Below are 72,089 nucleotides of genomic sequence, written 5' to 3' on the forward strand. Positions count from 1 at the left end.
TTTCTGCATATTGGGGACATATCTGGTAACGATTTGTGCATATTGGGGGTCATATCTGCATATTGGGGTCATATCTGCTAACGATTTGTGCATATTGGGGACATATCTGCTAATGATTTGTGCTTATTGGGGTTATATCTGTATATTGGGGACATATCTGCTAACGATTTGTGCATATTGGGGTCATATCTGCATATTGGGGACATATCTGCTAACGATTTGTGCATATTGGGGTCATATCTGCATATTGGGGACATATCTGCTAACGATTTGTGCATATTGGGGACATATCTGCTAACGATTTGTGCATATTGGGGACATATCTGCTAACGATTTGTGCTTATTGGGGTTATATCTGCATATTGGGGACATATCTGCTAACGATTTGTGCATATTGGGGTCATATCTGCTAACGATTTGTGCATTTTGGGGACATATCTGCTAACGATTTGTGCATATTGGGGACATATCTGCTAACGATTTGTGCATATTGGGGACATATCTGTTTTATAATGGTTTTGCGGCTCCCAGTTTTTTTTCTCTTTTCGGAAACGGGTCCAAGTGGCTCTTTCATTCTTAAAGGTTGCAGACCCCTGCCCTAGGCAGTACTCACATGGCAATTTTTTTCTGCCTAATTCGAGAAAAATGTGTATTACAAGAAGCAGATTAGTGTGGCACTCCCCTTATATCAGTCAATGATGCTGTGGGTGGGTGGATACAATGAGGGAACAAACACTCACTTCCTCCGCTGTACTCCGACCAGATTACTCAGGATGCGTGCTCCGTTTGTAGATTAATGAAGAAAGGACTGCGCAAGAATGTTGTTCAGAAAAAAAGTAACGTGCACCATTCGTCCATATTCATCGTGATTTATTGAACACCGGTAAAAACAATCATCAATGCAGGAGTATTGTCAACAGCAGAGTACCTCAATACATGCTGTGCTGCGATGGTACACTTCCTTGTTAGTGGTACCATCACAGCACAGCATGTATTGAGGTACTCTACTGTTGACAATAATCCTGCATTGATGATTGTTTTCACCAGTGTTCAATAAATCACAATGATTACGGACAGATGGTGCACATTACTTCTTTGAACGACATTCTTGCGCAATCCTTTCTTCATTAATCTACAAACGGAGCACACGTCCTGAGCAATCTGGTCGGAATACAGCGGAGGCGGTGAGTGTTTGTTCCCTCATTGTATCCACCCACCCACAGCATCATTGACTGATATAAGGGGAGTGCCACACTAATCTGCTTCTTGCGATACTAGTTTCTGGCTATTCTTTCTTCTATTTACATATGTGTTGAGCACCCCAGAATGAGATCGAATGAAATTCAAGACACATATGAATAAAATCTTGGAGAAGATGTTGAGTTGATGTTTAGACATTGACTCATTGTCTTATGTGGGTGAGAAGATGGCGATAGGAAGAGAGGATTTAACTAATTTCTTCTCAAACCTATCCATATCTACAGAAGCTAACAAGGAAGTGTACCATCGCAGCACGGCATGTATTGAGGTACTCTACTGTTGACAATACTCCTGCATTGATGATTGTTTTCACCGGTGTTCAATAAACCACGATCTTTGAACGTAATTCGAGGAAAATCTCATTAAGTGAGATAGCCTCGATTCGCTGCAAGATCAAACTCATAGTCCTATCTCACTCTATTCCCCATGCATGATATCTGTTTTGATCGTATTTGCACACCCAAAATCACAGAAGAAATATATATATATATATATATATATATATATATATATATATATATATATATATATATATATATATATAATATATATATATATATATATATATATATATATATATATATATATATATATATATATATATATATATATATATATATATATACGATCATATTTTCAATGTGTTCTCTCAGAAGTTTTCCTACAACTACCAGGGGCTATGTTACTCAGCTCTGTTGGAGTCATAACTTTTCTTCTGGAGATAAATGGCCTGATCCAATTCTCTTTTTCTCCTAAGTTTTCTCTCAGGAGATAATTTGTCATCTTCTGTTTAAAATAACTTTTCAGCCCTCCATGAATGAAAATGTAGGTGAAAATGTACTGTCAAAATTATTTTGAGTGTTTTCTTGCTTACTGGTGGCTTAAAAGGTATTTTATTCATTAGATGTGAAAATATCACCTAGGAGAAAACTTAGGAGAAAAAGTTAATTGGATTTGGGCCCAAAGTGAGATAAGTTACATTTCATATATTTGTGGGCTGAGAGTGCTGGGTTCTCAGGTCTGTTTGTTCTTGTTCAGTGAAGGATTCAGAGAGAATATAATTTACTAAACAGTTATTTTGTTCCATCAGTTCATATCGTAATGAGACATGAAATGTACTCTAAACCAAATACAAGAGTCCGGAAGTCAGATGCAGCTTTAGCTAAGCCATGCTGCCATGTTCTTCTTATAGAGAAAGGCTTTATCCTGGCAACCCTTCCAAATGAGCTATACTTGTTTGGTCTTTTCAAATTGGGCTCTCGTTAACTTTAATGTGTAACATGCTCTCTAAGGTTTGTAGAGCCTGAAATGTAGATTTTTGTGTTTATTTTGTAATTTGTCAGCTTCCAAGCATATTTCACAGCTTTAGGAGTTAGGAAAGATGGAGAGGGGGAATCAATAACCTCTGAGACAATTTTCCATCAGGAATATGTATACAACTTTTCCTATACTATAGTGTAAGAGATGGGGGACTGCTGCAGCTACATTTTATGATTTTTGGATCCACAGAAAGGTTACTGCGGTGAATGAACTGCGGTGAAGGAATGGTTACTGCGGTGAAGGAACTGCGGTGAATCCAGAATTGTATATGCTGAACTTGTGAACTGTTGTGAAGTTTAGATATTCAAGTGTGACATTAATATGTATATACCCTATTAGAAAGGGAGTGCAATTTATTCTTGTACACATAAAGTATAAGGTTTACTTTTTAAAAACAAAATATGTGGAGAGATGGGTGCATTTCATATGTGGTGGATAATTGCTGCATTTCATATGTGAGGGATGATTGGTGCATTTTATATGTAGCGGTGATAGCTGCATTTCATACTTGCGGATAATTGCTGCATTTCATATGTGGGAGGTAATTGGTGCCTTTCATGTGTGGGGGTCTTTGCTGCTTTTCATATGTGGGGTGATGGCTGCATTTGGGAGGGGGTGATTGGGGAATTTCATATGTAGGGTGTCAATTGTGCATTTCTTATGTGAGGGTCAATGCTGCATTTCTAATGTCTAGAACGATATTGATAATCTTTATTATTACTTATGCATCTAAATTTAACACTCAATTTATCACAATTCAGCTAGGGCCCCCTTTTTTAATGTGAGCACCCCCTCCCCCACTTAAGGATCCTCTGCATGGCTCCAGCTGAGAGGTTTGTGAATTAGTGGTTGTTTGGGAGCAATTGCATGCAGCATCCACAGCAAGATTTATTTGTGGCTGCTAATAAATGGCAGTAGCTGAACTTACAGTTTAGAATGTATTCTTTGAATATTACCCACTCATTCCCAGATGATTCACATTTGGCATCATGTCACTCTACTTTCTATACAGCAACCACCTGATCAGCAATTAATACTCAGAATGAATGGGTAAAAAAGGACCATATTGGAGAGGTGCATATCACTGGCTTAGCTTTTCTGAAACCTTCTGCACTGTCTTGAGTCCAGCTGGGTGTTGATTGCTGCCTTGATTTATGGCTTCTTTGTCTTATATGCCTAGAGGCTTTTCTTTCCGGTGGCCTAGTCTGCTCCTGTCCTTCTGCCGTGATAGCTGTCATTCATTATCTGTAAAACATTATGACCCGGTAATGGCAGCCCAGACCTTTCTCTGAGTCATCAGCAGCAGCACTTGCTGCACTGCTTTGAGGAAACATTTGTTGGTGTGTAATATGGATTGTGTACTTCATCCCCTTCAACTGCTAGTCTGCTACCAGTGGTGCTTGTTTTGCCTCTGCCTTTCATTATTTTGGCTACACATTTTATAAGTTTGTACATAAGCTACAAAGGATAATAATGGTAGCAGAATTCACCTATCATTACAATTACAAACATTGAAGTATAGGAGAAATAAAACAAACAGTACATATACAGTAAACAGATCACAAGTATATTAGGGGTGGATGATGGTGATTACTGTAAAACAAAGTAAAAATCCAATAGCTGTCAATTATTCAGGATAAATTTCATCATCACACTGAAAACAATTGTGTGCCTGTCTACTCTTTATAATGTGATATGGATCACAGCAAGTAATTAGGATGGCAATGGTAGTGGTCACTGAAAAAGAAACCTCCAACAGTAGATGAACATTCAGGATAAATTTCAGTGTCAAGGTGTAAAAAAAAGTGTGTATTTCTGTAATAAAAGTCATAAAATATTACCACTCCATTTCAATTTTCAGCAAGTCACACATTTCCAAAATCCAACTACACTTATCTTCTATCCTGGTATCTGTACTTTTTCAGTGCAGACAGACTAGGTATTTCCTTTCTGCACAAAGCAGAAGATTGTGTCAGAATTCTAGTAGTTTTATTTATGCAGGAAAAGCTGTCATATGAGTATGTATATATACATATTAATAATCAATACCGTCCTTCCAAAGAAATAATTATTGTTAAAATATATAATATAATTTAATACTTTGAAATATATTTCAAAGCCAGTGATGATTTGAGACAGTAAAACATTCTTGTAGGATTGTTTTGGTTCTGGAAGAATTGTTGACGTGTTCTGGGTACAAGGCTGTCTCAGTTAGCTGAACACTGAAAGCTGATAACACATGATGTTTTGAGAACAAATTTTATAAATATTAAACAAAGAAGGTGTTTAGTTAAAGATGATTCAATGATGCCACCTGGCGGTTTCATAGTCTTATATAATTAATACTGTTTGTTATTTGTTATGAAAGGCTGACCTCTGCCGGTTGAAGTTATTATATTTATATAGAAAATGAGTTTATATTATTAAGATTTAATATGCAATTATTTCTTATATGATTAATTGTTTTAAGAAGAATTATATAATAAGCTTTATATTTAAATAAGTATATTAGAAGCCCTGTATGTTTTAATAAGCCTTAAATTGCTGAAGACTCTCACAGGTCGGGTTACAGTGTCAACCTGACCAATCTCATGTCTGGGGAAGTACTAAGACATTCCAACCTAATTAGCAGTGAACACTTTATCAGAAATGCATCATGAATGACATTGTTTAGTCTCAATGTCTGGGGCAGCCAGCAGACAAGATGGCGGGTGACGTCCATTTTTAATTAACTGCGTCAAATATGACCTTTTTATCAAATGTCAAAATGTCAGATGACGTTAATTCCCACAAGATAAGGTAATTAAGGAATTTACAAACAATAATATTATGATTTAGGTATTCAAAACAAAAAAGTGTTATGGGTATTTTAAATGTCAAAGATAGCAAATTGACACACAAAGCTTTAGCCAATCAGAACCTGGGATTCAGGGAAATTCCAGATTAGGCAGCCATATTGCCTCCAACCCCTATAAAAGTAGGAGCTGGAAGCTCATAGTTTGCAGAAGCCCAACGATCTCCTGAGAAGACACATGAGGCAGAAGCTACCTTCACACAAGTGGTTCTAGATGCTGAAGAGATGGCAGAGAAGGGGTAATATGCTTAATATTCTGGTGATTTACTTTATTAATTTTTCAGCATTAAGTTTTGTTAAGATGTTAGCAAGAAGTTTTTTAGAAGCTATTTTTTATGCTATTTCTTTGAGAAGATTACTACAAGTTTTACACAGCTACTAGATACTCAGCTATTGATACAGATGAGACTATTTTTGAACTGATTCTACATAACACAACCGTTATATTACTTTTTGAATGTACTTAGAAGATTGATGATCGCTTGGCTATAAAGCCTTGATGAGATGGAATACTGTTAGAAGGATTCACTACTTGGAACTGTTCATATTTTGTATATATACTGTATGATAAGAAAATACAATTTTTTATATAAAATCATATACTGAGTGCTCTGGTTCATTTCAAGGTATACCGTCAATCTATAATTACTGTTATAGAGGGTTCAGAACCCGCTATGCCTGATTAATATGATAGCAACGCTTTAAAGGCTGGTCCTTTACTGAGTTAGCAATCATGAAAAAGGCAAGAACCGCTCAGGTTTTTGACAATTGTGTCTGTTATTTTATTATTATTTTTTACACCTGCACTAACTGAGTGACAGTTAGCGCAGTTAGTAAGATTACCACTGAGAGGCAGTGCATGGCAAATTTGGCGTTACTCATTACCACTAAGAAGCACATGTTGGGCAATTAGAACAACCAGCGTTACATGGCTAAAGCTCAAGTTTTTCGAGCTATGCACGTAACATAATGTGCATTACTGTAGTGACATGAGCGTTACCTAGGTAATGTAGGTTGTGCTTATTGTGCAACATGTGATACATAGTGAGCGTAAGTAATGGTGAAATTGTAGTGTGCTGTCCATACACGGCAATCTATCTAATGCTAAGTTAATTTGGTCCTCTGTTATCACCATGGTGAGTAGGTTAGGCGATTGTGTGTTAAGAATCAAGGTACACAGTTTGAAGTAATATTGCCATTAATCTAGCAATGTGTAGCACTGAACTGAAGTAGTTGCTTTAAGAACCAAACAAAAATATGTTTTTTAAAATGTAAAAGAAAGGAAAAACACAATTGAGAGCACCAATAGTGTATTATTGATGATAAAGGAATGCCAAGGTAGCAGCAGCAATAAGAAATATACTCACAAGTAGGGGTTGCCGGATTCAGGCAACCACTTAAAGCACTTATGGGGATATTAGGCCTGTCCCCACTCAGGCTAAAAAGTCGCTCTCTGTAGAAGGAAAGAAGGGTGTTCACCCATCCACCAGGTGGATAACAATAATTGCAATGGGAACAGAGGCGCCAGCAGAGTAAAAATTGATCACAGGTAAAAACAGATAAATGAAATCTTGTTTAAACCATACATAGTGGTTGTGTTTGGTTTTGGGGAGGTAGGTCCACCTTTGCCCCCTAACTTTTATCTGTTTTTACCTATGATCAATTTTTACTCTGCTGGCGCCTCTGTTTCCATTGCAATGTTTTTTAAAATGTTTCATATTTTCCTAATTAAAATGTAAAACAATTGTACAAATTCATAATGCGTTCCTTTTTATTTATTTTAAATTATTAATTATATAATTTCATTTCATTATATAATACTGACAACTAAGATCATCATTGAAAACTGTAAAACAGAGAAACCGAGAGCCCGGTATGGTGTAGTACGTATTGGAACCAGAAGAATAATAGACCAGTAAGTATTATACTCACAAACATGGGTTACCGCATAGGCAACCACTGTATAGGCAGGTGGGGAGATTAAACCCGTCCCCACTCAGGATTAAGATGTCGCTCTCTGTAGAAGGAAAAAAGGATGTATCACCCTTCCACCAGGGTGGAATTTTTGATCATAAGCTGTGCAGAGGCGCCAAAAGGATAAAAGTACGCTAAAAAGTTTAAAATATTCGGGTGGCGGTGGTGGACCGGTCACTCCAAAAAGGACACGAAATTGTCACTTGAGGAAAAGACAATTTAATTAAATACTCCACGAACAATTCGCAACGCGTTTCACGGGCACAATCCCGCTTCATCAGGCAATAAACATACGGAGTATCACGGCTAGACGTCCAATACACGCTTGGCACCTCTGTGACATACGGAGTATCACGGCTAGACGTCCAATACACGCTTGGCACCTCTGTGACCCCAGAGGTGCCAAGCGTGTATTGGACGTCTAGCCGTGATACTCCGTAGGTTTATTGCCTGATGAAGCGGGACTGTGCCAGTGAAACACGTTGCGAACTGTTCGTGGAGTATTCAATTAAATTGTCTTTTCCTCAAGTGACAATTTCGTGTCCTTTTTGGAGTGACCGGTCCACCACCGCCAACCGAATATTTTAAACTTTTTAGCATACTTTTAACCTTTTGGCGCCTCTGCACAGCTTATAAATGAAAACTGTGCTGACTAAACAATACAAAAAGTGAAATAAAAAATAAAAATGTGGCGCATACCACCAGAGGTAAAATTAGTCAGCATAGTTCCATTTTATGTAATATATCTTAACATAAACTATGTAAAGGAAGTATCGCCTAAATGCATAGAGGTGAACCTGGGTGGAATCTCCCATTGTAGTGCAGAAGGTGATTTTTGGTAACTTACAGCATTTTAGTTACTTGAACTGTAACCACTGATATTCTAGCACACTTCACACCTTTTGGAGCGCAGATTGTTACATCACTAAATGTATATCTTTGTCCAAATACAAACCATGGCCTAACAATGCAGAGAACTCTTCATGTACCTCAATTAAAGGGAAACTGTTTTTGGTTTAAAAAAGAAAGAATATTGCATTCCATTGAGCTCAAATCTATATACAGGATCTTCTCAAAAAATTAGCATATTGTGATAAAGTTCATTATTTTCTGTAATGTACTGATAAACATTAGACTTTCATATATTTTAGATTCAAATACACACAACTGAAGTAGTTCAAGCCTTTTATTGTTTTAATATTGATGATTTTGGCATACAGCTCATGAAAACCCAAATTTCCTATCTCAAAAAATTAGCATATTTCATCCGACCAATCAAAGAAAAGTGTTTTTAAAACAAAAAAAGTAAACCTTCAAATAATTATGTTCAGTTATGCACTCAATACTTGGTCGGGTATCCTTTTGCAGAAATGACTGTTTCAATGTGGCGTGGCATGGAGGCAATCAGCCTGTGGCACTGCTCAGGTGTTATGGAGGCCCAGGATGCTTCGATAGCGGCCTTAAGCTCATCCAGAGTGTTGGGTCTTGCGTCTCTCAACTCTTCACAATATCCCACAGATTCTCTATGGGGTTCAGGTCAGGAGAGTTGGCAGGCCAATTGAGCACAGCAATACCATGGTCAGTAAACCATTTACCAGTGGTTTTGGCACTGTGAGCAGGTGCCAGGTCGTGCTGAAAAATGAAATCTTCATCTCCATAAAGCTTTTCAGCAGATGGAAGCATGAACCCACTTTTGAACCAGAAACAGAGGCAGAAGCGCCTCACCTGGGTTACAGAGAAGCAGCACTGGACTGTTGCTCAGTGGTCCAAAGTACTTTTTTCGGATGAAAGCAACTTTTACATGTCATTCGGAAATCAAGGTGCCAGAGTCTGGAGGAAGACTGGGGAGAGGGAAATGCCAAAATGCCTGAAGTCCAGTGTCAAGTACCCACAGTCAGTGATGGTCTGGGGTGCCATGTCAGCTGCTGGTGTTGGTCCACTGTGTTTTATCAAGGGCAGGGTCAATGCAGCTAGCTATCAGGAGATTTTGGAGCACTTCATGCTTTTATCTGCTGAAAAGCTTTATGGAGATGAAGATTTCATTTTTCAGCACGACCTGGCACCTGTTCACAGTGCCAAAACCACTGGTAAATGGTTTACTTACCATGGTATTACTGTGCTCAATTGGCCTGCCAACTCTCCTGACCTGAACCCCATAGAGAATCTGTGGGATATTGTGAAGAGAAAGTTGAGAGACGCACGACCCAACACTCTGGAGGAGCTTAAGGCTGCTATCGAAGCATCCTGGGCCTCCATAACACCTGAGCAGTGTCACAGGCTGATTGCCTCCATGCCACGCCGCATTGAAGCAGTCATTTCTGCAAAAGGATTTCCGACCAAGTATTGAGTGCATAACTGAACATAATTATTTGAAGGTTGACTTTTTTTGTTTTAAAAACACTTTTCTTTTATTGGTCGGATGAAATATGCTAATTTTTTGAGATAGGAAATTTGGGTTTTCATGAGCTGTATGCCAAAATCATCAATATTAAAACAATAAAATGCTTGAACTACTTCAGTTGTGTGTATTTGAATCTAAAATATATGAAAGTCTAATGTTTATCAGTACATTACAGAAAATAATGAACTTTATCACAATATGCTAATTTTTTGAGAAGATCCTGTATTTAAAGCAGAGGTGCCCACACTTTTGGGCACCTATAGGGCACCCATGATGTAAAGGATTAAGAGAGAGCATTATTTCAGACTACTTACTTTTTTTCTTGAGCATATAAAATGCAGACATTTCCGACTGTTTATAATGTGAACTGGCAGAAAGCAGTGTCAGAATTTCTGCCAGTCAGTGGAAGTTAATACTGTTGTTGACAATGAGTTGAATGCCACCAGCCCGGTGCAGCTAATTACCTCGACCACAAGGTAGCAGTTTCTGGACAGTTTTTACTCCACACAGGATCTAATTTTTAAGAATTTGCAGTCTTCACATTACTTCCATTTTCAAAAACATTCAAGATACACAGACATTGCTTTGTATTGCCTTATAAAGCACATAAATTAATACATTTGAATAATTTGTGCATACGTTAACTATTTGATATTATGGAGTGATTCATAAAAGCTTTTTAGCAGCCTCTCATGCATGGCGTTCATTGGCAATGCATATAAAATGCACATAAGATAAAACTTCCTGTAGCGAAGTTCTGTCTGTTTTTTTTAGCTTGTTAATTAAACAGACTGTTCAAAATATAAGCATGACACCCCCTTCCCATTTACTAATCCTGGTCCCCAGCTATGTCTGGGTCTGGTAGCAAACAGAGGGAAACCTTGCAAATGTGGTTGTTTATGGTTATCAGTGTGAACAGGTGCCCACTGAGACCCCTTACACATCTGTCCAAAGTGTGTACAAGCAGATCAAAAAAATCAAAATTGCCAATGACCTAGTTTTTGAAATGAGACGTGAGAGGAATAAGGCCCCCCAATAATGGGGGTGCTGGTATTGCTTTCTATGAGGGATGTTGATCAGGTAATAATAGTGCAGGAGTAACTATTTTTCTTGTGAAGGGACAACACCTTGGAAGTAAAAAAAAATGCTGAATAAAGTGTGTGCAAGAATTTGTCTTGCTCATGTTTCACTTTACCTTTACTCTTCAAAGGCAGTAAAAATGTTCCTGTTCAGGTATTACAGCGAGGGACTGACACTTTCTCCTAACAATCAAAATTCTTCAAATAAAGTAAGTGGAAGCTGTGCTAGCAAATGAAAGCTATAAGCTACCAAATAATTGGCTAGCAGTTGCATTCATTGTATGTATATACCAGGCATGGGCAAACTTGGCCCTCCATCTGTTAAGGAACTACAAGTCCCTTTTAAGATAGATAGGAGGGGCACTATATGGACATAGTACATCCTTATTACCCCTAAGATTACACGGAGGCCCTGTTCACAGTGGTCAGTTGCATTGCACAATATTTCTGCACGTTAACTCACTGCCCATACAATTCTTTGGGCCTGTTCACAGTAATGGATCGCGTTATTCTAACTTTGCATTCAAGTCTATGGCAGTCCACAGTCATTATAACACGAGTTATGCAACTGATCACTGTGAATCTAGCCGAAAACTTTCTTTCATAATTGTTTTTTGATACATGTCAGCAGTTTTAATTAACCAAGTCAGCAATTTAAAAGTAATGTACAATATAGCAGAATAGAAAGGTAAACAGTATAGCACATCAGGCTAAAAGAAGGGACAACTGAGGAAAAAAAGCTGTGGGTGGGGGATGGTTGAATTATGGCTATTTCTCCAAAATGGAATTATTTTAAAGTATGTACGGTAGATGTTCTGCTATCACACAGACCCAGTGGCGTATAGTTTGTAGCTATGCCACTCACAGACCAAATTATGTAAATAAGTCAATATGAATTAGCAGTAGTCAAGGTGTGGTGCAAATAGCAAGAGGAGTCACTTGAGTTCACAAGACAACTAGATCACCTTCAGGCACTGATGGTTGCATTGCACACATGCCTTTGGTAAATTTGAACCTTCTGTAAGGTTTTTCTTAAAGGAATTTGACAAGATAGTCTGGTGTATATAAATCCAAATTATAGTTTAAAATTATATGAAATGTGGGTCTCCTATAAGTTTTGTTACACATCTACTGCTCCACAATGCCTCTGGGGTCCCTCACAGTCCCCCATTGTAGCATCCTTTCTCTTCACTGCATCTTGGAGGCTCACCAGGACTTGGAAAGTCAATGTATACTTATATTAACTTTTGTGGTCTCTTTGCCAGGCAGGAATCTGTCTGGATTGCCAGTGTCTAATCCTCAGTGGCTTACCACTCCACCAGATACTTGTTCAGTCAGAAATAAATATGATGAGGTGTATAAACTTGCATTTATCTTATCATGTGGCAATACACAACATGTTTTGGGGTCCCTCCTTCGCTGGGTGAACACCACATGATAGGATAACCACAAGTTTAAATGCCAGTGGAGTACCTCCATGCAGGGGTGCTCATCACGAGATCGTGATCACGAGTAACTTGTGATCACAACCTTTTTTTTGTAATCACGAATTCGTGATCGGCACTAGTGATCGGTTCTCGATCACGAATGCCGATTACGAATGCATTACCCGACTCGTGATCAGGAATTACTCTGGATCACAAGTCAAGATTCGTGATTAAAAATCCGCCGACTTTAACGGTTAATAGCAAAGCCCTCTTACATGATAGAAACACCAAATTTGCAGGTTATGTTAAGAAGACCAGTGGGAACAAAAACAAAAAGACCTGATTTTTAAAGTTTCAAAGGAAAAAAATATACATTTAAATGCAGTAAATGACAGTTATTGTAGCAAACCTAACGGTAGTGTAAATTTACAGCAATTCATTTCCTGACGGGGTTTCCAGGGGTACAGACCCCCTGGAAACACCTCTGGAGCTGCAAAGCTTTGGCCAGGGATTGCTATACAGCTTCAATCCCTGGCAATCCCTGGTAAGATCCCTGGCATCTTTTCCTATTTTTTTAAAACTTTTTTTTATGTTCAGAGTGTGGGAAATAAAAAAAAATGACGTGGGGTCCCCCCTACCCAGCATATTTAACCCCTTGTCCCCATGCAGGCTGGGATAGCCAGAATGCAGAGCCCCGGCCGACTAGTGCTTCGCACCCTGAGCTATACCAGCCTGCATGGTCCATGGTATGGGGGAGCTCCGGGCAAGAGGGGTGATGACTCCTTAGGGGGGATTCATGGTGGCATCTGGAAGACTCCTTTAAGAAGGGGACCCCAGATGTCCGCCTCCTCCCAGGAGTAATGAGTATAGGGGTACAAAGTATCCCTTACCCATTTCCATAAAGGGTTACATGAAATACGCAAAAAAAGTATTTTATTGTGCTAAATTAACATAAATACTTACCTGTACCTTTAAGAAAATGTTCCCATGCGACTATCCTCGGAAAAGGTCCAACGCCAATATCGTCTATCTTGCAATCTTCTATTACATCTTGATTTAAGATCTCCGCCAGCCGCCTCCACACACCAAACAACACCTCTAACAGCCATGCTATAAGTATAGCAGAGCTGCGTCGCTCTCTGCCCTCCGTGGCTCCCGGCTCCACTCTCCTCCCTGCTCCCGCACTGATAGCACTCACCTATGCTGTCACCCTGAGCACCCATAGCACATCAGGACAGCATATAGGGCACAGAGCGACGCAGCTCTGCTATACTTAGTATAGCAGAGCTAAAGCAACTTTGAATTTGGCTCCAAGGCTCCCCATTGGTCTGTTAATCAACCAATGGGGATCAGAAGGATCTTCAGTCAAGTTGTTACAGAAGATGGCAAGATAGAGGATATTGGTGTGGAACCTTTTCCGAGGATATTGGCGTGGGTACATTTGTTTTACAGGTACAGGTACATATTTCTGGTTAATTTAGATTAATAAAGGACTCCCTGGCCAAATCGTTGCGGCTCTGTCAGGAAATAATTGCTCTTTCTTTTGATATATGTAAATTTACACTACCGTGAGGTTTGCTACATTAACGGTCATTTACCCCATTTAAATGTATACTTTTTTCCTTTGAATCTTTAAAATCAATTTTCTCAAAAAAATGTCCTCTTGTTCCCACTGGTCTTCTTAACATAACCTGCAAATTTGGTGTTTCTATCAGGTAAGGGGGCTTTGCTATTAACCGTTAAAGTCGGTGGCTTTTTAATCACGAATCACAACTCGTGATTTGTGATAACATGCAGTTATTCGACTCAAAACTGCACTCGAGTCGGATATCTGTTTCTATTCGTGATCGTGATCACGAGTCAATTTGTAAGTGGGCGGAGTCAAATTCGTGATCACTGTAATACATGGGGGTATCCGAGCAACTCTGCCTCCACGTATTTAAAGGTGCCCATACATCATTTTTTTTAAAATTAAATAATTTAGTTTGATTGTTCCGAATATAAAGATTTCCAACATGTCCGATCGGATTTTTATTGAAATAACTGGATAATCATTCATTTTTCTTGTTTTAAAAAAGGTTATTTTTGACTATGATTCGATTCAATTGTCGAATAAACAGGAAAATCTAACGTTTTTATTGTACCATGTATGGGCACCATTATTTTGACTTAACATGGTATTATTCACTCATAAACCCTTTCTCATTTAGATATTTATATGATCCCTTAATGCTGTTACAATGGGGCTGATTCCCAATTAACTCTCAATTTATTTCTCCTTAAGTTACTTAACTCATGATTTATCTATCCTTATCTAACTTAACTCATGATTTATCTCTCCTTAACTTTTTATGTCTTTATCTCTTCTTATTTGTTTATCATATGTATTAGATCTCCTTACAGTTAAGGTGAAAAATATAGTAAGTAAGCTTTGTGAATCAACCCAAATTGGGCCCAATCTAATTTAATTTATCTCCCAAGTTTTCTCCTAGGAGATAATTTTTCCCTTGTTCTCATTTTTCCCAGTAACATACAAAATAGTAACTTTGGTGATTTTAGCATCTCTGGAAGGGGGTGGGGCTACGGGCCGGAGATTGTAACGTACAGGGCTCCAGAGGGGAAGTGGAACAGAAAAGACCCGGCAGGTAATTATAACTTTTTGTGCTGACGGAATATGTGCAATGTGTGTTTTAGACTTTATAGTCACTTTTTTTTCCTTGGAGATCATCTTCTGTTTAAAACAACTTTTGCACTTTGCAATTGAAGAAGTTCCAAAAAAAGTAGATGAAAAAGCAGTCAAAATTATTCTGAGTATCTTCTTGCGGGTGGCTTAAAAGGCATTTTATTTATAATGTGAAAATATCATCTTGGAGAAGTCTTGGAGAAAAAGTGAATTGGATCTGGCCCATTTATCTCTAATGCTTGGTACACACCATGCAATTTCCTGTCAGATCAACGGGTCAAAACAATTATTTCTTACCAGTCCGATCATTTCCCAATTGATAATGCGATCGATTTTCTGATCACTATTACACAAAATCGATTGCGCTATTCATCAAGAGCTGATCGAACTAGTCGGAAATTACCAATTCAACCGGCCATCAAGGTGGCTGGAAGTTGCATGGTGTGAATAAGTCATACGACTCATGTCTGGGACTTCCAAAAGCAAAGACTCTGCACTAATAAAGTACTGTACGTATGCTGGACTATATGACAACATTTTCTAAGTACCTTTATTTGTATACAACATTTCAACACTTCAAAAAGATACTTAAAAAATATTTGGTAAATTAAAAAGAAAAAAATCTTGTAGTATGAGCCTGAGCTGCTTTCCCTTAGGCAGACAGTATTAGCATTGAGTCACTAAACCTTTTAAAATTGCATGCATTACTATTTTAACACACGTTATGCTAATATCGTGCAGAACACAAGTTGCATAGTTACATAACTAAAAATATTTCAAACTGTGCCAATATTAACAAGCATACAGTTCACCTGTAGAATATACAGGTTAAAGGTTGCTGCAGCAGAAAGTTCCCAGGTGGACACAATGTCAGTTTTATCAGTTTCCAGCTGCGCTCACCATCAGAATAAAAAGTTACTAAAACAGAACAAACACACTTTCCATAGCGTGACTCAGTATCAACAGATAGTCCAACATGCACGGAGAGAACTGCAGTGTAGGATGTTTCAAATTCCCATAGAAAAACACCACACGTGTATACTGAGACAAGGGTTCCCCCCACCAACAGTGATGGGGCTCACCGGATCATCGCCACCTCACAAACCAGGTAGATCTAGAGTGTGTGTAAATATATCACAGCGAACTTCCAGCAATATACGAGTCAACGCCTCTTTATCTCAAGCGTACGTGATTGGCTGCATGTTAGCTGGGTCCCAAAGCGGAAGTATATCACTGCTCTTCACGCTGGAACGCATATTGGTTCCTGCTATTTTTAATCTATGGTGGCCGCCGGTGTCCAAGAGACTTACCAAAGCGTTTGATAATAAATGCATGTAAGCATGATTTAACATAACATAAAACAGGGAACAAAAATACAACATCTATGAGAAAGAATGCACATAGGAGACCTGTCATAAAGTTGTGAGGGAGGGGGGCACATTTCAGTGTCCTTCATATGAGCAACTGGCACAAACAAGAAATGTCCATAATATTGCGTAAGTAATGAGAACCCTCCAGTATTAAGTCCCAAAAAGGAAGACAAGCTTCTAAAAGCGTACATTCGTTTTAAGGTAGAGATTGATAATGATCTTTCCCATATTTAAAGCAACAGATGTTGCACAATATCCATTCCATAAACGACCAGTAGGGGATCCAGCATACAGATTAGATGGTTTCTCTCATATCCGCAAGTGCCTGTGAGCAGGTTACATAGATTGGTGAGTATCTGTTTAACATTCTTTGGATATCCTGGAATGTTTAAGAAGTTAATTAAGAAGATAGCCTTCTTTCTTTCTTTCCTATCACACCCCAAAATAGGGGATTGTAACTGAAATGCTCTGCTCAGTGTGCGTAAGACTTTAAGCATGTTATTCTGTTTAATGCAGTTTAGTGCATACACCCCAATATCTGGCCTATTTGAAATAACTAAATCAAGTAGAGCATCTCCCCTAATTGTCCACGTCACAACCCCCTTGTTCACGGTGCTTTGTTGTGTCCATTGCATCAGACATGTCATAGATAGCATTCTATCTATGACATTTCCAACTTCCGTCAAGATGTGTTTGTCAAGACTTTGCATTCCATATCTGCCATGGGCACAATGGACACTGAACAGAAAGGACATGATGGCAAATATCTAAATGGATCCTATGTTTAACCTGGTCTGTCTCTGCACCTGTTGGTTCATTCTGGGTCCGTTCTGTGGAACAGACCATTTTGAGTCACAGTGTGAACCTAGTCTTAAAGAGGCACTATGGTAAATTTGATAGCAGTAAAAATGTATCATCTCGGTGGGCAATATCTGGTGAATATCTCTTCATACTGTAATAGACAATTGCTGGGGATATTTATTTCCATCATGTGACTCAGTGGGTCCAAACAGTTACCCATTTTGGCCTCCCCCGTTTGCAAAAACGGGGTGGATTTCAGCTGCCTAGAATCCCCCCTCAGACCAGGGCCGGTATCTGGGGACAGGCACAAGTTGAGACACCAGAATATCTGCAGGTTCCTGCAGCTCACAGCACTGCCCCCTTTCTTTCCCTGCTACAGTTGACTTTGTGTTTAGCAGCAGCGTGTGCACAGAGCATGGAGCAGCAGTGTGTGTACAGAGCATGGAGCACCAGTGTGTGTACAGAGCATGGAGCAGCAGCGTGTGTACAGAGCATGGAGCAGCAGCGTGTGTACAGTGCATGGAGCAGCAGCGTGTGTACAGAGCATGGAGCAGCAGCATGTGTACAGAGCATGGAGCAGCTCTGGTGAACTGAACAGAGTCAGGTATGAGCACAGTACTGTGCCCTGAGGTGTGAATGCTTCACTTTTCCCTTCATTACCAATGCCAGCTGTCCTCATTATTATCTATATCCAAACTGCTCCTGATTGATCCCGTTGTCGGTCGTTCGGATGGGAAATTGCATTATGTGTACTGATGTCCTACCATACTATTATACTGTATTGTGCGTGACTGAGGGAGACCTTTCAGGAATCCTCCTCATGTAAATCCTGGGTTTGCCCCTGACCCCCCCCCCCCCCCCCCAAGAAAAAATGTGTTACAAAATGCAAGATTATATTGATAGATATTGAAAATGAGTAATTGATTTCCTCTATCATACAATGTGAAGTGGAAAGTAAAAAAGCACTAGTTTTTAAATTTTGTCACTTTTGCCACATCTTCCTGTCACTGAACTGCTAACCATGTGTTGGTTTGGATCAGCTAAAATCATTTTACTGGCAGTGCAGACAAACCGCCCTAGGTGATTACGTGGCTGGAAACTCCTAGGTGCTAAAGTGATTACACTAATTTGTTCCTTAATCGTTCCTTGTTGTTCCTATTCATATGATCATCTCAGAACTTAGTAGCCCCCTACTCTGAACACCCACGTCCCCCTCCAGTCTTATTATAATCATCTAATATTGTCTCTAACCTATGCATAGTTTCATCTTGATAAGTCCATTGTGACAAGAACTGTTACTATAGTTACACACTTTATTTATCAGGTACAACTAGTACATAAAAATATTTTTTTTTTCATATAAACCTGGAAAAGAGATTCTGGACTTTGCTTGCAGAAGTAAAGTAAAATAATCCAATAAAGATTAAATAGACGCAAGCAAATATGAATATTCTGCCATTAAAATAAAAATGTCATATATTCTATGATCCACCCAGGCAGAATGGGACCCAACTGCATAGTGATTTTCCCCAAAGTTTCCAAAAATATAAAACACATTTTACCAGTACCAAACTGGTAAAGGGGTATAAATGGTATGCTCATGGCTCAATGGGACATTAAGGGATACTCCTGCAGCCGTTGGGAGTGGGGGCCAGAATTCCTTCCAAAAATCACAAACTCTGCATCTCCGATGAGGGACATTCCAATTACCCAGTGAGTTATAGCACTTACTGTATAATACAATCATTTTTTATGAAAAAACAGCAATACCATTATATTATGCAGATAGTATTTATTTATTTTATTCAATGTATTTATTTATTTACTCTTTGCCATCCCCACATATTAAAAGCTTTCATGTTGCATTTTGCCCACCTGAACGAGATCTACCTTTATTTTGTGTTATATACATATTATGCCAAATATCACTTATGTACGTGTTTTATATATTATATTTTGTATGTTTGTAACAAGTTCAAAGTTTATTGCTGGGAATGATAGGGTGGTGGAATCGACAAGAGTGTCTGGAAAGGAATCTGATTTACTTAGGTTTCTGGCACAGGATGTCAATGAATATGGTAGAGCAGGGGGGGTCTGCACTTATCTGATATTATGTATACTCTTTCAACATATTTGAAGACTTCAGGAAGAAAGTGAATATATTCAGTAGAATCTACGGGTCTGGTGCACAACAATAGTTTTAGTCAGGCTATAATAAGAAGAATTAGTCAGGCTATAATAATCAGTATATAAATTACCACCGGGTTGCTACCCCAACTTATTGAAACCTGCCTTCAGGCTTGATATTACTATGTCAAGAGTTTTTGGCTACATGCAGACAAGTGGTTTACGGCACAGCACCTCATGTTATGTGCTGTGGCTGGTTGAGCCTTCCTGTTCAGCTACTGCAGTGCAGTACATTCAATGGTGCTGAATGTCAGGAACTGGCCCGCGGCACGCCTGCGTATACGGTTCCCGACTGCGGGTTTGACCTGATCAAGCGGGGAACAGCCTTATTTAAGCTAAAAACAAGGCTGGGACCCCTCAAATACTTCCCACTGCCACCACTAGCCGTTGCTAGACACGTTCACTCAGCTGTCGAGTGCTCAACACGCACTCCGCGTTTTCGTATTTGGGTCAGCTTTGCGCTTAGGCTGAATACGAGAACGCCACGCACACACACCCAGTTGCAATCTTACACTGTAATGAGCAAAACCACTAACAGTCGTTCCGAACGATACTGTAAGACTTCCCACTCGGCTGTCGAGCGCAGAAGTGCCTCATACACACAATGCAATTACTATCTCATACGGTAGTGTTGCTCAAGCGTACAATTAGGCATGAAACTTATACACGGTTACACTTCAGTCTCTTCTAGGCTATGAGTGTTAGTTTAGCACAGCAGAAGTCAAGCTTATTAAATAACGATTTAATATTCCATAAAAAAACGTGGAACAATGCAGAACTTAATATATATGTTACGGCCAGAACCCGAAGTTTGGCCACTTCTAGTTCTGGCCGGCCACTTCGGGTTCTGGCCGGCCAATTTGCAAAGTGGCCGCTGCGCTGCGGCCAATGTTAGAAATGGATTGTTTACTCTGATATTAATGTATCTTCTGGCCGCAGCGCAGCGGCCAAACGTAGAACCACTTAGTTAATTTGTTGCAATTAAGCCGGCGGCAATGTAACCATTCAAGCCGCCGGCTTTTTATCTGCCTCTCTCTCTCTCCTCTTATGGCCAGCCGGCGGGGGACACGCGAGTCCCCCAGAGTCGTTCGTCGCAGCAGGGGCAGCAGAGCGGGGAGGCTGCAGACATTGCTTCTGCTAGCACCCGCTCTGCAAGAACGGCAGGCTTCCCTGCCGCGACGAATGACTCCGGGGGGACACTCGTGTCCCCGCCGGCTGCCCATAGGAGAGCGAGAGAGGCGGGGGGGGGGGAGAGAAGGAGAGAGAGGCAGATAAAAAGCCGGCGGCTTGAATGGTTACATTGCCGCCGGCTTAATTGCAACAAATTAATACGTTTGGCCGCTGCGCTGCGGCCAGAAGATACATTAATATCAGAGTAAACAATCCATTTCTAACATTGGCCGCAGTGCAGCGGCCACTTCGCAAATTGGCCGGCCAGAACCCGAAGTGGCCGGCCAGAACTAGAAGTGGCCAAACTTCGGGTTCTGGCCGTAACATATACAAAAGATTACAAAAAAAAAAAGTAAAAATGTTACAAGATAAAAGTACAAAAATACAAGTTACAAAAATACACACACGGATATTTGCGTAAAAATAAACGGGGGAAAAAAGAACGTTACCAGCTTAGGTTAGAACGTTGTTTGACGGGAGGACGCCGTTTCGACCAGGAGTCGCGATCATCTCTAGCTAAAGCGCTACCTCCAAGAGAAGATTCTTACTAGGTATCTGCCTCTGCTTTTTATACTCTGAGCTACGCCTGGAGGCTGCAACTTCCTTGAGGAGGGGAGGAACTAGGTTTTAATTAAATCTCAGACATATTCCATTTCCAGGTAAAAGTCTATACATCAAAGATTGTGAAGTGAGGCTTTCAACTCCAGGTGAAACTTGATTAAGGCTTTTTCCTGTCTCCGTTTTTAAAGTCTGCAGAGATTCCAACCCCCTTCCAATAGATGTAATTTACAGGCTATCGTTTGCACCTCCACTAATAATTTAATTTCCAGTAGCCTGTCATGTACATTTCCAACATTCCTGTGTTAGTCTCCAGACTCTGGTCCTCTTGCTTTGTGTATTGAGACAATGGGCTGTCTCCTGGGTTCAAAAAGCCAGGCCTATAATCCCATTAGCACTCTCAGAGGAACTGCATACAGAAACTCAAAGCACCTCATATGGTCAAGACAATCACCCATTTCCTTGCCCCAAGCAACTCAAGGTAACAGCTCCCTTCTGGCAGACCTACACAGAACACAGGCAGAAAAATGAAAGAATATGTTCCTTTATTCCTAACATCATCAGCACCCCAATATATCACCACACTGAATATGTTCATTTCCATAAAAAGCAAGCAAAAAACAGTGTGCCACCTCCCCCTGAAATAATTTCACACCTTCCCACCTGTAAAGAGAAGCGGCTTCAAAAGGGATATGTGACATAATAACACCATCTTCATTTCAAAGGATTCATCCCCACAGCAGAGGGGTCTGGATCAGACACAGAGAGGTAATATGCCCATCCTCTCCATTTCAATAGCTTTGTCACCCCCACCACTGGTAGGCATGGGGGCCCATCAGGCAAATACCCTTGCTTGTTGGGGTGCCCGATAATAGAAACAGGGGTTTATGGTGCTATCCAATCACTTTGATTAATAAGATGAGCATCCCTGCTCTGACCAATATGTATAGTGGGTCTTGAGATCACATACATTTTGTTACAGAGTGTAAAAGTCAATAAAAACACTCAGACATTGTAATATTTTATTCTGAAGTCTTTGGGGCTGTTTTCTGGCACCTTTGGTCAACATCAGACAGACAGACAGACTGCAGTATGGAGTTTGTCTTGTTTATAGATGGCTTCTCCCTGAATTGCAGCATGGTGGCATAGTGGTTAGAGCTCTCGCCTTGCAGCACTGGGTCCTCGGTTCCCCCGGAATCCCAGCCAGGTCAACATCTGCAAGGAGTTAGTATGTTCTCCCCGTGTCTGTGTGGGTTTCCTCTGGGCACTCCGGTTTCCTCCCACATCCCAAAAACATACAGATAAATTAATTGGCTTCCCCCTAAATTGGCCCTAGACTATAATACATACACTATACAATATATACATAGACATAAGACTATGGTAGGGATTAGATTGTGAGCCCCTCTGAGGGACAGTTAAATGACAAGACAATATTTACTCTGTATAGCGCTGCATAAGATGTCGGCGCTATATAAATACGAAATAATAATAATTGCCTGCAGTCTTTTACCTTGCTTGCAGAATCTCTGAAGAAAATCCGTCCTCTTTGAGCTTTCCTATTTAGCTAACAAGCTCCCATTAATTCATATAGAAGGCCAAAAGAAAGGCAGTGCTCATCTGATCACTCCAAAATTAGGGCCATTGGATTGCACCACAAACTCTTGTTCCTATGATTATAGGGCATGGGGATTTGGTTTAATGGATCACTTGGCTGGATAGGGTAATGGTTAAGGGCTCTTCCGCTAACACAGGAGGGTTGGAATCTTTGTTTTCCCTTTTCAGTAAGCCAGCACCTATTCAGTGTGGAGATTCAAGATTCAAGCACTTTATTGTCATTGTGGAACACAACAAAATTACTTTTCATCACAGCCCCATGGTGCATAGAGGGAACATAGTAATAGTAACAAAGGTAGAAATAGAGAATTATACAAGCATTTCAAATATTTAAACAATTTGTACACAGTGTTTGGCAAGACTCCCTAACACTGCTACTGCCTACTGAGCTCTGCCGCTTTGAGTCTGCCAGGAGAAAAGCGCAGTATAAATGTTCTGTGTCTTGACTTGAAATGTAGTATGGTGGGTGTTACTAATTATTCTTCTGTTTCGCAGCCACAGCCCCTGTGTTGTGGGGATAAAGCTCTGAAGCCGGGACTTCCGGTTCCGGCGCCCGGATGGTGACAGGCTGAAAGAGGAGCTCCGCATACCGATCCCCCTCCGCTAGGCTGAACGGCAGAAAAAAGCACCCCCTGCACAGCCACGACATAGAGGGAGGACACCGGAGCGCTCAGGCACGGAATCCGCCGCTTATGGATCGCTACTTGCTGCGATCCGTCCCACGCAAAGGAAAGGCCGACACGGAGCACACCAAGATGGCCGCCGCTGCCTCCCCACAGCACATGGAGCAGTCTCAGCCCCTACAAGGAGAGGACATTTCTCAGCGGGCGGCAGACTGGGGGTCGGAAGATGAACTCTCCACACAGCAGTCAGGTGAGGGGGATAAACTGGCCATAGACTATAAACTTTTGGCAACGGAGGTGGCCAGACAGTTAGCCCCAGAGCTGCAGGCCACGCTGCAGGCTACTCTAGATAAGTCCATCCAGGCCATTAATAGTAATCTCCAAGCACATGCCCAGAGGCTGACGCATGCTGAATTTAGGATTCAATCTTTAGAAGATGAAGCAGCTAAAGGAAGCACAGATCATAAGAAATTGCTTGAGGAGAACAAAGCTATTAAAGACAAGTTACAGGACCTGGAAAACAGGTCACGGAGAAATAATATCAGAGTGGTGGGGGTCCCGGAAAATATAGCAGCTCCTGCTCTCCGAGAGTTGTGCATGACAACAATCCCCAAAATGCTGGGGTTCAAAAGGCCCATGAAAGTAGAACGAGCCCATAGGGTCGGGCCGCCCCGCTCTGACCAGGATACAAAGCCCCCCAGACTGGTACTCGCTCGCTATCTAGACTTTGCTGAAAAAGCAGACCTGTTAAGAGCCTACAGGGACCTGGGACACCCGCTGGACTATCAAGGCCGAAAAGTATTCTTGTTTAATGATTACTCTGTGGAGGTGTCCAAAAAACGTCAGCTATTCAAGTCTGCATGTGAAATGTGTATAGGCATGAAGTGGAAATTCGCATTGCAATACCCAGCAACGATGAGGATCACAGACGACAAAGACAAGGATCATATATTTACATCTGCTACTGAGGCTTTATCCTTTTTACGCTCAGTGTCTGAAAATGCCACAAATGATTGACTCTCTGTACATCAACCTTCAAGCTTGAGGGTTTGTCAGCAGGGGGTGCTGTTGTATAGCTAGAGAAAGGTTTGAGCCAAAATGACATAGCATGTGTTATTTTCTATTAATGATCACATTCTGGTATACTTTGGTACTAAAGTTTGAGTTAATGCTCTAGAAAAATATCATAAAAGAAGCCTGAGAGTAGTGAGAGGGGGACCGGTTTTGGAGATGGAGGAAGGTCATCCGGGAAAAAAGTGAAGTCACATTATGTGGGGTTATATGTGTTGGATAATAATTTTTGTTTGGTTTTCAGGTTGGGGAATCTACAAGGGGGGGAAAGGGAAGGGATGGGTCCTGGTTAAGCCACTCCAGATCAGACGGGTTAAATTGTCAGTGGACGCTTGGTGGTCACTAGATCTAACATTTTCGTGGAAATGGCATTACGAATAACAACATGGAATGTTAAGGGACTTCGGTCCCCGGGTAAGCGATCAATTATCTTAAGACATCTAAAGAAGGTAAAGACCGATATTGCATTACTACAGGAATGCCATCTAACAAGAGACCAATTTAATTATATGCGTAAATCTTGGGTGGGACAAGTATATGGTTCGCCAGCTCAGGGGAAAAAGGCGGGGGTACTTATATTAATACATAAACAAGTACAGGGTCAGGTAATCGAGGAACAATGCGACAAAGAAGGGAGGTGGGTAAGGATTAAGCTTCGTTTAGCGGGTGAGGAGGTGTCGATCATGAATGTATACGGGCCTAACGCTGAGGATAAGTCCTTTTTTGCAGATCTTTTGACCAATACCCTTTCCGCCGACACGGGCAAATTTATTCAAGGGGGAGACTTTAATGCTATGGCAAACTTGGGGGAAGATAGATCCAAAAGAAGAGCAGCCAGCTCTCAAACTGCAGCTAAATCTGTCCTATTCCAGGATTATATCCAAACGGCAAGTCTATGTGACGGCTGGAGGTCATTACACCCAGATGGTGAGGAGTTTACTTTTTATTCACCCCCTCATGACATATGGTCAAGGCTAGATTACTTTTTATTATCCCAAAGGGCCATGTCCCAGGTTCTAACCATTGATATCTTAGACTTAGTAATCTCCGATCATGCTCCAGTACAAATGACCTTCTCCACTACGGTACCTAAGGGGACGGACATACTGTGGCGGTTCCCATCCTACTTGTATGAGGATGAGGGATTTGCACACCTGCTCCAGCAATGGTGGTGGGAGTACAAGGAAGATAATCGGGCACATATAAAAGACATCTTTTTATTTTGGGAGGCAGCTAAACCCACTTTAAGGGGGAGAATTATAAGTTATGTAGCAGCCAAGCGTAAAGCAACACATAACCAGTACATGAAATCAATAGAATCGCTACGGGCGGCCCATAAGAATTTCCTTGATAACCCCTCACCTGAGGCAAGAATAGAATGGCAAAAAGTTAAAAGAGACACGGAAATAAATTTAAAGACACGGGATATGTACCTAAAATCCTATAAAGATCTATACTTCTACAAATTCGGTAATAAAATAGGCACATTACTTTCTCGCATGTCAAAACCCCCTTTTAACACCACAGTAATCACTTCTCTCCAATCACCTCTAGGTCAGGTAGAACACAACCCTAAAAACATCAACACCATATTCCAAGAGTTCTATAAAAAATTATATGCTGATACTATCACTACTGGGACTAGAGACACAGTGCAGAGTTGGCTGGACAGAGTGTCTCTTCCTTCTCTTTCAGAGGAAGATCTATTGGAACTAAACTCCCCTATAATCGAAAATGAAGTCCAGAACACGATCAGGAATCTTGCTAATGGTAAGGCGCCGGGCCCAGACGGATTATCTTCGGAATTTTTCAAACTAATACGTCAGGACCTGGTGCCATATCTGACGACTCTTTTTAACACAATTCTGAGGGAGGGTAGGTACCCCACATCGGCAAACATGGCTTATATCAAATTACTTCCCAAAGCTGGCAAGGATCCCCTACTACCAGGATCATATCGGCCGATATCTCTAATTAACCAAGATATAAAAATACTATCAAAAATAATGGCGGATCGTTTGGCTAATCTTCTTCCCAAGCTTGTCAGCCCACACCAAGTGGGATTTGTCAGAAACAGATCAGCAGTAGCCAATGTTAGGAAACTACTCCTGGTCCAGGATTATGCTAAAGCCTATCCCGAAACATGCAAAAATTATGCCATTTTAATGATTGATGCGGAAAAGGCCTTCGATAATGTATCCTGGGAGTGGCTTGAGGGCGTGCTGGATAAAATGAAAATCACTGGCTCGTTACGAAATTTAATAAAAGCTATGCATATAAATCCCAGTGCCCGTATTTACACCCCAGGTTTTTTGTCTGACCCTTTTACGCTTGAGAAGGGCACGAGACAGGGGTGCCCCTTGTCACCTCTGCTCTTTAATCTAGCCTTGGAGCCTATGACCCGATTTCTTGAGGCGAATATTGCGGGAATCACTATCGGGGGACATAAAGTGTCGCAAGCCATGTTTGCCGATGATATTCTGTTATTCCTACAGGATCCGATGATACAACTAGAACAGGTACTGGGGAAAATTGAGGAAATAGGTAAATTAAGTGGCTTCAAAGTTAATGTATCCAAATGCGAACTAATGTACTTATCCAAATTAGCCCCGAAAATAAATATGACACACCTCCCAGTTAAGATCTGCTCGCAGGTAACTTATTTAGGAATCAAATTCCCTAGAGACCCATCTCTTATGTACTCAAAAAATTATTACCCCCTGATACTGGATATTAAGCGCCAACTAGCTAATTGGGAAAACCTGCCCATTAATCTGATGGGACGGGCTTCATTAATCAAATCGGTGTCTTTTGGCAGATTACTCTACCCTCTACAGACAATACCATTGCTGATGAGGCATTCAGATGTCAAAGATTTATATAGTGCATTCATACGCTTTCTGTGGAAAAAGGGGAAGGCAAGAATAGCTCTCTCCAAGCTACAGCTCCCTAAAATTTGGGGAGGCCTAGCTATACCCGATATACGAAGATATAATATAGCTTGCCTAACCCGCCATGTAAGGGATTGGATTAATAACTCGAGTATTTATTCAAATTATGATCTAGAGTCCGCATACGCCGAACCATGGTCCCTCTCTGGTTTGCTACACACATCATATAAGCATTTACCACCAAAATTTAGAAGTAGCAAAATTTTGAATGATACTATAGTGACTTGGAGAGAGCTGTGCAAAACATTTAACATGCCTTACCTGGTTTCTAAATATATGCCCCTACGCGGCTTGCCGGAGTTTCCGGCGAGCCTTGCCCATGGAGGTTTCTATGAATGGCAGGACAAAGGAATTCACCGGTTGGGGCAATTACTAGATTTGAATGCAGGCAAATTACTATCCTTTATGGGTATCAGGTCAAATTACGACATTCCGCGCCATCATTTCCTATACTATGGCCAATTGAGATCATTTCTAGAAAGCAAGGGGAACCAATTTAAAAAAATAACCACATTGAATAAACTGGATGAATTCCTAGCCCCGCATATTCCTAAAATATCACTGTCTATGATTCAGACGGACCTCCAGCAGTTAACGGTTGCCAAAAAAGCAGCAAATAATCTCGCCGGCTGGTCTAAACATATATCAAGCAATGACCTTCCACAAAAAATCCTTGAGGGATATGGGGTAATCCATAAACTGATAGTGGGGGAAAACTAGCGAGAGTCCCATTTAAAATTTATTCATAAGGCAAAGTATGCCTTCAATATTAAATATAAGAATCCACCAGCGTACTACACACCTAAATGCCCTAAGTGTAACCAAGCGGACGCAGATTTATATCATTGTGTGTGGAGTTGTCCAATTGTGGTAGATTTTTGGAAAAAAATAATGCAATATACCAAACAAATGTGTAAAATCCAACTGGAACTGAGCCCTCTGCTAATGCTGTTCAACTTTGAAGAATCACATACAGAGTCAGGAGACAATCCACAAGCTAATACTAAAGGCTTGAGTAAACTAGCTCATCTGATCCTAATCACAGCCAGAAAGGTGATTTTCAATAAATGGATCTATGCAAGTCCTCCCACAATTTGGGATGTTAAAGAGGAACTCATGCACCTCCATCAGCTGGATAAAATGGACACACTAAACCACAAAGACAAGAAAACAAAGACATTCTTTAAAAAGTGGAAACTCTTTATTGAAAGGATTTACACACAACAGGAAATAAAAGACTTGATGGAACACTTCAAGTACACAAAATGGTATCTGACGGAACATTTGCTGGGCGCGCTCGGAAAATTAGACATTTCTTAGGGTCTCTTAGAAGTATATGATCTGGAGTGACAGGGAAGGGCGGAGGGAGGGGGGAGGGAGAAATGGGGGGGAGGGGGGAGGGGAGAAAGGACGATCCAGTTAAACATTCTCTTAAGACATTATAGGGGGAGTTTCTTATTGGACTCTTTATGCTTAAATAATTTGGTTTGTAAAGTTACTTCCTGTGTGTTAAATCTGTTAAGCTAAATACCTCATGGAGGAAATGAAACTTTGCTAATGTAACTTGTGAAAAGTCAAATAAAATGTTGTTTCAAAAAAAAAAAAAGCTCTGAAGCCAAGGGGGAGACTGTTGTCGTTCCATATTAGTGGCACACATTCTCGGCATGTGGGCACAAACAACACTCTTTAAAGGGGAGGGCCATGATGCTGCTTTTTATTTGATTCTTTAGGTCCAGGCCAAGGAGAGGTTTTTTTACATACCTCCACCGATCTGCTTTGGGTTCTGAACTCCTGCCGTGCATAAGCCGGCCATGCGAAAGAGGGAGAAAGCTGTTATGAATCACTTATTAAGTTTGTATTGAGCTAATTTGGCCACAGTCTTCACATATGCTTACATTTATGTGCATAATTAGACATTCGTTAACACAACATTTTCTGTGTTCCTTTTTATTAGTGGTTGATGAAAAGGAAGCCAGAAAAATCCTGAAATATTAGCTTAATTACTTTAGGCCATATATTATTTTTAGATCCATGACATTGCTATTTTATTTTATTATTTCAACTTTTACTTCACAGCTTTTCCCTTTCTTGCCACAGGCTAATTTGCATGACCACAAAATATAACCTCTCCATAACCTTTAAAGTGAAACTTCAGAAATTGTAAAAACTTTTTTTAGTTTAGAGCCGAGACTCCTCTGAGGATAATATTGCTTTCTGTGCCCCTTAGGGCCTGTTTCCACTACATGCGGATTCTGGATTCAGAAATACTGACTCCAATGAATGCCTATGGGCCTGTTTCCACTAAACGCTATTTTTCTGATACAGATTTCCCATAGGCATTCATTGACGTCAGTTTTCTGCATCCAAAATCCTTGTGTAGTGGAAATAGGGCCTTAGGCCCTTTCACACGAGCAGTTGATAGGCAGTGAAAAGCCTGTCGAACTCTCACAACTGCTTGCTGCTGCCTGGTAACTGCTCACTGCTGCCTGGCAACTGCTTGCTGAGCACACAGTTCAACTGCCTGTGTGAAATGGCCCTAATAAGGATATTTGTTCTTCTAATTAATATATTAGCTGTGGGTAATAACACTGAGAAGTTGAAGCACCTCTTCTTCCCTTCAGTGATGTGGCATACATCATGCCTCAGTGAGTGATCAAAGTAACAAGCTAACAAAGGCTAGGTTCACAGTGAGAGCCACGTTGCGTTCCCTGTGACAGCGGGACTGAAACTCAATGGAATGGGAATGCGGAGCTGCACGTTTTCCATGCACTGAGTCACATACAGTGAATGAAAAGAATGCTTCACTGTACTGATAACGTGGCCACTGAATGCAGTGCGTTGGGATACCACAATGCATTAGACCACACTGCAATGCCACATTCTACATTACAATGTGGCTGTTACAACATTCTTAACCTAGCCTAAAGATAAGGGCTGTTTATTTTCCCAGTCGCATGCAAATCCCAAAATGCAAGACATCAGCAGAATAATAAGACCAATGAAAATCACAGAAACCCTTTTATAGTAGTACAATGCGATTGCAGTGCGTCCTGCTTGCTGCATTTTTTTTTACATTTTCCTCTTGTGTTCGCAGTAACCAGTGAAAATTACACTGAAATCACATCAAAATCGCTTTGTAAAATCACAACAAAATTACATTAAAATCGCAATTGCATTTTGTGATTTGTAGTGGAAAACACCCTTTTCCATCGACTACATTTCCAAGCCCATTTTCGGATCACCGGGATTAACCAATCACAAGGGCACCACAACATCATGGTAATTATTGTACCTTTTTTTCACAGGCATGCTTAGATTTTTTAAGGATCGCAAAAGCGCCGCATGCTGCATTTTCTGTGTGACTGGCCCATATAGGTTTATCAATAGCTGCCACAAATCGCTGGAAAAATGTCCTTGTATTAAATGTTGAAGATTTGCCATCAGCAACGCACCTCGTCTGTGATACTAATTGCGATTTTCAGTGGAAAAGGGCCCTTAGGGTTGGCTTGCTGTGACAAATGTATCCCTGTGGTCACTGAAATGCTTGTGATTGCATTTTGCAATCCGAGTGTGAACCAGGCCTTAGGCAGGTCAAACAGCGTAGCTGTTATTTCTATTCAAAAATGATGAAAGCCCTGGTAAAGTCCCCAACTTGAACACTCCCAGCAACGGGAGCTTGATGGAGGAGGTGCGTGGCCTGGAACAGTGTATGGGTAGTGGCCCGAGGCCCAGCTCATTGGAATATGAATTGTAAACTGCTGCAGAAAATGAGTCACAGTCGTGCATAAACTAATTTCGCAAAAAAATGTTTGCTTTTGGCAATTTAAAAAAAAAATGAATACCCATTTACAGGTTTATAATACAGTGTAAACATAGAGAACATCAATATAGAAAAAAAATTCACAAGACTTCTAAGAATGTCCAGATAACGTGCACTTAAAATCAGATATTAAGCTTATGACCTAGTGAAAAAGACATAAGAATAAGATCTAAATGGGAAAACAAGAACAGCTGCAAATTACCACTGTTGTGATTGCAGCGATTTTCTGCATCACATCAGCTGGTTCAGCTCTTGCAGAGAAACCACACTCTCATTGGTTTCTGTATTACGAGACAACCTAACTTCATAGAATGTCACCTCTCAGTTCTAGGAGAATATACTGTAGCTATTTAAAGAGCTTCCCTTTTTCAGGCACGAAATATTAGTAAGTGTACCGATAGATGTATAAAAATGTTATTTCTGCTTGGGAATCTCTTTTTTGTCCCTAACTTCATGTAACTAGTTACCGGACTGTACAGATAATACAAAGAATCTACCTTATTTTCAAGAATATTTTCCCAGAAGTTAATATTGTATGCTCATCATTGCACTTGCTAGTACCACGTCTTTACTATGAAAATATTAAGGAAAAGCATACAAAATGCATGCATCATTCTACACATTTCTCTCTAAATCGCTGTGCATTTGTCATGCATTTGCGGTTCAAAGCAAAGACTATACCAGCCATATGCACTGTAAGTGTGCAGCATATTAGCAAAATAAAAATGCACTGATGTTAATGAGGTGAATGGGTTCAGAGCAACATGCAGTTGCAGACCCAGAAATAACTGACTGAGGAAAACGGGCATGATTCCACAGGGTGGGAACAAGCCCATAGAAGTGTATGGAGCCATACATGTAAAAAAAGCACTTGGAAATTTGTACGCACAAAATTTAGTGTTGTGCTGTGGATGTAGTAGAATATTGGTAATGCTACTGATACTCTACTATCATCTATCGTAACCTAACTCTCACATCCCCTATGTACCTCTAACAATAGCCTTCCCTTTCAATGTCTAACATGAACCCTCGGCCCCTCCCCACTTGAAAAAACTAGTTGGATCCTCCGCTAAAACCCGCTAAGAATAATCTAGTGGTTTTTGGACTAGGAGTCAAGGGTATAGCAATAGCCATAGCAGCCATAGCATGGGGCCCTGGAGCATAGGGGGCCCAGGTGGTACTTAATGTATTCACCATTAACTTTCTTGTCTTTCTCCACCCTCTGGCTTTGTCTCAGTGTCCATGAACTATGTGCAGTGTGGACTGCATGAGAATGTAAATTGCCCAATTAACTCATATCCATAGGGTAGGGGCAGGTGGCATTGCTTAACCACCCTGGCGTTCTATTAAATGCGCCAGGGTGGCTGCTGCGCTGTATTTTTTGAATTTTTTAAAAAAAATGCCCCCTCCCTGCGGTGTCCCTCCCACCCATCCGATCGCCACTGGCACGTATGCCCATAAGGAAATCCCGTTCTGAACGGGATTTCCTTTAGGGCTTACCCCGTCGCCATGGCGACATACGGAATCGACATCATCGACATTGTGACGTCACAGGGAGTCCCGATCCACCCCTCAGCGCTGCCTGGCACTGATTGGCCAGGCTGCACAGGGGTCTCGGTGGGGGGGAGCCTGTAATGCGATGGGTAGCGGCGCATTGGCGGCGAGCGGCAGCGATCATCACCAACACGCAGCTAGCAAAGTGCTAGATGCGTGTTTTAAATAAAATTAAGAAAACCAGCCCAGCAGGGCCTGAGCGGTGCCTTCCGGTGGTTATGGACGAGCTCAGCTCGTCCATACAGCCAAGGAGGTTAACAGTGCCTACATCGGAGGGCCCCATGAACATTTTGCTATGGGGCCCAATGATCTCTAGCTATGCCACTGCTAGGAGTTGCAGGTAATACAATTAAGGTGCTACTCAGCTACCATGTTACTAGTTCTAATACTTAAAGTTAACCTATTGTGTATTAATGTACCTCAGAAATCACAGTAGGTACAAAAGAACCAGCTAATGGCATGTTCACACTGAACCTGTTGCGTTGAGCTTACTGAAAAGTAGGATTTCAAAGGTGATGAAAAATCGCATCACACATTGCTGGTGCGATGAGCTGCTGGTAATGCACAGCATGCTGTGTGTTATTTCAATAGAAATTGTTGCAACGCACCACAAATGCATTCATGCGCAATCTGATTATATTGTCCTTTTTGCCCTTTTGCCCTTTTTACACATAATGGACTTGATTGACTAAGCGGTGCTAACCTACTCAGCACGTCTAAAGTCTTTAGGCGTGCTAACCAGGGTGCTAAGAAGGTTAGCATCGATTTTCTCAATCAGATCACGCGCTAAGTACCTATGTCCCATAGGCTTTAGTGGGAACTTCGCGCGGAGCGCCCTGCGCTCTGTGCAGTGCGCGCACAAAACTTTGCGCGCCGTACTTTGCGCACAATCACTACTTCTCACATTGCAACTGAGTTTAGACGTGCTAAGGGCCAGTGCTAAAGTTAGCACCGTTTTGTAAATCGAGCCCAATGTGTTTTAATGCGTTGCCACGCGTTACGTTTTAATGTGTTTTTTTCCTCCTTAGCAGTACATTGTGAAAAAGATTCAGTTTTTCAGTGTATAGTGTGAAAGAGGCCAAAGGGAAACATGGACACCAGACTGCGTATCAGTTGTCCTTTCAGTTACAACTGAGAGCAACTGATATAGTGTAAAGGACCTAAGGGTCCTTTTACACTTAATCAGTTGCTATCAGTTATAACTGAAAGGAAACTGATTCTTAAAGTAATGCCCATGTTTTCCTGTGGGCTGTGGCTCAGTTCCCACTATACGTATAAATGTTTTAATAGAAAGCTTTTTCACAATGCACTGCTATGGAGAAACAAAAATGCATACCAACGCATACCAGCACATTACGTGTAAAAGAATCCTTAGAGGTCATTTCAGTTATAACTATGAGCAACTGATTAATGTGGACCCAAATTAAAAATACAAGATTTCAGAAATAAAATCTATTTTCTAAATTATAATAATAAATAGCAGCCTTTTTTCAGCTGCATGATGACAAATATAAAATATTTTACATTTAGTGGAGGAAGCCCTCCCTTCCTTTCAAATTGCCGTGATTTTTCCGGCAAACTGGTGGAGTAGCAGGTGTCTGGCAAAGGAGGAATTGCTAATGGCTGCCACCAGTATAACCCTAGCTATGAAAAGAGAAGGGTGAAAAGAATACACTGAAATGATCATAGGTTTGAAGGAGTGTTTATTTATCTTTGTATGTGTCAGAGTGGTGCAACTAAATATTTGTAATTAAAAAAATGTTTGGTTTGGGTCCGCTTTAAGTAACCAGTTGCTCTCAGTTACTGAAATGACAACTGATTTTTAAAGTAATGCCCTTGTTTTCATATGGCTTAGTTCTCATTATACGTGTTTTAACTGAAAGCTTTTTCAAAATGCACTGCGATGGAGAAAAAAAAAATGCAACGCATACCAGCACATTAAAGCGGATCCGAGAAGAAAAACGAACTATAACAAGTAACTTGTCTTCTATATATATTATCTAAAGTTTTGATAGTTTACACAGCATAAATAGCCGCAAACAGCTTCAACATTTTATGATTATTTATTCCTGTGATACAATGAGGGCAGCACGTATGTTCTGTTTGTCATTGTCACAGGCTGAGGGCTGGAGATGCTATCAGCTTGCCTGTGTGTAAATTCAGTCCCCTTTCCTCCTCCCTCCTCCCCTCTGCCTCTGAAATCTCTGGCTAGTAACCTCCTCCTCCTCCGCCTGCCCAGACTGAGCTCCCATAAGCCCTTGCTACAGTGCCAATGCACTGTGAAAAGCTGTGGGCGTGGCTTGTTTAGTTTATAGGGAATTAGAGTATTAAAACGAAACAAAAAAAGTATTTGACTTGAGGAATGCCCTATAAACTATATGAAAGGAACACAATTATGCAATGAGTAAAAGTTTATCTCGGATCCACTTTAAGTGTAAAAGTCTAAGGCCTCTTTTACACTATACACTGAAAAACTGATGCGTTTTAACTATCCATAGCAGTGCATTGTGAAAAAGCTTTCAGCTTTCATGCTGCTGCCTGCCCACAGTAGTACTAAGGTATGACATAGCTGGGTAGGCAAAGGCATAATTTCATGGTGCACAGTAATTTCCCCGCCCCTGTACGTAACTTTTATTATCTGCTTTCATTTAAAGGCTAATATCTGGTCAGTAAGGTGTGAAAAGGCATAATTATGGTGGTGTCTGCACTCTTACACTACGAAGTACAAACAGTAAAAACAAATATGGCAGATTTATACAGATTAGATTTTGTTTTAGGAAAAATTGGTAGAAAGGATGGTTATACTACACAGAATTCAGAATTAGGACTCCTGAACTTATTGTTACGCCTGACAAAGCTTCCATTTAGAAACTCCAAAATATACTGCAAACTTCATAAAGGGACATGTTGCTTTTATTTCTAGGGCATGGAAGATCATCTGCCTGGTGGCGTGTACCATGTATTTTTCTGGGTTCTGCATGCACAAGATAGATAGAATAGATGATTCTGTTCTCACATAGTAGTACTGCAGTCAGTGACAATTGTTTAACTAAGTAACCATGGATATTGCAACTATAGGGCTATGGCCAACTAGAATGCTTTTAGCCTCGTTTCGGAATTGCCGGTGATTCCAAAATGCTACCTTCCAAACTACTACACTAATGAATGATAATAGCCAAATAGCCAATGCAGTTTGTTGGATTTGCAATTGCCCTCCATGCAGCATTTCCAGAACGATTTAATAGGGGAAAGCAGGGCCCGAAATCACTTTCCTCTAAATGCTCCAGAAATCACTCCACTTTTAAAGGCCCACTTTTTAAGTCGGCTGAGGCTGCCAGGTGGGTAAACTTGGCTGAGTGATGGCTGATTCCTTTGTGCATGCAGCTCCTCTGCCCACCAGGTGATGTCAGGCACGCTACGCTCCGTCAGCCCTCCGGCTCCCACGTAGCAACAAGACGCGTCGCCAGCTATACAGCTGAATTGGCATCTGTACAGTTCTTTCCCAGTGATGTTGCCCAAGGGGATCGGGTCCTGATCCCCGACGGGCAACATCACACAGGTGTGTACGCAGTGTGTACGCACCTTTAGTTGCAAACTCGCTCTCAGCATTTTGAGAGTGATTTGCAGATGCAAGTGGAATTTACATACAGGAATTTCTCTGGCAACTTGTGGGCAACTGTGATTCAGAAGTATAAAATCTCAACACAACTGTAGTGTAAAAATTAGAGGTAGCAATTACCTTGATGGTAGGAGGAACTAGGGCAGCTAGGGTAGGTGAAACAAATACCTTACCCATGTAGTCTGGCATTAAGCTGACCTAACATGGTTAAAGCATTAACCCACCTTGTGAGTTGGAGAGGAAACAAGGGCCAGCTCAGTGGGCCCACACTCCAGTAAATTTCAGTCCATCAAACGAAGTTGCGATCACAATCCTGCCCTCCCAACAGGAGCCTAGGATTTCCCTAAAAAAAAGCAGGAAATAGTGCAATACTGCCTTTTAAAAACACCACGTGCTTCACTCCAACAGTTTGTGCAAGTAGAAGCCTTCACCCAGGACCATAGGAAAGTAAGGGGGATCTTTATGCCCCCTATGTGAGTCTCACTCACCAGATTGTTTCTTGAGTGTTATGCATACAAGCCCTCCTTCCTGGGCAACAACAGCAGCCGTAACCACCTTCAAACACAAAGCGGAACTCGCATAGTGTAAAAAAACTTTAAGATTTATTGCTAAAATCCTTAAAAGATCTGCGTACCAGATTGATGATCATACAAGCGTTTTCTATGTGTGCCAGCACCGCCGCGGTCGGATCTCCGCTGCACGCCACAGTCCCCGCTCTGATCAATTCCCCCTTCCGTCCTGCGTGACTCCTAGCTCCGCCCTACGCGTTTCATCATTCGACTCATCAGGTGCCCCTGATGAGTCGAATGACGAAACGCGTAGGGCGGAGCTAGGAGTCACGCAGGACGGAAGGGGGAATTGATCAGAGCGGGGACTGTGGCGTGCAGCGGAGATCCGACCGCGGCGGTGCTGGCACACATAGAAAACGCTTGTATGATCATCAATCTGGTACGCAGATCTTTTAAGGATTTTAGCAATAAATCTTAAAGTTTTTTTACACTATGCGAGTTCCGCTTTGTGTTTGAAGGTGGTTACGGCTGCTGTTGTTGCCCAGGAAGGAGGGCTTGTATGCATAACACTCAAGAAACAATCTGGTGAGTGAGACTCACATAGGGGGCATAAAGATCCCCCTTACTTTCCTATGGTCCTGGGTGAAGGCTTCTACTTGCACAAACTGTTGGAGTGAAGCATGTGGTGTTTTTAAAAGGCAGTATTGCACTATTTCCTGCTTTTTTTTAGGGAAATCCTAGGCTCCTGTTGGGAGGGCAGGATTGTGATCGCAACTTCGTTTGATGGACTGAAATTTACTGGAGAGTGTGTGTACTCTGTTGAAGTCTGCGGATCCTCAATACAAAATTGGTGACACTGGTGCTAATTCTTATATTGTTTATATTGCTGTGGAGCGCTGTCCTTTTCTCCTCTGCTGGGAGTGACTCAGTGGGCCCACAACTATGAAATGCCATGCAAAATTCTCAATGGCAGTTCACTTAAATTTTACATATATGCTTATTATTCATAGAGGTGATCAGTGAGAGGATGATAATTCTGGCTGGTACAGAAATATTCAGGGCTCAGCCACACTATAAGCGTTTTTTTGTGATTGATTAACACGTTCTGAGCGCTTTTTAAAAATTGCTCCCATTCACTTTTATTAAAATTTGCTGAAAAAATCGTGTAAAAGTCGCAGCGATTGCAAGCGTGGAAAATCTCGCCGATTTTCACAGTGATTTTAATGAAAGTAAATGGGAGCGATTTTTAAAAAGCTAATCAATCTCAAGCACTCAGTAAAGCACTTATAGTGTGGCTGAGCCTACAAATTATAAGCAGCTTGGAATTATGCCAATCAAAGGCATGACTTGATGTTTCTAATTTGCCCAATTCTAAAGCTACATACATATTGTATGGCATTTGCATGCAAGTTGGAATTATTAATATCTTATTGGCCTTCGCAAATGATCATTTTGCCTGTATTTTTTGTGATAATTATTGCACGTGTCACTGAAAACTGCACAAAAGTCAGGTTTCTCTCTCTCTCTCTAAAAAAAAAGGAGGGGGGGTTTCTTCCTTCCTTGGTTGAAGCACTCACTGTTTTGTGTCTCCCACTGGCAGTACACTTCTGCTTCTCTGTGATCTTAATTTATCTTCAGTGGAGTTTTGAATACAACTCCACCGAGTTTCATTTCTCCCTCGAGTTTCCAGCCTCACATTCTCCAGGACAATTACATTTAAAGGGACACTTAAGTCAGGAATAAAAAAAATCAGTTTTACTTGCCTGGTTCTTCTACCAGCCCCCTGCAGCTGTCCTGCGCCCTCGCAGTCACTCACGCAGCCTCCGGTCCCCTGCTGCCAGCTAGTTTTGTTTTCACTGACAGGCCCAGACTGGGAGTCAGAGGGCTTTCTGCGCCTGCGCAGGCCTGGCCACGCATATCCTTCTTCATGTTCCCATCCTCCATAACGTCCTGTTCAAGAGCAGGACACTATTGCGGATGGGATGCAAAGAAAAATACGCATGGCCAGGCCTGTTGGTCCTGTCAGCGAAAATGAAACTAGCTGGCGGTGGGGGACCGGAGACTCCGTGAGTGACTGCGAGGGCACGGGATGGCTGGAGGGGGCTGGTAGAAGCCCCAGGAAAGTAAAACAGATTTTTTAGTCCTGGCTTAGTGTCCCTTTAAAAGGGACTCCGAGCAGTGCAGAAACTATGGAAAGATGCATACCATTTTAAAGCTCTCTTTCTCCTCTTTCCAATGATCTATAAACCGCCACCCTACGCCTTTTAGTTTTCGCTATTTCCGCGATTGAAATTGCTGCGGCCGCGATTTCAATCGCGAAAATAGAGAAAACTAAAAGGCGTAGGGCGACGATTTAGGTGTCGCCAGAAAGAGGAGAAAGAGAGCTTTAAAATGATATCCATCTTTCCATAGTTACATTGTAATACACAGGGCGACTTTTTCCTAAAGTCAGCAGCTTCATTCTGCTGAATGGAGCTGCTGACACTGGGGAAAGTGTCGTCCTGTGTAATACAAGTAACTATGGAAAGATGGATATAATTTTAAAGCTCTCTTTCTCCTCTTTCTGGCGACACCTAAATCGTCGCCCTACGCCTTTTAGTTTTCTCTATTTTCCGCGGCTGCGGCAATTTCAATCGCGAAAATGCGAAAACTAAAAGGCGTAGGGCAGCGGTTTATAGATCATTGGAAAGAGGAGAAAGAGAGCTTTAAAATGATATGCAACTTTCCATAGTTTCTGCACTGCTCGGAGTCCCTTTAAGAGAACCAAATTTAAAACAAATTCAGACACTTATTTTCACTGTTTATGGTAAATTAAAGGTTGAATTACAGTTCAGTACATGAAGGAGTCAAGCAACTTCTGGTCTGGTTGAACATTCAGCTGTTGTGAGAAAGGCTTTGTTTCAGATTGTAGCAGATCAAATGGCAAATGGCTAGATAGCACCCACAAGTATCTAAACAGATCACATTAAATTTATATTAAAAAATGGCCAAATTTAGCACCCGGGGTAGTCTCCCTATGGCTGTATTCACATTGTGCATGTTACGTAATGTGCATATTATAAAGTGTGTCGTATGTATTGCAGTGCACCGTGTGCACCTTAAAATGCATGCATTATTCCAAAGCCTGGCTAGCATCCATGTAATTTTCACATATTAGCCCATGTTATCCAGAAATACACTGCATGCAGCAAGTTGCAATGCAAGGATGTGAACATGCCCATACAATTGTATGGGCAGTGAGTTCATAATTAGCCAATGTAATACACACCCTTAATAGAACCTAGACAGCAATTAACCACCTGAGCGGTCTGGACGAGCTCAGCTCGTCCAACACCACCGGAGGCTGCCGCTCAGGCCCTGCTGGGCCGATTTTAATGAAATAAAAAGCAGCACACGCAGCCGGCACTTTGCCAGCCGCGTGTGCTACCTGATCGCCGCCGCAGCGCGGCGATCCGCCGCGTGCAGCGGCGAAAGAGGGTCCCCCCAGCCGCCCGAGCCCAGTGTAGCCGGGACAAACAGTTCCGGCCAGCGCTAAGGGCTGGATCGGAGGCGGCTGACGTCAGGACGTCGGCCGACGTCCATGACGTCACTCCGCTCGTCGCCATGGCGACGAGGTAAGCGAAACACGGAAGGCCGCTCATTGCGGCCTTCCGTGTTACTTCTGGCCACCGGAGGCGATCAGAAGAACGCATCCGGAGCGCCATCTAGTGGGCTTTCATGCAGCCAACTTTCAGTTGGCTGCATGGAATAGTTTTTTTTTTATTTAAAAAAAACCCTCCCGCAGCCGCCCTGGCGATCTTATCAGAACGCCAGGGTGGTTAAAATCTGACAGAGGTTCTATTCCTTGCCCACTCTGTGCAAAACAAAAGTAATTGTTTAGGCTGCATTTCTGCTTTATTTATTTCTAGGCTTTATGCAAAGTTGCTGAAACAAAACCACCATTTTTGTGCATTTTTATATTAGAAAAGGCAGCTCCCATCTCTTGTGAAGGAACCTTGCATGCATTGCACCTGGGATAGTACCATCTGAACATCCCCTATCCCTTCCCTGAACGGTAAAACATGCACCACCATGGTCATCATTGAAGTCAATGGCCCACTCGGTAATCAGAAATATTTTGTACACATTCACAATACCATTGCGGGCTCTTCAATACAAAAAATTGTGAACAAACATGGAAAACTGTGTACAGAAAAACTTGATCGCAAGCATGAATTTTATTCAATTGGTTCTGTATGTATTTAGGGCTGTGTCATGCTCTATATCAACGAGCATAAGGTACAAATGTATAACTGACATAGATCCGTGCGCAAATGAAGCTAATATTTATTATATTCATGGTTGCAGAAGACCAGAAACCCTGAGATCGCAAGGAAAATGCTAGAACAAGTGTGTTCTCTGCCTAAATCTGGGCCAAGTTGGAAGGACCATGTATGGTTACTTGTTAGACAAGTGTGTATTACAATTGGTGTATTACAATTTCAAATAGCTGAATTTAGTTTATGGGCTATAAGTTTCTCTGAGATACTGAACATTTTTTAATGCAGTTATTAGTTATGCAGTTTTTGCTATCCAACAGTCCAAAATAAAAGGAACAAGAGGTATATGGGACTAAATGCATAACAATAATAACAATGTAATGTTATAGTGCTAACATTTTCTGCAAAATTTTGCAGAGTAAGAATGGAATTTGCCACAGCATGAAGTCAGCTGTCCAACTGGGATGACGGTTTTAGCAGTGACAGTGTTTGCAAACCTGCGTTCCTCTCCTTACTCGCTGGACCACAAATGCCTGTTTCCAGCTAACATCAGAGATCATGCTGGGCATTATGGAATCGAAGTTTGCCACTGGTGAATCTGTAGCACGGTGAAATCCATCCCTATTGCACAGTCCATAGTCATATGACTAGCTGCCCATCAGAGGAGCTACCAATCAAATATCTACTAGACCTTAGCGCTGCAAGGAGCTGGTGCTGGCAATTTAGTCACCATGCTTGCTATCCATCAAAAACAAATCAAAATTGATTTAAATAGACAAAGCTATAGCAAACCTGAAATATAATAATGCAATAAAACAAAAAGGAGGAGCACTCCAGGTGCGTTAACCTTTATTATAAAAAGAGCCACATATAATTTGCACTTACCTCGGGGTCGGACAAAATAAAGTCTAGTCTATGCAAAATGGCACTTGCAGAACTATTAAGCGCAACGAGGTGACATAAGATCTGCTGTATTCCGTTGGCAGCGGCAACTTATTAGGATGCACATTAATATAACGATCAACTTGCTTACATGTATAAAACCATAATACACACATAAAAACCTTAAAAAGTTCTCAAAAAGGTATAAAACATATAAAAACCAATACAAGGACAGTTAAAATTAGTGATTAAAGAGTTTAAAACTATTATAAGGACAGTTAAAATAAATGTCAAAAGTTAAAGGATTTGACAGCTCCCACCTAACATCGTCAGAGGGAATTGCTTGAAATATGGTTAAACACACTGTCTTGCGCTATATGGCTGTAGGGACTGTTTTTACTGGGAAAAGCGCTTGGTGCAACCAATGGAAGGTAGTTTGGCGGTTGGCTCCTCTCTGTGGTGAAATGTATATAAACAAGGGTCTATATGCGGCTACCGGGCTGCGTGATCATAACTCCCCTATTATTTCTACATTGAACCAACCAGTGTATATGGGAGGGCGAGGGTGGGGGGTTTGGGTGCTACAGTTGTTGCCGCAATTATGCAACCTTATTGTCACATAAAAAAGCCGGAGAGTGTGACTTTGTGCAATGCCAACTCCGCATGAGGTGCCCGAGTAAACCTCAAACCTATAGCACATGCTCGGCAAGTATTATAAACTGATGGGGAGGTCCCCCACGATCTAGTGGCTGCAGAGGGCTATAATAATAGAGGCAATGTGGTTTATTGCTAGTCTCGCGCACCAAGCATGTATGCATACACTGCTGGCAAATAAATGCCTATACTGAATTGGGTGAGTGGGGTCTTGCGTACATGGTTGAATACCAGTAAAGTGCTGAAAGTGCTGACCCTTCACCATGCGACTATATGGACGCATAAGCTGGAGCTGAACTGTCTCATGGTATGACAGGTACACTGTGCAAAATTGTATAATTTAGGTGAAAATACTTAACTGACAGTAAAGGGCGGCAACTACAACGATAAATGCAAGAGAAAAAAAAAGGAGAGTTTTGTTTGGGAAAGAGGAGAGAGGGGAATTAGGGGAAAAGCAAGGGGTGGGGGAGGAGGGGAATAAAACAAGTAACTGAAATATAATAATACATATGCAAATTTTTTTTATATAAAATATACCTCTGTTATAAACGTATGGTTTTCACAATTTCATGATTCTTTTCTAATTAAGGAATTTCCATTAGATAATTCTGTAGTATGGCTTTCTAAGGATTTCTGCATTTCCCAAAGCCCTTTACACCTAAGGAGGACCTGCCTCATAGAGGAAACTTAAAGTTGAAAGCAGAAAATCCCACAAACCAAATCTGCTAATAGAGAAACAAAAGTATCACACCGCCTATCTAACACCTTTTTTTTCTTTTCTAAGCCTGTGAAACATGACTAATATGTGACGTGTTACAAAAAGTTTTGTGGGGTATAAATACCTGCTGTATTCTATATGAAAGACAATGACTTTGTGACAAGCTTGGTTCAGTGACCTGAACCAGATAAAAGGACACTAACTTCAGACCAGCTGTTAACACAGAACTTCCTGATACATGATGTGCTACTTTAAGATGCTCCTCTTCCACTTTGCATTATTTTGTTATCTTGGACAAGTCATCAGCTACAGCATAGACATCCAAAAAGCCAGGAATGAAATTTCCAAAGTGAAAGACTACTTGGTATGTTTGTTTAATACTGTACACCTGATAATTGTATGCATATTAACTGTGGGCAGCCAGTCATTTATATCTTTGTTTGACTTTTGATTAGTGTAGGGCTAGCATAAGAGAGGTTTTGCATCATAACAGCTGACAATGAAGCATCAGTTTTTCTGCATGTTAGATAAGCGTTCTCCATATCATGTGAGCATGCTAGCAGATCAGTGCTTCCCTCGGGGTACTTTCACACTAACACTTTGCGTTGTTACACACACCATTTTGCTCACTATAATGTGGTGTGATTCCAAATCTATGAACAGCTTGCCTTTCATCAGTTGGGATGCAATGCAACAGACTCCATTGTCAAATTGCAGAACATAAAGTGCATTGCTAGAATTGCACAGGTTGATGTGCAAAATGTTAGTCAGTGAAAGTGCACATTGGTTAGTTGCTTCTTTGCTTGCGTTACATTGTATGCTACTGCAAATGTTATTTTTGGTTGCATTATATGTACATGACAATGCAACGCAATGCAACACCCCAGTGAGGAACTAGCCTAAAGGCCTGCAGTAATTCCACTGTACAAACATGTTGTACGGTTACCTTCCGATCATTGTTCTCTGCTCCATGGAGAGGGGCGGGTGATAAGTAAAATGGAGCTGCCCGTGACAGTGTATATAAATAGCTATTGACCACGAATTAACAGCAAATGTTCAGGAATGCCTGAATAGGCATCCAAAAGGTGAGTGACCTAAGATGCAAGTGTGACAAGCCTTGCAACACTGGAAGCAACTAGAGACAGCGCAATGTAGCCAACTAGAAACGGTGTTTGAAAATTAACAGGAGTTCATCATGATGTAAAATACCTTTGGATCCCAGTTCGAGGGCAATGGCATCATTCTCAGAAAACCCAAAAAACGTCCGATTCATTTTAGTGGCGTTTGTAAACAGACCTGGTACTAGAAAATGTCATCTTCTGGTGACAAGTTCCCTTTAAAGTGATGGCCACAAATCTAGTCTCACTCTTGACATTGTTAAGAAAATAAGGCTTTACATTCCCATTTGATACATAACATTGAGTATTTTTATCTAGTTATTGAGGAAACACAATATAAAAATATTAGCAAATTAGAGATCATTTGAATAATTGTAAAGGGAACTTGGGGTAACACAATAGCTAGGTGCAGATTACGTCGCTACAGCCAAAGGTCATTATTTACATATACACATATCCACATCCTAGAAACATACATGTGGATGATTGTGAGCTGTTATAGCTACATAAATGCATAATGATAATAAAGGTTTAGTATTGTTGTTATATTAATGGTTGCATTTGCACAACCAGGAACAGTGCTGATTTTAGTATTGGACTATCCATTGTACAATATGCTGGATTTTACTATTGGATTAAAGTGTCACATATGTGTTCTTAGAAAAGTGCTCAGTGGGCTTATGACTATGTTAGGTGTGATTGCATCTTTTGTTGTAAACGCACGGCAGATATAATTTTTTTTTTTTCATTTGGTAAATTATCCCTTGTGTTTAGCATCAGATTTCCTTTACCTATTTGTCTTTTCAGAAATCGGTTAGGAGCTCTGACAAACATTTAAGATTATTTAATATTCTACATTTAGTTATATTTATTAATGTGTTTGGATTGTGTTTATGTAGTCAGTCTCAGCAGAGATGAATATGATGGTTTCAGTTGTATGCATTGTGTATGTGGTCAAACATTTACAAAGCTACCAGTTGCTGCAAGAGGAAGTAACACTACAGCAGCTAGAATAGAGAATTCATAATCGGAAACATACACTTCAATAAGACCACTTGTAGCTCTTTTTTCTTGTTACAACTTACTGCAAGTGAACTGAAAAACTCCCAAGCCAACTGGTGGAAAGTTAAAGATCTATGTGAGATGTACTGGTATATGTGTTTGTCACAATGTACACTGAGGTGGGTATGCTGGCAAAATTTCATATGTGTTTTACATTCACATTCAGAGAACAAGTACTAAAAAGTTATTTTAAAAAGAAACAAGAAGAAAAATAATCTCCAAGGAGAAAACTCAGGAGAAAAAGTGAATTGAATTAGGCCCCCAGTGTCTCAACTCAACTAAACTCAAATAGTTTGAAAAAATCATATAGAAATCTCTGCGCAAAGAATGCTATACAGGCTGTGTGGTCTAACACCTCCACCGTGGCTGAAAGAAACAAAATGTCAAACATTTCACAAATAGGAGCCATGATAACTCTTAAATGATGATTGAAAATAGAACCGAGTATGGAAAATAAGAGGAGAGCTGCAACTTCCACCACTTAAAAAAAGTTTTACAAACATCCTTTATAATGAAAAAAAATTAATAGTAACATGAAATTAAGTGTTTTTTTATTTTTTCAAAGGATCATCAAACTTGTTTTGAGTATTTTCTTGAATGATGGGAGATTTAAAGCTATTTTATTGGTATGGGTTGAAATGATCACCTCAGAGAAAACTTATATGGACCAAAGAGTTAAATAGTAAAAAGGCGTGTATTTAGTTTAGACATATGCAGCTAGTTTACACTGAACAAACTACTATTGAAAATGTTAAATCAGTTGCATACAGGAATCTATGAAGAAATATTATTTCATTTATTATGCATAAGTAAAGGCTGCAGAAACTTACTGGCCTGAAACTATTATTAAACCTCTGTATAGTTGTGAAAGAAGAGTTGTAATGATTAACCATGCTGATCGACCAGCATAACCAACCATCCAATGAATGAATTCATACATTAGCTGTTTCTTCTTTTTAATAAATGTCCTCTTTCTGTTGACAGAATGATAAAGACAAAAGCGAGACTGATGATACAGATGGAATGTTTGAAAAGGTACTGGTCGATTTCAAGGAGGTAAGTTTAAAAAAAATGCAAAAATTTGCTAACTGGTAATTTTTTATGGTGCTCACTAACCACAGAGAGCAACAGGACATATAAATTCAGTCTGACCACCCGAAGCACATTAATTCTACTGCCTATGTTGCCTACAGGAAGTCTCATCTGAGCATAGAAGCAACTTCTAAAGAGGATGCAAGGGAAGGTTGTGTACAGATACCAGTGGCACTGGGTTACCGTGTGGAAACAATATCAAACCAATCAATGTTGATTAAGATAATACTTTTAATGACTAACTAATGATGCAGAACTGGACGGTATGGTTCTGATCCAGTTCTGTAGCATGCCACAAGAAGAAACTTATATTTTTGAAAACTTGCAATAGCCTATGTACAGTTAGTCATTAAAAGTATTATGCCTGAAGAAGAAACTTAACGTTTCAAAAGCTTACAGTAACCTATGTACAGTTAGTAATTAAAAGTATTATGCCTGAAGAAGAAACTTAACGTTTCAAAAGCTTACAGTAACCTATGTACAGTTAGTAAAAAGTATTATGCCTGAAGAAGAAACTTAACGTTTCAAAAGCTTACAGTAACCTATGTACAGTTAGTAATTAAAAGTATTATGCCTGAAGAAGAAACTTAACGTTTCAAAAGCGTACAGTAACCTATGTACAGTTAGTCATTAAAAATATTATCTGAATCGAAATTGGTTGATTTGATGTCGGCATATCTGGTCCATGATCAACACTGGACCATACCTCATCATATGTTTATACTTGTTGCTCATGGTTATGCTGTTTATTTTCTAGAAAACATTTTTCTAAAAGAAATAGTCTTAGTCTTAGACAAATGAATTTGTAGTTGATATATACATTTTGGTGATTGTGGTATACTTACTGGTCAGGATGGAGGCTATGTGGCCAGCACTGTCACATTGCAGCTCTAGACTTGTGTTTGCATGGGTTTCCTGCTTGACCTTTTGTTTCCTCCCACAATCTAAAAACACACTTGCTGGTTAATCCACTTCCCCAAAATGTGTCCCCAGAATGTTGTAGGAATAAGTACCCCAATTGGATAGTTGGCAAGTAATGTGTAATTAACCTTGTGAGGCACTGAAAAAAATGGCAGCGCTATAATTATCATAATTTTTTTAAATTATTATTAATTTATATAACAAGTAAGAAACAAACATGGGTACATTTCACAGGAATTTCTACATAATATAGACTGTAGACAAAACAATGATTAATGCAGTGTGCCTAACAAAACACACAGCAGTTGCATGAAACAGAAGGTATAGAACCCTGTCCTTGGGAGCTTACAAGCTAAAAGCATAGGGTGGAAATGAGATGTAAGTTAGCTGTATATCTGAACGTAATGAGTTGCTGAGTCAGATTCTGTAAGAAGCAGAGGCTGAAGTGAATGATCTTGTTTAGATCATGGGCTTGTCTGAGAAAGGGAAGTTTCAGGGAATTCTAGAGCATAGGCGAAGCTCCTAAAAAGTCTTGTATATGCACATGAGTGTGTGATTCTAGTAGAGGACAGAAGAAGGTTCTACTGTATGTAGAGCAGAGGTTGCTACATTACGTGTAAAAATAATAATGTATTAATCTCATGAGTATGCAGATCTTCTACCATGTTCAGTACTATGCTTACAATGTAAATATGATCATGCTGCAACATTTACTTAAAATATTGTACCTACTGAGAGATCATTTTTACCTTACAGGAACCAGAAAAGAAATTTTTGCTAAGTCAGGTTGTTCCTCTGTACATGAAGATGCTTGATTCTATTAACGACTCAGTTGTAAAAGACAGCATTACTGACCTGTCACAGATGCTAGTTTCCAACGAAGATCTTCTAAATAAAAGTGATGAGAAGCTCAAAGCACTGTATGACTTGAAGAAACTCAAGGTATATTAATTTAAAGTTGCTGAGTACAATTCTAATGAATTCTGCCCAAATTTAAAACTAAGCTTATGTGCTAAGCAGTGGATGCATTAAATCAGGTATTGCAAATGAAATACTGTTATAATGATCAGAGTCAGAATAAAGAGAAATGGGCCCTTACACAAGCTAGTTGTGGTGGCTACTCCTGTTTCACACATGGGGCTCGATTCACAAAGTGGTGTTAACCCAGTTAGAGACTTTAGGCGTGATAACTATTGCCCTACGCTGGTGAAAAGCCAGTTTAGGTGTGATAAGTTTAGGCGTGATAAGTTTAGGCATGCTAAGTTTAGATAAGTTTAGATCGCACGCAAAGTCCCGCACGCAAAGCAGCACCATTAAACTCTATGCGAAGTGCACCAGACTTTGCTAGCGCAAAACTTTTGATCAGCTGTGCACTGCGGTGCTAACCCAGTTGGTGCTTAAACTTATCATGCCTAAACTTATCACACCTAAAATTATCACACCTAAACTTATCATGCCTAAACTGAGTTTAGGCATGATAAAGGGCTTTTCGCCAGCGTGTTAGCACCGCTTTGTGAATCAGGCCAAGAGGGGCCATATACAACTACATTTTTCACCTGATTTTTCTCCTAGGTGATATTTTTACAACTTGTAAATAAAATTAATTTGATGCCACCCCAAGCAAAAAAAAATACTCAGAATAATTTTGACAGTACATTTTTCATCTACTTTTTGCTGCAAAATTATTTTAACTATTTAAAGTACGCCCCACGCAAATGGGCGTGGTCGTGGCAGCAGCTCCGGGACTGCCTACAGGCAATTGGTGTCAAGTTCTGGGGCTAGGATTTGCAGGAGATCGCGCGCTCATCTCCTGCTTGAGGGGCGGAGCTCCGCCCCGACTTCAGTTTCCGAGCGGCGATTGCCATTCGGGAGACTGTTAGACAGCGAAACCGCCGTCTTTACACATTGTACAGCACTGCGATCAGCAGCAGCGCTGTACTGGGGACAGCCTTGTGACACGGCTGTCCCCTCTGTAACTGCGAGAGTGATCTGCTGTCATAGGCTGAAGCCTATGACAGCCGATCACACTGATTGGCTGGCGGGGGGAGGGAGGGAGATTTATAAATATTTAAAAAAGCAGCAAATTTTTATTAAAAAACAAACAAATAAACAATGATCAACAAATAAACAAATGTCTGGGTGGCGATCAGACCCCACCAACAGAGAGCTCTGTTGGTGGGGAGAAAAGGGGGGGGGGGAATCACTTGTGTGCTGAGTTGTACGGGCCTGCAGCTATGCCTTAAAGCTGCAGTGGCGCATTTAGTTAAAATTGTTCTGGTCTTTAGGGGGGTTTTCCACTGCAGTCCTCAAGTGGTAAAATAGAAGATTAAAAATGATCTCCTAGGAGAAATCGCAGGAGAAAAATTATGGGCCATGGGCCCTAATTCATATACCTTTTTCTCCTGTTTTATTTCTAGGAGATAATTTTTCATCTTCTCTTTAAAATAACTTTTCAGCACTTTGCAATTGAAAATGTACCAAAAACTTGTTGAAAAAGTACTGCCAAAATTATTTTTTAGTATATTTTCATTTTCTGGTGGTTTAAAGGGGATTTTATACCTAAGAAAATATTCAGGAGAAAAAGTTATTTGCATATGGGCCCTGAGCCCATATGCAATTAATTTTATCTTCTAAGTTTTCTCCTAGGAGATCATTTTTCATCTTCTCTTTTAAAAACAACGTTTCAGCACTCTGCAGTTGAAAAAGTATTAAAACGTAGATGACAAAGAACTGTCAAAATTATTCTATTTTCTTGCTTGCTGGTGTTTTAAAAGGAAATTTATTGATGACAAGGGCCCATATGCAATTCACTTTTTCTCCTGAGTTTTCTCCTAGGTGGTATTTTTAAACTTGTCAATAAAATGGCTTTTAAGCCAATAGGAAGAAAGAAAATACTCAAAATAATTTATCATTTACTTTTTGGTACTTTTTTCCATTGCAAAGTGCTAAAAAGTTAATTTAAATTGAAGATTAAAAATGATCTCCTAGGAGAAAACTCAGGAGTAAAAGTTAATTGCATATGGGCTTAGAGGTGTGAAAATATAGTTAGGAGAAAACTCAGGAGAAAAGGTTAATTGCATATGGGCCCTGGACTTTTTGATAAGGCAAGGTCAAAACATGGGCACAAAAGGAGATCCAGTCCCATAGGCAAATGCAGTGGGGGATTACAGCTGCCCAGTATCCCCCTCAGGCCAGGGCCGTTGCAGTGTCAGGGGACAGACACAAGTTGAGACACCAGAATATTTGCAGGCATCCTGCAGCTCACAGCACTGCTCCCTTTCTTTCCCTGCTACAGTTGACTTTTTATGGATCAGCAGTGTATGTATAGAGCATAGAACAGCAGCGTATGTACAACGCATAGAGCAGCTCTGGGGAACTTAACAGAGTCAGGTATGAGCACAGCCCTGGGCCATGCTGTGAGAATGATTCACTTTCCCTTTCATTACCAATGTCGGCTGTTATCATTATCTGTATCCAAACTACTCCTGATCGATTCTGTTGTCGGTTGGACGGGAAATTGCATTATGTGTACCCAGCATGATGTCCTACCATATTATTATACTGTGTTGTGCGTGGCTGAGGGAGACCTTTCAGGAATGTCCCCCTTGAAAATCCTGGGTTTGCCCCTGAGTCCCCTCAACACTGACCAGGCCCTCGGCACATGCCTATATCGCCTTATGGATGATCAAACTCTGACCCTGATTTATTATTACATAAAAAAATTAACCACATCTGCAAAGTGACCCTTTACTAGATCACATTAAACTCAACAGGCACAGTACTCTCTGCTGTCAATAATTGTACTCAAATCCCATTTGGTCCCCAAGCTTGCATGAAAATCAGATTGCAGACCTGATTGCTGGTCCATCCCCCACACGTTGTGACTTGAGCCTGGGCTCTGAACTGATGTGGAGGATGGTCAGTTACATAGATCGAGGGCAGACAAGAATGTGGCATGCCTTCTGTTCCATGAAGTCCAGTGTAATTTTCAATCTTTACTGGAGCTTAGAGGGACCGTGTTAGTAAGAGCAGGAAGCACTGCTTAGGTAGTAATGCTGCTGAGATGATCTAATACCATACCAAGTGGTGTTATAGGCTGTAGAAAGCGATGTAGGCAGACAGCACCTGTACATTACATATGTCATTACCTCTGAATGTGGATGGTCAGTTAAAGTGGATCCGAGATAAACTTTTACTCATTGCATAATTATGCCCCTTACATATAGTTGATAGGGCATTCCTCAAGCCAAATACTTTTTTTTTTTAATACCCTAATTCCTTATAAGTTAAACAAGCCTCGCCCACAGCTCCTCCAAGGATGAGGAGGCTTTTCCCAAAGAAGGAGGAGGAGGCGTTACCAGCCAGAGATTTCAGAGGCAAGGGGCAGAGAGGGGAGGAGAGAGGAGTGGAGTTTTCACAGGCTGAGGGGTGGAGATGCAGAGCAGCTTGCCTGTGTACTAATGACAATCAGAATATGTCTGCTCTCATTGTATCACAAGAAGAAATAATCATATACTGTTGAAGCTGTTTGCAGCTAGATTTACTGTGTAAATTATCTAAACTTTAGATAAGATATATAGACATGTTACTTAAATGAATATTAGGGATGATCAATGAGATGCAAATATTTCCAAAGTGTATGCAAATGTATGTTAATTTTATGCAAATATATGCAGCTTGAAAATGGACCAATCAAGTCCTACCTAAGTTTAAATTTAAATGATTGGTCCAATTTCAAGCTGTATTTATTTGCATAAAAAATTGATTATCCCTTATAAAGGTTAATCCAGATTTTCCCGTGCAAGACTGAAAATGTACATTCAGCATGATCATTCTAAGAGACAATGTAAAAAAAAAAGGTGAAATATATGCTTATATAACTTACCAAACTGTTTTCTATATTACTAGATGACAGATGTTAAAGTTCAACGATCAGCCATCAAGCATCTATTACGAATCCTCCATATATTTTCATCCCTTGAGAAGAAACCAAATCATGTAAAGTGCAAAAGAGAAAAAGTCAGAAGAAGAAGAGGTTGTTAGACATAATGGATGTATTACTAATACTAATGTAAAAAATGCTAGCTAATATTATTTATATTATTTATCATGTTTTACTATAATCTATTTATACAAACAACACATTAATTTATATTTAAATTATTTGCTGCTAAAAACTAAATAAATATTTACAGTGTTTACAAAGTACTATGCCTTGTACCTAGTATTTCCTCTCATGCATTAGAGCCAATAGAATGAAAGCCTTGTTTTACTTCAAGAAGAACTTTACCGAAAGATGGTAGTAGGGGTGAAAAATCAATCAATCACAAGATAGATAGATAAATAAATAATTGATATCCACATTGAGCCTGCAGGTCATCATCTTTACTGCTGACAGAAACGACTGTCATTATCTATAAACACACCCACTAACAATGTGTCAGGCTAAAAGGTTGTTTTACACTGGTTGTGCACAGAGGGAGATACTGCTTGCTTGGCAGTTGGAACTAGTTATTATTCACCATAATGCAACACAGTTCACAGACAGGAAACTGTCAGAGCCATGGCACTTACATCACACTGTGGCCCTGATGATCTATTTGAGAAAAGGTAAACATTTTGCATGGTAAAAGGGGTATCAACTACTGACTAAGATGAATTTCATTCCTGGGTTAAAGTTCCTCTTTAGGGCCATTAAATGCCTCAAACCAGCTTTGTTGTAGTACAGCTAAGCTATGTTGCATGATAACAATGTATGTCATTTAGTGCTCAGCTATCACTGCACTGGCATGTTATTATTAATATTATTATTATTAATCGGGAAAAACTTCCTTTTGGTACAAAGGGCAAAAGAGACAATCCTTCACAGGGCAATCCACTTTACCCCCAAAACACTCAGTAGTCTAGTAAGGATTACATTTATATCACAATACCACAACATTTGAAAAAGAGTTCAAATCTTCATTTGCACAAAATACAAAAATGCTCCTTCTAAAAAGGGATTAGAGCAATCCAACTGGTCAATTTTTATGAAAATCACAGATGTAGTCTAAGCACATCAGCAATCACATTATCACGAGGCCAATGCAGTTATATATTCTGGCTTAGTAAGAAAAATACTTTTCCAGGCAACAACACTAGTTTGTTTTGGGCATATGCCCTTCATCATGCCTTAGTATTAAAAAGATTTTTTATTTCTCTTTAGACCAAAAAATAACATCCAAAAATTATGTAATCTGGTACGATTTCACTGGCACAATGGGGATCAATGATGCATCTAGCAAAGATAGTATGTTCAAATGGTAATAAGGGGTCACATTATCTCCTTTACCACACAGATTAACAAAGACCAGACATCTCCACCAACCCTAAAACCAAAACCTTTTCCTTAACCACTTGCCGACCACCCACAGTCGATGGGCGGTGGCAAAGTGGACGCCGAAAGGACCGCAATACGCTCATGGGCGTTGCGTCCTTTCGGCATGCCGGGGGGGGGCGATCGCGTCACTGGTGACGCGCGCTTCCCCCGGCAACTGGCTCCGCCCACCCGCGACGACAACCCGCCGGACGTTCGGAAGCGCCGGCGGGTTGTTAACCCCACGATCGCCGCTACGAAGTGTATAATACACTTTGTAATGTATACAAAGTGTATTATACAGGCTGCCTCCTGCCCTGGTGGTCCCAGTGTCCAAGGGACCACCAGGGCAGGCTGCAGCCATCCTAGTTTGCACCAAACACACTGATCCTGCCCCCCCCTTCCCTCTGATCGCCCACATCACCCCTCAGACCCCCCCTGCCCACCCCCCCAGACCACTGTTTGCACCCAATCACTCCCCTAATCACCCATCAATCACTCCCTGTCACTATCTGTCAACGCTATTTTTTTATTAGGTCCCTAACTGCACCCTGGGGGCTCCTGATCACCCCCCACCCCTCAGATTCTCCCCAGACCCCCCCCCCCCAGACCCACCCGTGTACTGTATGCATCTATCCCCCTGTAATAACCCACTGATACCTGTCAATCACCTGTCAATCACCTGTCAATCACCCATCAATCACCCCCTTTCACTGCCACCCATCAATCAGCCACTAACCTGCCCCTTGCGGGCAATCTGATCACCCACCCACACCATCAGATCGCCCGCAAACCTGCCGTCAGATCACCTCCCAAGTGCATTGTTTACATCTGTTCTCTCCTCTAAACACCCACTAGTTACCCATCAATCACCCATCAATCACCCCCTATCACCACCTGTCACTGTTACCCATCAGATTAGACTCTAATCTGCACCTTGCGGGCACCCAATCAACCGCCCACATGCTCAGATTGCCCTCAGACCCCCCCTTATCAATTCGCCAGTGCATTATTTACATCTGTTCTTCCCTGTAATAACCCACTGATCACCTGTCAATCACCTGACAATCACCCATCAATCACCCCCTGTCACCCCCTGTCTCTGTAACCCCTCAATCAGCCCCTAAACTGCCCCTTGTGGGCAATCTGAACACCCACCCACATCATCAGATCGCCCGCAAACCCGCCGTCAGATCACCTCCCAAGTGCATTGTTTACATCTGTGCTCTCCTCTAAACACCCACTAATTACCCATCAATCACCCCTGTCACCACCTGTCACTGCTACCCATCAGATCAGACCCCTATCTGACCCTAGGGCACCCAATCACCCGCCCACACCTTCAGAACGCCCTCAGACCCCAGCCCTGATAACCTTGCCAGTGCATTGCTTGCAACTATTCCCCCCTCTAATCACACCTTGAGACACCCATCAATCACCTCCTGTCACCACCTGTCACCCCCTAGCACACCTACTCATCAGATCAGGCCCTAATTTGCCCCGTGTGGGCTTATGATTACTCGGCCAAACCCTCAGATCCCCCTCAGAACCCTTCCGATCACCTCCCCAGTGCATTGATTGCATCTATTTTCCCCTCTAATCACCCCCTGAGACACCCATCAATCACCTCCTGTCACCCCCCTAGCACTCCTATCCATCAGATCAGGCCCAATACAACCTGTCATCTAAGAGGCCACCCTGCTTATGACCGGTTCCACAAAATTTGCCCCCTCATAGACTACCTGTCATCAAAATTTGCAGATTCTTATACCCCTGAACAGTCATTTTGAGGCATTTGGTTTCCAGGCTACTCCTCATGGTTTTGGGCCCCTAAAATGCCAGGGCAGTATAGGAACCCCACAAGTGACCCAATTTTAGAAAAAAAAAAAGGCACCCCAAGGTATTCCGTTAGGTGTATGACGAGTTCATAGAAGATTTTATTTTTTGTCAAAAGTTAGCGGAAATTGATTTTTATTGTCCACTAACTTGTGACAAAAAAGAAAATCTTCTATGAACTCACCATACACCTAACAGAATACCTTGGGGTGTCTTCTTTCTAACATGGGGTCACTTGTGGGGTTCATATACTGCCCTGGCATTTTAGGGGCCCTAAACCGTGAGTAGTGTAGAAACCAAATGCCTCAAAATGACCCGTGAATAGGACATTGGGCCCCTTAGCGCACCTAGGCTACAAAAAAGTGTCACACATGTCATATCGCCGTACTCAGGAGAAGTAGTATAATGTGTTTTGGGGTGTATTTTTACACATACCCATGCTGGGTGGGAGAAATATCTCTGTAAATGACAATTTTTTGGTTTGTTTACACACAATTGTCCATTTACAGAGATATTTCTCCCACCTAGCATGGGTATGTGTAAAAATACACCACAAAACACATTATACTACTTCTCCTGAGTACAATGATACCACATGTGTGACACTTTTTTGCAGTCTAGGTGCGCTAAGGGGCCCAACGTCCTATTCACAGGTCATTTTGAGGCATTTGCTTTCCAGACTACTCCTGACGTTTAGGGCCCCTAAAATGCCAAGGCAGTGTAGGAACCCCACAAGTGACCCCATTTTAGAAAGAAGACACCCCAAGGTATTCCGTTAGTAGTATGGTGAGTTCATAGAAGTTTTTATTTTTTTGTCACAAGTTAGTGGAAAATGACACTTTGTGAAAAAAAAAATCAATTTCCGCTAACTTGTGACAAAAAATAAAATCTTCTATAAACTCACCATACTACTAATGGAATACCTTGGGATGTCTTCTTTCTAAAATGGGGTCACTTGTGGGGTTCCTATACTGCCCTGGCATTTTAGGGGCCCTAAACCGTGAGGAGTAGTCTAGAAACCAAATGCCTCAAAATGACCTGTGAAATCCTAAAAGTACTCATAGGATGTTGGGCCCCTTAGCGCAGTTAGGGTGCAAAAAAGTGCCACACATGTGGTATCACCATACTCAGGAGAAGTAGTATAATGTGTTTTGTGGCGTATTTTTACACATACCCATGCTGGGTGGGAGAAATATCTCTGTAAATAGACAATTGTGTGTAAAAAAAATCAAAAAATTGTCATTTACAGAGATATTTCTCCCACCCAGCATGGGTATATGTAAAAATACACCCTAAAACACATTATACTACTTCTCCTGAGTACGGCGGTACCACATGTGTGGCACTTTTTTGCACCCTAACTGCGCTAAGGGGCCCAAAGTCCAATGAGTACAGGATTTCACAGGTCATTTTGAGAAATTTGGTTTCAAGACTACTCTTCACGGTTTAGGGCCCCTAAAATGCCAGGGCAGTATAGGAACCCCACAAGTGACCCCATTTTAGAAAGAAGACACCCCAAGGTATTCCATAAGTAGTATGGTGAGTTTGTAGAAGATTTTATTTTTTGTCACAAGTTAGCGGAATTTGATTTTTATTGTTTTTTTTTTTCACAAAGTGTCAATTTCCGCTAACTTGTGACAAAAAATAAAATCTTCTATGAACTTACCATACTCCTAACAGAATACCTTGTGGTGTTGTCTTTCTAAAATGGGGTCACTTGTGGGGTTCCTAAACTGCCCTGGCATTTTAGGGGCCCTAAACCGTGAGGCATAGTCTTGAAACGAAATGTCTCAAAACGACCTGTGCAATCCTAAAGGTACTCATTGGCCTTTGGGCCCCTTAGCGCAGTTAGGGTGCAAAAAAGTGCCACACATGTGGTATCGCCGTACTCAGGAGAAGTAGTATAATGTGTTTCGGGGTGTATTTTTACACATACCCATGCTGGGTGGGAGAAAGCTCTCTGTAAATGAACAATTGTGTGTAAAAAAATCAAAACATTGTCATTTACAGAGATATTTCTCCCACCCAGCATGGGTATGTGTAAAAATACACCCCAAAACACATTATACTACTTCTCCTGAGTACGGCAATACCACATGCGTGGCACTTTTTGGCAGCCTAACTGCGCTAAGGGGCCCAAAGTCCAATGAGCACCTTTAGGCTTTACAGGGGTGCTTACAATTTAGCACCCCCCAAAATGCCAGGACAGTAAACACACCCCACAAATTACCCCATTTTGGAAAGTAGACACTTCAAGGTATTCAGAGAGGGGTATGGTGAGTCACAAGTTAGCAGAAATGGAAACTTTTTTTTTTCTTTTTTGTCTCAAAGTGTCATTTTCCGCTAACTTGTGACAAAAAATAAAATCTTCTATGAACTCACCATGCCTCTCAGTGAATACTTTGGGATGTCTTCTTTCCAAAATGGGGTCATTTGGGGGGTATTTATACTATCCTGGAATTTTAGCACCTCATGAAACATGACAGGTGGTCAGAAAATGCTTCAAAATGGGAAAATTCAGTTTTTGCACCATAGTTTGTAAACGCTATAACTTTTACCCAAACCAATAAATATACACTCAATGTTTTTTTTTATCAAAGACATGTAGCACAATAAATTTGGACAAAAATGTATACAGAAATTTTACTTTATTTGACAAATTTTATCACAGAAAGTTAAAAAAAATCATTTTTTTGACAAAATTCATGTCTTTTTTGATAAATATAATACAAACTAAAACTCGCAGCAGCAATCAAATAGCACCAAAAGAAAGCTGTATTAGTGACAATAAAAGGAGGGAAAATTCATTTAGATGGTAGGTTGTATGACCGAGCCATAAACCGTGAAAGCTGCAGTGGTCTGAATGGAAAAAGGCTCTGGTCCTTAAGGGGTAGAAAGACTGTGGTCCTCAAGTGGTTAAAAGATCCTGAGAAAGGCTTGTGGTAAACACCACTAAGGAAATCATAGCTTATATATTAACATTTTATAACAAATTATAGACAGGAGACTTTCCTAATGCCCCTTCATTGCACAGTCCACAAATCCTCTACTTCACAGATGCATATACTTTTGAAATAAATAAAATCTCCGAAAATGTATCATCTTATAGACCAATAGCACTCCTCAATGTATAAAATCCTTGCCAAAAATCACTGTTCACCAACCCACAGACTAGTGTTCTGGTTAACCTCTTGAGGGAAGCAGGAGATTTGGGCGCATGAGACAAGTGACCCCATTCACTACCATTATAAATATCGTTTAATGGGCGCCGAATAGGGAAAAAAGGGCGGCGGAGATTATTAACGTTTTACAAACGGCGCCCAGAGATTTTTAATGTTTTATAACTGTGCTTGTTATGATTTAACTTTACAAAATGAGCCCGTGACGAATAACGTTTATAAAAATACTAAACATATTTATCCTATTTAATTAAAACATTATTTAACATTTTAACCCTTACTGTTTGTAAATCATTATTATTCACAAAATAAAGCGATCAGTACCTAACGTAAATTGCAATATATTTTTTACAATCACTATTTGTAAAACATTTCTAAAACATTATTATCCACCCCAAAAAATTATTTAAATTTTTTTATTTAATTTTTTTATTTATTAATGTTTGTAAAACATTATCCATAGGGGGTCGTAGGTTTAGGCACCACCAGGGGGGTGTTAGGTTTAGGCACCACCAGGGAGGTCTTAGGTTTAGGCACCACCAGGGGGGTCTTAGGTTTAGGCACCACCAGGGGGGTCTTAGGTTTAGGCACCAGCAGGGGGGTCTTAGGTTTAGGCACCACCAGGGGGTCTAGGGGTTAGGGATAGGTACAGGGAGGGTTCTGTGTGAGAGTAGGGTTAGGTATAGTTTTAGTACAATTTTAATAATACTAATCAACAATTATTATGAATGTACTTATATTATTATCATTGTTATAAACAATATTTTCACATTTTATTATAATAATAAATGATAAATCAAGATTACTCATAACAATATATAATTATAATGTTTAAACAAATATTACAGTTTTTTTTAACAAACGTAATTATAAGTTTCAGTTTACAAACAGGGAAGATTAACGTTTTAAGAATTGCCGATTTCATACACATTATTTAATGATTTATAAATTGTTAAAATACTATTTGTAAACGAAATTCTACACAATATTTTTATAAACGATAATACTACTTATCGTTTACACCACGCGCCCTTTTTTCCCCTTTTTTGATGTACGCCCTCTTGAGGACTACAGGTTTACACCCCCTAGTGACCAGGCCATTTTTTACAATTCAGCACTGTGCAGCTTTAACAGTTTATTTCGGTGCCATACAACTTACCACCCAAATGAATCTTGCCTCCTTTTCTTGTCACGAATAGAGCCTCCTTATTGTGGTCTCTAATTGCTGCTGTAATTTTTTTTTATTTTTTACTATTAATTTAAAACTTTTTTTTTTAATACAAAACCCTATTTTTTATTTCCCTCCCTCACCCCTAAATTGGCCCTGGACTGTGATCCATACAGTAGATCACCTCTCATAGGCTGATGCCTATGAGAGTGATTAGATTGTGATCCACTCCTGGGAACAGCTAAGTGACAATGCTGTCCCTTGTGCAGCGCTGTGGTAGATCGCAGCGCTGTACACATTTATTTCTGTAGAGCGCAGGCTGACGGGCTGATCTCTGAGCCCCGCTGTGTTTGTTTACAGAGCGCAAGCTCCCTGCTAATCTCACGAATTGTGAGATCACGCACCGGTGCATGAATGAGGAAGAAGGAGGCCAATCTGCGGCCGACATCCTGCGTTAGGTAATTGCAGAGTGGTTAAAGACACCACCTTAGGCATATGAGACTACGGTTTGAATCCTGGCTAGAGCCAATATTTATTCATCTTAGAAGTCCTTGAGCAAGACTCCAGGGTGGCCTACTGTGTGTGTACTTAGTGGCTGCAGCTCTCAAGTGCCTTCAGTCCTATAGAAGAACAAATATGAAGAGATCTGATCTTGCTGCTCTATTTCACATACATATCTATAATATTTTTTTAGGAGATTATGAACACCTCTAGTGTCTGTTGTAAATAGAACTGGGTCTGAGGGTAAACGTGAACACTTTTATAGTTACACTCTCTTACAGGACTCAAAACACTTTGAGAACTGCAATCTATTATTTTTGCGTGGCAGTGGGGATGCAATGCTCCTGCTGTATCCCACTGCAACGCAAAAAAATGACAAACATATGACCCTGTGGCAAAGTGCACCAACAGGGTTAAATGCATAGTGCTGCCCCCCACATACTCCCTGCTGGCCACTGGGGTTCTCATGGGTCCGCACAGTCTGTTGATGAAATTCCTGCGTCGCTCATTCCTTAGGGTTTTTATCCCATATGTGATCCAGATAAGACTCAAACAAAAAATAGAAGAATCGGATTTGAAGAATTGCATAATGCAGGTAAGAAAATTCAAAAAGACGCTGCAGTAAATTGCAGGGATAAGTGTGAAGGCTTGTTAAGAAGAATATTTGGTCTATTCCAGTACTCATATGCTTCTTGTATGTGGCCTAAGATAAAAAGGATTATTAGTCAGAGGCGGACAGATCTATTGCTTTGCATTGAAAGCTTGAGATGACAGACCTTTTTACAATGTGCAGTTCCAAGGAAAATGCTGTGTCATGAGAGTGAAATAAAATATAGAAGGCAGAAGAATGTTCCACCACATGGCATTGTGCTGGACTATTGTGGCTAAATGCAGGCATCATATTCACTGTGAAAGGGTCCTACTTGAATGGCGTCTTGAAGTCCTTTGTAGATTATAAGAAAGTTTTATCATTTAACCTTTCCAAAATTCACAACATAGCTCACCCCTTTATAAAACCTATATAAGTTATTCTATGTACATTTATTAAACATGATCTCTTCCCCTGAGTACCTTTAAAGATATCAGTCTTTCCTAAATCAGAAAGAGAAAGCTGGTTTAAACACAGTGATATAGACCCAGACGTAAGATTATGCCAAATTCAAAACAAAATTAATAAATTCACTCCCATTTGAGACAAGGGCCCCTGCAAATGGTGGCTAAGGGTAATACAGCTATGACGCATTTGGAATAGGATATGATCTGCATACGGTGATATAGCAGATACCTTAAAGAGGAGCTGTTAGGTATAAGGTCTCAGAGAAAATAAACACATATATCAGTAGCTAAAGATTGGCTGTACTTACATTACATATGCATTTCACTGTCCACGTTTGGATTTCACAGAATTTTTATATAGTATATGCAGAGAATGATGCTCCTGACAGCCCATGGCAGGTTCCATGTTTGTAAAGCCAAATATGTCGTCATGTCCTGCCTGCTTCCTGATCACAGAGGAGCTCGTACAGAATAACACAGTGTGCAGTGAATATTAATGAGCCATGTGGCTAGGAACAATAGCGGACTCCTGCAGTGTACTCTGCCCAGAGATTTATCTGTGCTGTGGCTGGACTGAGTTAGAAGCTGCTGAAACTTGATCCCGTCTTCTCCTTAGCAGCCGAGGGGAGGGCCCCAGAATGCTTTGCAGTATGGAATGCGGCTTGCGTCCTCCTTAGGAGCTTTGCTGATAAGCACACATCAAATGTAAGAGAGATTTTTATCTTTAGTAATGCCTTTTTGGCTTCTGTCTAAACTGTTTAACACAGGAGAATAGAGGTTTAAATTAGCTTCTGCAGCCTGACAGTTACTCTTTAAACACTTATAAAACACTCTTCTTGAACAAAAAGAGACAGAGGCAGAGCACTATCCACAATCTATAAATGTATAAGTGAGAATGAACTGAGCCCACTGTGTAATGTATTTTTCGGACTATATGACACACTTTTTCTTCCACAAAACTCGGGGGGAAAAGTGGGTGCATCTTATAGTCCAAAGATACAGTAAATAGCTGCAGAGTGTGCAGGGAGCACTTACCCATCCAGCACCACACTCCTCTCTCTAGCTCCCCTCATCTACAAGTAACCAGGATCATCTTCTCCTCCTCCTGTGGCCACCTCAGCTTCTCCAGGTCCTCTGTGCTTCTTATTGCCGCAGCCAAGCTTCACTTCTCCCCTCTCCGGTGGTCTTCAGATCAGGGTCCTCTTCTCCTCCTCTTGCGGGTGCCTCAGGTTCTCTCAATGTCTTTCATGCCTTCTGCCACAACTTCCACTACAATCCACTTCCCCTCTCTGGAGGTGTTCAACTGCCTCCTCTCCAGCAGTCAGCGAGACACTTCATCTTCAGATCCTCTGGCTCCTCCACCAGCTGGGTACTCCGTTTCCTCCTTGCTTCCATCTTCTGTAACCACAGCGTCACATGTGGTTACGCATGATTAAGTACTTTTAAGTTCAACTGATCCTGTGGGAAATTTAGAATTGAAAGCGTGTTTGAGATGAAGGAATCTAAAGAACATTTTATTCGGGAGTGAATACTGGGATTTAAGTCACTAAAAGTGAATAGTTTGTTTGCATGAATAATATTCCTTAGGGTTTTTATCCCATATTTGATCTAGATAACCAGATCGGGTAATAGATAAAAATGTCCAAGTCTTTGGTTGTCTCATAGCAGGGTGTGAGGGGCCAAGCAGCCTCCCTGTTTTGTTCCTTATTGCCAACCTCCGATACCCTGGAGACTGTCTGCATGGGAACTCTACATCTGTGGTCTGAATTATTGCCTCAAAATGGGAGGAGAGTAAGGTGCTTGTATGATCCTAAAATGGCTGTTTCAACTGTCACTGCAGGGTTATACCCATCTTGGGAGAACCACCATATAGTGGAGACCAGTTGTGCTGCCCAGTAGTATTTAAGGAAGTTGGGGCTAAGATGCCGCTATTTATTGGTAGTTGTAGCGTGTTCACCGAGATCCTGGGGGTGAAGCCATTCCAAATGAAGGCAGTCACCAGGGCCTGCAGCCTTATGAAAAAGGATATGGTTATCCAAATTGTCAAAAAACATAGCGGAATTTGGGTAGATACAGTATATAATGTGTATAAGGTTTATTCTTCCATTTAGCAACAGAGGAAGCCCACTCCATATTATACATTGGGATTTAAATTTTTCTAGAATGTAATGGAGATTCAACTGGAGGTAGTCTGTAAGTTTGGTAGTAATCCAGTTTTAGGTACACTGCAGTTGAGTTTGGACAGGTGACACAAAGCTAGATTTAATCTAATTAATTATCTTGGATTTATGGTAGTTTTCTTATCTACTAATCTTAAGTGCTTCTTTAATGAGTCTTTACAGTCTGATATATGTATAGTCTTGGCCGAATTTGTTGGCACCCCAGAAATTTTTCCAGGAAATCAAGTATTTTTCACAGAAAAGTATTGCAATTACATGTTTGATATACACATATTTATTCCCTTTGTGTGTATTGGAACAAAACAAAAAAGGGAAGAAAAAAAGCAAATTGGACATAGTGTCGCACAAAACTCTAAAAATGAGCTGGACAAAATTATTGGCACCCTTTAAAAATTGTGAATAAATAAGATTGTTTCAAACATGTGATGTTCTTTTAATTTTGCCTGGAGCAAGTAACAGGTGTGGGCAATTTAAAAATCACACCTCAAAGCAGATAAAAAGGAGAGAAGTTCACTTAGACTTTGCATTTGTGTGTCTGTGTGTGCCACACTAAATATGGACAACAGAAAGAGGAGAAGAGAATTGTCTGAAAACTTGAGAACCAAAAATGTGGAAAAGTAGCAATCTCAATTTAAATGAAATGAAACGCTATGACAGGTGACCCAGGAGGGCTCCACTGCTGACACCAAGACTTTAAAAAACAAGACCACAGTTTGCCAAAATGTACTTGAGTAAGCCAAACTCCTTCTGGGAAAACGTCTCGTGGACAGTTGAGACCCAGATAGAGCCTTTTGGTAAAGCACATCATTTTACTGTTTACCGAAAATGGAATGAGACAAACAAGACAAATAACATTTATATCGCGCTTTTCTCCTGGCGGACTCAAAGCGCCATAGCAGCAGCCACTAGGGCGCGCTCTATGGGCAGTAGCAGTGTTAGGGAGACTTGCCAAAGGTCTCTTACTGAATAGGTGCTGGCTTACTGAACAGGCAGAGCCGAGATTCGAACCCTGGTCTCCTGTGTCAGAGGCAGAGCCCTTAACCATTACACCATGAGGCCCTTAAAGAAAAGAACACAGTACCTACAATGAAATATGGTGGAGGTTCAATGATGTTTTGGTGATGTTTTTCTGCCTCTGGCACTGGGTGCCTTGAATGTGTGCAATCTGAGGATTAACAAAGGATTTTGTGTCGTAATATAGAGCCCAGTTTCAGAAAGCTGGTTTTGCGTCAGAGATCTTGGATCTTCCATCAGGACAATGACCCCAAATGTACACCAAAAAGCACCCAAAAGTGGATGGCAACAAAGTGCTAAAGAGTTCTGAAGTGGCCAGCAATAAGACCAAATCTAAATCCCATTGAACGCCTGAAATTGCTGTTGGGAAAAGGCACCCTTCCAATAAGAAAGACCTAAAAAGTTTGCAAAGGAAGAGTGGTCCAAAATTCTGGGTGAGAGGTGAAAGAAGCTTATTGATGGTTATAGGAAGCGACTGGTTTCAGTTATTTTTTCCAAAGGGTGTGCAACCAAATATTAAGATAGGGGGTGCCAATAATTTTGTCCAGCCCATTTTTAGAGTTTTGTGTGACATGTCCAATTTGCTTTTTTACCTCCCTTTTTTTTTGCTTTGTTCCAATACACACAAAGAGAATAAACATGTGTATAGCAAAACACATGTTACTGCAATACTTTTCTGTGAAAAATATTTGATTTCCTGGATAAATTTCTGGGGTGCCACAAATTTTATATTTTCTTCTTCAGTGGAGTTAACAATGACCCCCTTGACTCTAGCGTCACCTCGTATCTGAACAGCCAGAGGCTCTATAGACATCGCAAATAAGAATGGTGACAGAGTGCACCCCTGTCTTGTGCCTCTTGATAAATTGAACGGTTTGGAAAGGCTGCCTCCGTCTTAACCCGAGCTGATGGATGTTCATACATAGCTTTAACCACTTTACCCCCGCGCGTACGTATTTCTCCGACCCTTTTTCCATCCTTTAACAACCAGGGACGGAGAAATACGTACTTTCCGCGTTCCCGACGCTGTCCGTGCTCCCGCTCGTAAACACGCCGCCCGCCGCTAGTAAACACGCCGCCGCCCGCTCGCCCAGAGATCAATGAACGGGAAAATCCATTCCCGTTCGTTGATCTAAGCCCCGCAATGATCAGCTGCTCTCCTATGGGCAGCGTGATCATTGTGAGAAAAAACTCACGTGTCCAGCCTCCTTATACTTCCTCCAAGCTTCCGGAAGGAAGCTTGGAGGTCGCATTAAAACAAAAAGTTACTGTGGCCATCTTGTGGCCAAATAGTAAACTACACCCTACACATTTTTCACATACAAATAAATGACTTTTACACAAAAAATTAACTCATTACCTCCCACACTCCCCATTTTTTTTTTTTTTGTAATTAAAAAAAAATTAAAAAATTTACAATTAAAAAAAATACATAAATAGTTACCTTAGGGACTGAACTTTTTAAATATTTATGTCAAGAGGGTATAACACTGTTACTTTATAAACTATGGGCTTGTAATTAGGAATGGACGCAAAAATGAAAAAAATGCACCTTTATTTCCAAATAAAATATTGGCGCCAAACATTGTGATAGGGACATAATTTAAATGATTTTAAACCCGGGACAAAAGGGCAAATACGTTTCATGGGTTTTAATTACAGTAGCATGCATTATTTAAAAACTATAATGGCCGAAAACTGAAAAATAATTATTTTTTTCCCCACATTTTTCCTATTTTCCCATTAAAACACATTTAGAAAAAAATAATTCTTGGCATAATGTCCCACCTAAAGAAAGCCTAATTGGTGGCGGAAAAAACAAGATATAGTTCATTTCATTGCGATAAGTAATGATAAAGTTATAGACGAATGAATGGAAGGAGCGCTGAAAGGTGAAAATTGCTCTGGTGCTCAGGGGGTAAAACCCCTCAGTGGTGAAGTGGTTAAACCATGTTAAGAACTTACCACCTAGGCCGTACCTTTTTAGTACTTACTAGAGAAAAGGCCACTCAACTGAATCGAACGCATTCTCATTATCTATTGAGACTGTTATGCTTGTATTTTTGTCATTTGTTGGTATGCGTAGGTTTGTATAGAGGCATCTTAAAATTTGCTATCTGTGCCTTTACCACTTACCAGGCATAAATCCTGATTGATTTCAGTTAAAAATATGAGTGATCATAGTTTTTTAGCCTATTTTCCAGGATTTTTGCTAATATTTTGATATCCATATTTAGTAACCAAATCCGTCTATAAGACGTACATTGTGTAGACAGTTTATTTGGCTTCAGGATCACAACAATAATGACCTCATGCATGCTATCCGGTAATTAATTACCTTCTAAAACTCTACTGAACAGGGCACATAGCTTTAGGGTCAGTTCTTCGCTATATTTCTTATGGAGCTCAGCAGGAAAGCCGTCAGCTCTGGGTGTTTTCCCCTGTTGTAGCTTCGTCCTGTGTAATGTCCTTTAGATGTTACTTAGAGTTTTTAATTTGTTCCTCTGTGAAGCATGGTAGGTTCACTGTGTCTAAGAATTCTGACAGATCTGTGGCAGTGTATTACACCCTGGAGGAGTACAATGATTTTAATGTATTGCGCGTATGTCTCATTGATCTCAGATGGGTGTGTAGTTTCCTCCCCATTAGGTTTTTCGATTCTAGGAATGCTTAGATTGGCGCTACGTTCCTTTGATAGCCAAAGTAGCAATTTCCCATCCTCCTCCCCTACTCAAATACATGTTGTGTTTGACATAGTGTAGATTTTTCTTTGTAGCTTCCGCAAAATGGAATGTAAGGTGTCAGATGGCCTATTGTCATTCTCTATAAGAGGACAAATTATGCCAACTGCTACCCACCTTTGGAGCATGCCAAGCAATGAAGCCTGTTTTTTTCATGGGGAAGCATAAACAGAATTGAGTCTGGGAAAACAAAAAAGAAAAAAGAAAACAAGAAAGGGCCCTGAACCTGAAGTTGTTCTCACAGACTACAATAAGATTTAGCTGTAAATCAAATACATCAAAGTTAGTAAATGCATTTCAGTGTGGTGCTTTAGCAATCACTTTGAAGATGAAATGTAGATGCTATTTCACACATTCACCCTGAAGTTCAGCACACTCAGTGCATAGTTCTTCAAATTTCTTCAACCCTTCCAAAAGAACAGAAAAAATCAGTTCTGTTTTTGTTTTCTGTTTTTACTATCACCTCCAAATCATTCTAAAATGTCGTCCCTTTCAATCCTTTTGAAGTTTGAAACTTGCCAGATAAAGCGAGATCTGTTGAGTATTGTGGTAGGACCAATTCAAACCCTACAGTCAACATCCATCATCAGTGGCATGGGAACAGAGGGTGTAGAACCTTCAGCTGCAACCAAATTTCTGCTCCAGAAGGGTGAGTTTGTTTTTCTCTGGTGGACAGGGAAATGATGTCTGTAAATGTCTGTAATATTTTGATTAGTCCACCACTTGATTTAAAATGAAAGCTTATTATTGCTATTATATGCATGACAAAAAATAATGAAGGTATGTACATACTTCAGATTTTCATTGTTTCAGACAGAAATCTAAAGTGTATACAACTGTCCCTGATGTCACTGGCCTCTCTAAAGATGTCCATTAATGACACAATTTACCGAAGGAGCAAATTTATGATTGATTAAATCTAGCAACATTAATGGAGCCAATCGACAACAAATGACTGATGTATCAATTGTTCTATCAATCCATTTTTTAGATTGATTCCACTGAACATTATTGGATTGGTTGTAGTTTACTTCACGTAAGTGGGTCTGAACAATCATTTCTGACTGGTCAAAATTATTGAATCGGCTGATCGATTGTCCAGGAAATTGTATCATTAATGGCACCTTAATAATAATCTGTCTGGTTTGATCACTTTCTCCTGATGCCCAAGGAAGCTCAGAGGAACTGGTGTGTCTTAACAGCAACTGTTCCAAAACTGATGCCTAAAACAATCTCTAAAGGTAATTGTGGATGACAGATCATTAACCCTCTGCACTTGTATGTCCCACATAGCGGGACATACGGAAAAGCCCGATGCACTCGTATGTCCCGCTATGCGGGACATCCCTGCAGTGGCGGTTTGCAGCGCATCGGGACCGCCGCAAACCACCGATCTGTGTGTGCCGGTTTGTGGGCATGTAATAGTACATGCCCACACAGTCAGTGCCCCCCAGCCCCATTCCTGCTCTCCCCCATCAGCCGTAGAAGGAAGTGACATTTAAATTTAAAGGGACTCCGAGCTCAAGTAAAAAAAAAAAGTTGTACTCACCCGGGGCTTTTTCCAGCCCAGTGCTGGTCGGGAGGTCCCACGACGGCGTCCTGGCTCCTCTCCTAGTCCCCGCTCCGGAATGGCTGACCGGCCACAGCCCAGGCGACACTCTGCTGAGTGTCGGGCTGTTCCTTCCGCGTATGACGCGGCTGACGTCACACGCCGGCCGCCTCGCGTCATCACGGCGGCCGGCGTGAAAGTACTGCGCATGCACAATTTTTTTTTTTTTACTTACTTTTTTTTCACTTTTTTTTTTTTTTTTTAATACAAATGTGACATAGACCTTTTATTCTGACCTTTTACTCTGTACTTTTAATATTATAAACTATATGTTGTATGTATATTCATGTATATGCTTTTTATCAAGACCTGGTTAATCTCTGCTATTTATTATATCTTTTTGGCAAATGTTGTAGTTGTAGTTACTGCTGTGTATCTGGGCCACCTCCAACATGGTGGCCCATCAGTACTGAGAACCAGGCATGCCTCTTCCAAGATGGCGGCCTGACTCCTCTTTAAAAGGGTAAGTCCTTGTAGGCTCCGTCCACTGATGATTTACTTCCTCTCCCCAGTTGATGTCACATCCTGAACACTATTTAGCATGCTCAGACACTCTCTGCCATTACAGAGGTGCCGAGTGTTGTTTGTTTTGCTAGATGGTAAGTCCTGGTGGGTTCACCCACTTACATTTTGTCTTTACTGCTGCCATCTGTAATTTTTAACCCCATACTGGGGTATGTTCTGTTTCGTTTGTTTTGCTGCCATTCACACTCTTTTACTACCTTTGATCTACAGTCACCTCTTTTGCTACTTGATCATTAACTTGCACGTCCCATGGCTATAATTGACAAACCCCTTCCTTTCCCCCCCCCCCACTCCCTCCTCCTGATACACAACTTTCCCTTGGCCCCTCCCCCCCCGTCCCCCAGGTTTCCCCCATCCCCCACCCCTGTGTGGTTCTCCTCCCCTCCCATTCTTTCCCCCCACCAACACAACCCACCAACATAACAATTCTATAATACAAAATACTGTACCTTTACTGCCAATATACCATATTATGTTGCACATGTTTGTCACTCATTGATCGAAGCTTTAAATGTAGGATGTATCATAGCAGAAACAATATACCCTCTGATCTCTGTCATTTGCAGCTGTAACTCCTTTTTCTATTGCCTGAGGAAGCGGGCACTGACCCATGAAACGCGTTGCTTTGTTTTATCTGGAGTTCCCACCCAGCACATATCAGCAAATACAGCGCTGGTCCTTAAGGGGGGTAAAGGCTGGGTCATCAAGTGTTTAAAAAAAACCTCCGAGCAGAAACGACATCCTTTAGGAAAGAACTCCGAGTGGAAAGGGTATCTACCTGAAGACTGCGTCACGCCAATGGGCGTGAAGGCGGCGACAGCCCCAGGACCGCCTAACAGTCCAGGATTCGCTGGCTGGGGGAGGGAGGGGTTTGAAAAAATAAATAAATAAACTGTGAAAAATAATACAAAAATAATGACATAAATATCTATTAAAAAAATAAAAAATAAACACTAGGGTGGCGATCAGACCCCACCAACAGAGAGCTCTGTTGGTGGGGAGAAAAAGGGGGGGGTGAATCATTAGTGTGCTTTGTTGTGCGGCCCTGCAGATTGGCCTTAAAGCTGCAGTGGCCTATTTTTTTAAAAATAGCCTGGTCTTTAGGGGGGGGGGTTAGCACTGTGGTCCTGAAGTGATTAAAGCAAATGTACAGTGACAATAAACTGCTGAGATAAACAATTGTATACATATTCCTAATCCTAAATAGTATTTTCCTTGAATCTTATAGTATTACTTTGATTTTAAAGGTTAAAACTTCAAAATGTAAAGATGTGTCTTCATTTGAGTTTCAGGTGAATGACCACAGTTTTTTGTATATGTTTATGCAGCCTTCATACAAAACCTCTATTTGGTAAATCTGAAACAAATATTTTTTGGCTGATTGTCTTATTAATGTTGTTTTTTTACTAAATTAAAAATCAAAAGAAAATGGACAGTTTTTCCCATCACTAATGAAAGTTAATCAGCAGTTAAATGTGTATAGCGTGCCACACTGGATTAATACATGTTAATACATTGGCAATGGATGAATAAGCTATTATCTAGACTGTCAGGTTTGGCTAACCCATTATCCTTTCTGCTAGAGGGCACAAAGCTCTAAATCTGGGAGTGGTATAACTGGAAGAGGTGCCCTATAGCCTTAATCTGTAAGTGGTGAGAATGACCTGTTTACAGGTGAGAGGACAGCTGAGTGCTGCCCTGAAGCTAGACACCAATCCTTACATTCTCTGACAGCAAGCTAATTACGTTAGTCAGTGTTACATTAGATAATTAACTATTTGGATTTTTGGATGAATAAGCTTATGAGAAACATTCAGACATTCACGGTGGGTGTTGCATTGATTGTGACAGCAGGAACCCAATGCAACAGACAAGGGAAGGGGCACTTGTTGGGTTGTATACAGTGAAGCATATAGTCAATGAAAAGCATGCTTCATTGTCACTGCATGTAGTGCGTTATGATGATGCATGTCATTATACTGTAACGCACCTGCCACACTGTGAATGTCACTTAGGTGGTGGATTGCAGTGCGTTAAGTTATCGTCAAATTAATAATAAGTATGACCCTATGTTTAATATACATGTCCATTGTGAATAGGAAGATAGAAGCTCACATATATTAGTTTTGTAGGCAGCAATTACAGTATATATGGAAATGAAAATATTCCTGAAAATAAATCTGTAAAGGATACACAAATGACAAATGACAAATGACTATCAGGCCATTGCTGGGGGGGGGGGGGGGGGCAATGACTTTACAATACTGTACCATTATACTGTTTCTACGCATCCATGGACTTACAAGTTGGAACATTGTTCTGAAAATTCAAAAAATGCAACAGAAATTAATGAATGCTTAACTGGCACACT

General features: G+C 40.7%; 1 protein-coding gene across 1 annotated transcript; it reads left to right on the plus strand.

Annotated features, from left to right (window-relative positions):
- Positions 1-43,551: 43,551 nt before the first annotated feature.
- IFNG (interferon gamma) lies at positions 43,552-52,630 on the plus strand. Its single transcript, XM_068272754.1, has 4 exons — positions 43,552-43,725; positions 46,526-46,597; positions 48,311-48,496; positions 52,463-52,630. The coding sequence occupies exons 1-4, from the start codon at positions 43,600-43,602 to the stop codon at positions 52,595-52,597; spliced, it is 519 nt and encodes a 172-aa protein (XP_068128855.1). The 5' UTR covers positions 43,552-43,599; the 3' UTR covers positions 52,598-52,630.
- The last annotated feature ends 19,459 nt before the right edge of the window (positions 52,631-72,089 follow it).

The sequence above is a fragment of the Hyperolius riggenbachi genome, chromosome 3, assembly GCF_040937935.1.
Source record: "Hyperolius riggenbachi isolate aHypRig1 chromosome 3, aHypRig1.pri, whole genome shotgun sequence".
NCBI classification, from domain to species: Eukaryota; Metazoa; Chordata; class Amphibia; order Anura; family Hyperoliidae; genus Hyperolius; species Hyperolius riggenbachi.

Coding starts and splice junctions, on each gene's coding strand:
- IFNG (XM_068272754.1), top strand. CDS start 43,600: ATGATGTGCTACTTTAAGATGCTCCTCTTCCACTTTGCATTATTTTGT. Junction 43,726..46,525: donor CCAAAGTGAAAGACTACTTG/GTATGTTTGTTT, acceptor TTCTGTTGACAG/AATGATAAAGACAAAAGCGA. Junction 46,598..48,310: donor TACTGGTCGATTTCAAGGAG/GTAAGTTTAAAA, acceptor TTTACCTTACAG/GAACCAGAAAAGAAATTTTT.